Below are 72,089 nucleotides of genomic sequence, written 5' to 3' on the forward strand. Positions count from 1 at the left end.
AGTTGTTCAATTTTTGTCATTTGGCTTTTATCAAATTTCATGTGTGATTTTAGTTTTCAAAACCCTCCTTATGAAAACATTAGAGAGTTGGCAAGAAATCACAGACTGTGGTTTCAGCATCATATATATATATTTTTTATTCATGGTTTTTGAGCATGGTTCATGATTTCTGTTAAGACTATTTAGTTAACTAAATAGAAAGCAAAGATGGTTTCTGTCATTTTAGGTAGTCTTTATCACGTAAGTTCAAGTGTTGTTTCTTTAAAATAAGTTTGGTTTTAGTTAGTTATTTGATGCTAAAAAAACGGTGGTGTGACGCCATGATTGACAGCTGTGGTTGACGGCTTCGACACTGAGGAATCAATGGACTTTTTATTCACAATGACATCATGAGTTGTTCTGCTGTAATCTGTGCTAACAGATACTGCGGGAGTGTGAGCGAAGAAGAAGAAGAAGTTTATTTATATAGCGCCTTTCCATAGCTCAAGGTCGCTTTACATACATTTGCACACCCACACACATTAAATACATATTAAATAGATCCGTTTTAGCGGAGTCTTGAAGGTAGACAAAGATGATATATTATGAAGTGGAAGGGGAAGCAAATTCCATAATCTAGGAGCATTGACACTAAACACGTGTTTTCACTAATTTGAGGTTTTCATATTGCGGCTCTACTTCCTGCTCTCTACTGCACAGTTTCAGGTCCCGAGGTCACTATTGCACAGATGCCGGTCCCAAATCAGTGCAAGATGTCAGTGCCATATTCAGACATTGGCAGCTTCTCTTTTCTACAATGGGAGATAGTGAAGGGGTCCATCTTTTTTTACAATCTATGCTGTGGACCTAATGACTGGAGCTTCAAACTCCACCCATTACATCCAGAGAGGCGGAACTGGACGACAAGCTCCACCCATTGGCTCTGCTGTGGGCAGCCTCTCCATTGCCCTGATGTTTTAAGTATCAAGTTAAGTATCATGCAGTATCAAGTTCTTACCCTGAGAAGAAGTTGCTCCCTCCTTTAGTAGGTTTTGCTGTAGTAGTTGTAGTAGATGTAGTAGAAGTGGTAGTACTAGAGTGTGTATCCCAGTCATATGGGGCCTTCATGGAAACTGCGGACAAAACTGGCTGGGCCCCAGTTAGACAGCCCAGGTGACACCCATTTGAGTGTGCTGGCTGGGAAGACACACGTCCTCTTCCAGGCAGATCCCTAACATCTTTAGTTGATTGAACTTCTTAATTATTGCCCTGATGGTGGAAATGGGGATTTTCAATGCTTTAGCTATTTTCTTACAGCCACTTTCTATTTTGTTCTGCACATCAGAACTATAATCTTTGGTTTTACTCATTGTGATGGATGATTAGGGGAATTTGGCCTTTATGTTTCCTCATATTTGTACTCCTGTGGAACAGGAAGTCATGTTACCGGCAGAGCAGCATTTTGAGGTTCTCTGGAAAAATGCAAACAATCTCTGGAAACATTTTAAAAATGTAAACAGCTTGGCGAGGGGAGGCGTGGTTTAGCGAGGTCTGTGACAGGAGAGAGAGTCAGAGGACGAGTGAATCAAGTGCAAATGATAAACAGCTGTCTCTCATTTCCTGCATGGCTTATAACCTGTCTCTTGTTTCAGTAATTGGCGTGGAGAGACAGGTTATAAGCCAGGCAGGAGATGAGGACTGGAGAGAGAGAAGCTGGATGCACACGCGCTGGGAACTCGAGCAGAAGGACATGCAGAGAGGAACTGCCAACGCGAAGCCGTTGATATTACTGAGAGCTGAAGTTTATTTCAGTTGTGCACTGTGCACCTCGTTCTGTGACCTGAGTTAAAGAGAATAAAATACCTGTTTCGAGTTTCCAGCCAGCTGACCCCTTGTCTTCTTCCTTGCCCATTCACAAACTTTGTTACATTGGTGCTGAAACCCGGGAGGAAGAAGCTGCCAGTCAATGTTTAACTTAGCCACCGCACGAGCCAAAACATCAACTAGCTCCTTGCATGAAGGAGACCCAGTATCTCCTGTCACGATACTAACAACATCCAGCTCCTAGGAACTGGATAGTTGCAGTACCTGTGCTGCACCCGGGGAGGAAGAAACCGCAGCCCATGCTTCCTGACCAGACCTTTTCAGACCAGAACCAAAGGGTTGTAAATATTTGCAACACAAACACCTGGTTTCGGGGAGTGGGTCAGATATCTTGCAGACGACCACTCAAACATAGAAATTTGTAAACATACTGTCCACACGCCCAATTTTTCAGTTTTTGATTTGTTAAAAAAGTTTGAAATATCCAATAAATTTCGTTCCACTTCATGATTGTGTCCCACTTGTTGTTGATTCTTCACAAAAAATTACAGTTTCATATCTTTATGTTTGAAGCCTGAAATGTGGCAAAGGTCGCAAAGTTCAAGGGGGCCGAATACTTTCGCAAGGCACTATATATATATATATATATATATATAATTTCAATATCTAGAATGGCTTTAATGTATTTAATCTATAAACATATAAATACAAATGCACAAAACTGCAAGTTTATGACAAAAATAGTCTGCAAATTGGCCTTTATTAATCATTTAATACGTCTACATTACAAATGAAATAAAATTAGATATTAACCGATCCTTACAGAGTCAATGTTAAAAAATTACTAATTATTATGATGTTTTGGACTATGCTGCATGGCTGAGTTTAGAGGTGTGTTTGTTGTCAAACTCAAAAATTAGTAAAGTCTTAATGCAGGGGTGTCCAAACTTTTTTTAAAGGGGACCAGATTCGATGTTGTGGACATACCCGGGGGCCGGTTCCTTTTCTATTATATATATATATATATATATATATATATATAAAATATTAATTTGGCCTTTATTAATCATTTAATACGTCTACATTACAAATGAAATAAAATTAGATATTAACCTACATTTCTGACAAATTACCACGGTTACAGGTGTTACCACAGTAAAGCCATGCTAAATATTGGCGTTGTTTGAAAAGTATTTTAACTGAATCGGCTCAGCGTTTCTTCTGATTTGCGCGTTAGTGTTGTTTATTTAGTCAGCGCTGTTTAACTGGATTTTAATTAAATCAAATCACAGAGAGATTCGCAGCTCGTACCGGAGACCTCTGCGCTGAACTCGAACACTTCTCACGGGCTGTTTAGTGGCCGCGTGATCGAGACACTCAGCAGGTAAACACATTTGTTCAGAGTCAGAGAGTTGCGCAGGGCACAAGTAGCGCTGTTTCGTTCCGCTTTGGGCGCTGTTTCCCAGGCCTAAAGTCTAGTACTGCCAGCTTGCGTTGACATCGTGAAACTGCACGATTTGTAAATTATCCCTGGCGGGCCACATATAATATATTTTAATAGACACGCAGCGGGCCGTTTGAAATTCATCCCCGGGCCAGCCTTTGGACACCCCTGTCTTAATGATTAAAAAATTACATTTTATTTGAAAAAGTTAATAATTGTATTTTATTGACAAAATATTTTAGTTTGTCTTGGATATGTTTTTGATTATATCAGATAACATTTTAAGTTGCGGTCATGTTATTATGGACCCCATCTATGGGGCATGTTGTCACATTTCACTTCCATTCTTTCGGGGTAAATCAAGAAAAAAAAGTAAACACTGTATTAATGAAACAAAACCACATAATTGTACTAGACGTGTGAAATTAATGTGGGAAAAAATAAATACTCTGAACCCCAAGTGGATTCACACAAACTGAGACAGTCAGAAAGCGTAAGGTTGTGCCCTGCTCTCCCCTATTACACCATAACTGTGTCTCAATTCAGAGCTGCATCCTTCGAAGTTCAGAAAGGTCTAAGTGAATGTTATTAAAGGTCCCATGGCATGAAATTTTCATTTTATGAGGTATTTCAACATTAATATGAGTTCCCCTAGCCTGAATATTGTCCCCAAGTGGATAAAAAATGTTGATCGGTGTAAAACCGAGTTCTGGCTGTCTTTCTCTGCCTTTGAGAAAATGACAGGCCAGACGAGCCAATCCTGAAGTCTCCTGTTTTGACGTCCACACAGGAACAGTTACCTCTCTTTCCTCCACCCAGAGAATCTGGCACACCCATGCAAGCGCTATATTTTGATATTCGAGAGAGATCATGGTGAATGCTGGCAGTTTCTCCGTGTTTGGATGTACAAATGAAAACAGAAGTCTTTTTTCAGTTCCTTCTGATCTGTGATCAGTGATTTCTTATGTGTAGCTAATTATTTATTATTCGTGCACACACTGCGGCTTCTCTCTCTCCAGACAGAACGGTGTTTTCGTGTTTTCTATCCTGTGTGTCAGTGTTTTTGCACGTCCTCGTCGCGTCTATCTGTTCTAAAATGTGCATACAGTCATGAGTTTCTGCTCAACATCAGCAGAGTCACATCTCTTTAGAGATAAACCACACGCACGCCGAGGCTCGGGCTGCACTGACCGGTCGGCCTTCAACATCCCCGACCCCCAGTACTGCATCTGGCCCACAGCGGAGGCGCCTTACGCGGCGCGAGATTAAGCAGAAGGGGTGAGCGTGAGGGTCTCCGGGCTAGCCAGCCTAGCCCACAATAAACTGGATTACTTTCGATTACTGCTGTTGTGTCTTTGTATGCGCTGTGTACTCTGTGTACACTGACGCTTTTCATATGATAGAAACATATCTAAAAATAATGCTATAATCAACACTTACTAACTCGTTCATCTCGCTGTAATGGTACATTACATGTGTTACAAAGTTGGTAATAATGATGAAGACGGACTCGGTGTGACTGGGACTCATGTTTATTCAGAACTCTCAGATACAAACACAATAAACTCGCGCTGACAGCTCTCTCGCAACTCAGTAGTTACTATAAATAACTTTGTTAGCAATCGCTCCGTCTCCGTGATGTCCGGTTCGCGAACAAATCATTCTTTTGAATCGGTTCTTTTTAGTGAACCGAACCAGTTCACCAAATCGGACTGAATCGTTCTAAACGGTTCGTGTCTCGAGTCAGCGCTGATCCATCATTCACTAAAGTTACTAACTTTCTGACATGAGTGACAGTCCCTCCGACTAGAAATAGACTAATAACCTGAAGTATATTCTAGTAACTACAACAGTTCACTGAACTGAGACATGCTGAGAACTGATGTGAAGTGAACTCAGGTCCATCCATCTCTCTCTGGCAGCAGCTCGTGCCTGCTCGTGTGTCGTAGACCTCATTAAACCACGCCCCCTCCACTCATTTCAAATGCAAAGATGTCAGCCAATCACAACAGTGGGCGTTTTTACTGAAGTCTCACAGCAGACACGCCTCTTGAAACAGGGCAGTCTGCCACAGGGCAAACAGCAGTATAGAAAAAAATGCCTTTTATTTCTAAATTATGACGTTTTATGATGTAAAAATCATACTAACAATATAAGTACACCTCAGGAAACATTATAAAATAATAGAAAAATGCCATGCCATAGGACCTTTAAAGGAGACACTGAAGCCTATGGAGGATTTCCTGTTTGCATCATCAGCTGTTCCTGCCCACCACACCTGTCGCCTAGCAACTGTGTGCCAGCAGCCATTGGGAAACAGCATAAACATTTCTGACAGACTTTTAAAATATAAAGATGGAGGATATTTCTAAGACTGTTTTGAGAGGTTTCATGTAAGCCATGCACATGCACCCGGCCATCCACGTGATGTAAAGAACACGTGATCATCAGACCAGGCCACCTTCTTCCATTGCTCCGTGGTCCAGTTCTGATGCTCACGTGCCATTGTTGGTGCTTTGGGCGGTGGACAGGGGTCAGCATGGGCACCCTGACTGGTCACCGGCTATGCCGCCCCATACACAACAAACTGAGATGCTCTGTGTATTCTGACACCTTTCTATCAGAACCAGCATTAAAGGAGAACTCCGGGGAATTTTTAAGTTAATCTTGATCGTTATACCTTTGTGAGTACTGTCTAAAAAAAAAAATTAACCGGATTGGTGCTTGCAACGCGGAGCTGTTACAGTTAATGCCCAGAACTCCTACTCAGCTAACACGGCAGTTATGGGGGCATATACACAAAGAGTGTCTTTGTGCCTCTTAACAGACACAAAATGCAATTAAAATGTCTGTTCAACATGAACAGGGCCCTTACATGACAACGAGATGCGTTTAGCAACTTAGCCATTGTTTAAATTCACCTAAATAGTGTTTTAGACGGCTAGCTGTAGTCTCGCGCTGAAATCTCGTGGGAACTCAGTTGTAGCCGGGAAAATGTAAATAGTCCACATAGTCTAATGCTCTTTTCACATACACTACCAGTCAAGAGTTTGGAAACTACTATTTTGTTTTTGAAAGACGTCTCTTCTGCTCACCAAGGCTGCATTTATTTTATCCAAAATACAGTAAAAAACAGTAATATTGTGAAATTATTAAAATGTAAATTAACTTTTTTATATTTTTGAAAGTGTAATTTATTCCTGTGATCAAAGCAGAAATGATCTTCATTACTCCAGTCTTCAGTGTCACGTGATCTTTCACAAATCATTGTCATGATGATTTGCTGCTCAATAAACATTTATGACTGTTATCAGTGTTGAAATTTTTTTCAGGATTATTTAATGAATAAAAAGGTTCAAAAGAACAGCATTTATCTGAAATATAAAGCTTTTGCAACATTATAAATGTCTGTACTGTCACTTGATCAATTTAATGCTGAATAAATAAATTAATTTCTTTAAGACTGGAGTAATGATGATAAATTCAGCTTTGATCACAGGAATAAATTACACTTTCAAATATATTCAAATAGAAAACAGTTATTTTTATTTTAAATAAAGATGTGAATAATTTGTGTTCATTTAACAGCTATATCTCGGACTACCCATCCGTCTGACATCCTTCTATTCCATACAGTATAGGCTAATCCATTTTCAGAAAGTGTGATGATGGGAATATGAGTTTCATCAATGCGTCCAACCACTGGAAATCTCTGGGTTTACCAGGTTAGGTTCACAGAGTAAGTTACTCTGGTAACTGACTCTGAGTATAAGTTACCCCTTTTTTAGGAACAGGCTTGACTTACCCTGCTTTCTCGGGTTTGACATACCTCCCATTCTGAAACAGAAAACCCAGAGTTTCCCTCATTTCAGGGTTAACATACTCAGAGTTTTCACTTAACCTCCTTTCTGAAATGGGTCCCTGATGATGAGCAGAATCACTGAAGGAAAGAGAAACACAAGAACTACAACTGACTTCAGCCACAGCTTTAGATGAAATCAACTGAAAAGACATTCAATCTCTCTTATTACATACCAGACTGACTTTATTTCAGTCCATTGTCTACAGAAGTTCTGATTGAGAATTAACAGGTTTAGAGGTTGATGATTTATTGAATTGATCAGTGTTTGATTTAGTTGGGCAGTTTGCCTCTTTGCTTGTAATATAAGTTTGTGGTTTTAGATATTTTCTTTCGGTAAGGGTTGTGTTTAGCACAGAAAGGTTTCTAGATATTATATACGCAATATTCACGACTTTAAGAATAAGCAATAGTTAATTTAGCTGAGGCACATAATGTTGGCGCTCATTGATTCACATTCATGAGTCAATTCCAATCTAAAGACATGATTGTAGTGATTGTGGGCGCAGACATATAGATGAATGAATCTTGCAAATGATTCGATCAAATGAACTGCACTTTTACAAAGCCCAAATTCAGCTCCAGACCCCATTAAATCGACCATCTATCACAGAGGCTCCATTCTGCCCGGAGCTACTAGTTTAGATAATAATTACTTGATTTCCTATGGACTTTTGACCAAAACATAGACAAAGAGGACAAAAGACTCGTTGTGATCACAAGACAAAGAAACAAACCAGATCTCTGTCTTTTCAATGACCGGTAAATGAACTCCACGTGACACAGCTAAAACTCCAAGCAAACTCACAGAATTTGTCACATATGGAGTGCATCAAATCACAGATTATTGGACTTTCATTCAAATAGCCTTCGACATAGCTTGTTAGTGTGTTTACAACTTATACACGTGACTATTATGCATGTATATCACTCCCAATTCATGCAATGATGTAACAATTGAATGAGTGGATGAAAAGGCACCGTGTTTGATACCTTTGTGTTCGTATGGGTATAATCCAACAGATGAGCTGAATGAAATCTTTATAGAATTGATCATGTCCTTATAGTAAGAAATTGGGTCTAAATGTACTCTCTGCTTAAGAGCAGGAAACTAAATTACTATAGATAACCCAATTTTATGGGAGAGGTGGAGACACAGTCACCCCTGAACCCTAATTGGCCAGAACCCATCCAGGGGATGGGCAAATATTTGAGTTTAATCTCAGAACACGAACGAAGAGAGTCTGTTCACGTCTGTTCAGTTCGGTTCACGCTAGTTCTGTTCACAGCTAGTTTGCGGCCTGTTCAGAGCCAGCAGTTTGAGCCGGTTCAAGGCCTGTTCGTTCAGAGATGAGTTGAGTCCTAGCAGTTTGACTAGAGTTGAGTTCTGAACGGAGAGCTCCCAGGAGACGATCTGACGATTGTGGCCGACCGAGATCAGAGAAAATGGGTTAAACAACGATTTCATTCAGGCCATCTGCTCTTCTCTCACTTTCCTTTCTTTTACCTAAAGTTTATTTTCTTTCCGTTAAGTCTCGGGTTCTGTTAAGTTTCGCCGCAAAAGTTTCTCCAACGAGTCTCCAACAGCGTGCTTCAACTTCAAACAACGCCCACAAGACTCTCATCCAACCGCCAACACGCCACGTGATTGGCTTCCCAAGACGTCGATCAAAGACACGACCAGACCTTCAGCGAATCAAAGACCTGGGAAAACCCCTCTCCAGCGGGGGAAAGAGAATCCCCTGTCTGAGACGACACACAAACGCACGTAATACCTCTAGATTCCGAGCTGAACTGGTGCATTAGATCAAATGTAATAACCCTGCATAAGAAACGATAGGAGGTTAAATTACTGATCAATAGTTTCTTCTGGTCATGTGTCATAAATGCATATATTGCTTGGGATTTCATATTTTCTCTCTCTTAAAACGTATTCTTTTGTTAGATATTAGTTTGATGTGTTAGAGTAATCAATAAAGTTCCATTTGTATTCAAAGATAACTGTTCTTGTGTTATGTGCTTATAAATTCAATGTCTTGAACCGCCGCTCTAAGTTACCTGGCTGTTAAATAGTGTTTCACTATTGTTCGGATATTAATATCCGCTGCAGAGTTGATATTTACGGGCCGTTCAAAACGCTGGAAGAGTCATTTGCTCGGCTGTGAAAGAGACTCTCAAAATTCCCTATGAATTCATTAATTCATTCATTAGAGCTAAATAGACCTGTTTCCCTTTAACAGAGTCCCCTCTAAGTTCTTACATATCGGTGGACGAATAAGTTAAGGTGTAAATATCAATTCTGAATTATCTATAAATTATAGTTTAATTCGAGTCTCTTTCATTTTAATTCAAATTCCCCGTTGAGTTATTATTTTATCTGACTCATATTCACTACATGATTAATACTTGAAACGCAATATAAGCAGAGGTGTCAAGTAATGAAGTACAAATACTTCGTTACCTTACTTAAGTTGAAATTTTGAGTATCTATACTTTACTGGAGTAATTATTTTTCAGCCTACTTTTTACTTCTACTCCTTACATTTTCAAGCAATTATCTGTACTTTCTACTCCTTACATTTTAATAATAGCCTCGTTACTCCTATTCCATTTCGGCATGTTTTCATTCCGGCTTGTCGTCGTCATCATCAAAAAAAAAAAATATCCAGATAAATCGCGCCATCCGGATTGAGTGAATTTGATTGTGGTTGGATAAGAAGGATAAACACAAACCATTCCGACACCCTATTGGGTTGTAGGCGATCAATCATGCCTGCACCTGCACAAATCACACACCATGTTGCCAGATAGGGCGGGTTCTCGCGACGAGCACTTTCAGCCAATCAGCGATCAGCAGGCAGACGAGCTCATTCAAGACTTTAGCCGGGTTTTTAGCACGATAACTTGTAGCTGTATATTCCAGTGATCGCTATGCCAGTGGCATAAATATACAGTAAGTTGTATGTACAGTAAAGAGTGGGAGAGTGACTCAACTCTCAAACGTGAATTACACCTGTGACACGAAGATTCTTTATAAATATAACTGTGACTCCTGTCCATCATCATATACACACTTAGGACATCTGCAACTAGCAACCCCGACAACTGCTGAAAGAGGTTCAAATCAACGATTAATATGTTTTGACTGCTAAGTGCATGTGCCATGTACTTCACGAAAGACGGACTGTAGTTTTGTCAAAGCAAAGTGCAACAAAAAAGTAAACGCATTGTTGTTATTTTTTGTTGGCGGATTATTGTACAGTATCAATGAATTACGCATTTTGACAGTGGTGTGTGCATTAACGTGTGAAATGCCTGTTAATTACATTGCTTTATCCAATCTCTATATTGGGCACTTTTTGCACGTAAATTGGCTTCTTACTGTTGACATTATGTTTTTCTGAGGGATTGCCGTTTTGACAGTTTCTACCTGGACATATAGTCATATTTGATCTATTTTACTGGGATTTTTTTTAATTTTTTTTATCATCAATGTTATGTTTTAAGGAGATAAAATGGTAACTTATCAACATTGATTGGTATGGCAATGAAATAATATCACATTATTTTGGCAGTTAAAGTTTTGGGATTTTTCTTGGAGTGACTAGTTGCCTATAAGTATTGTAAAGGTGCAAAAAGTCCAAATTCAGAGGCATGTTATCAATAACCATTTTTTGAATAAATGTACATTTGGTGAGTTTTTGGGCTGGAAATCGTCGACCCAATCTGGCCACACTGATCACACATTCAAATAATGGTTATTAATAACATGCCTCTGAATTTTGACTTTTTGCTCAGTAGTACACATATGGTTCTTTAATGTATTTGCATTGTCCTAATATGCGTTGATTTTCAATGGGAATATATGCAGCTGAAACGGGTAGCCTATGCATCTAAAAAAATTCAACATTACTACATTATAGTCATTATGGCCTTTGGAAAAATGTTTTTTTGAGGAGGTGGGGTATGCACTGTGGCGCGGCCTAATCTTTTGTCCTTAAAGGGATACTTCACCCAAAAATGAAAATTCTGTCATCATTTACTCAAGTTGTTCCAACCGGTATGAGTTTCTTTGTTCTGAAGATATTTTGAAGAATGTTTGTAACCAAGCAGATTAAATGCAACCATTGACTGCCATAGCATTTTTCCCCTACTATAGTCAATGGTTGCTCTATCTGCTTGGTTACAAACATTCTTCAAAATATGTTCAGAACAAAGAAACTCATACCGGTTGGAACAACTTGAGGGTGAGTAAATGATGACAGAATTTTCTTTTTTGGGTGAACTACCCCTTTAATGGCATTTTTTCCCCTTACATTACTTTTACTTTTATACTTTAAGTAGTTTTGAAACCAGTACTTTTACACTTTTACTTGAGTAAAAAGCTTGAGTTGATACTTCAACTTCTACAGAAGTCTTTTTAAACCCTAGTATCTATACTTCTACTTGAGTAATGAATGCGAATACTTTTGACACCTCTGAATATAAGAGAGAGAAGTAGCCACAACAGCACCAAGATCCTTAAAACACAAATAAGGAATAAAAAAAAAACAACTCGTACCATAATCTTCAGTTACATTATGTCATGGTAAAATATAAAGGATAAAGTATAAATGTATATTGATGATGAGTACATGATGCCCTTGGACCCCTTACAAAATTCAAATTGTGAAGTTAGTAAATAACACAAAAAGACGGTAAAGAGTTTGTAAAGGCCTAAAGTGTTAGTGATTCTGGCTGTTGAGGCTCTAAAATGGAGCAAACAGACTCACATGAATCACTGAAGAATCAACAAAAATTCATCCACTGGAGGAAAACAGATCCCCAAAAGAATAAATTAGACAATTTACAGCTCAATAATGGTTCACTGAAGAAAACATTTGCACTATTTAAACAAACATCCAAGCAGAATATTTCTGCCATTTTAACCCTCAGGTAGTGATGGGAGAAACAAAGCTTTCTGAAAGTTTGAATCAAATGAGCCAATTGCAAATTATTCACTCTTTCGAAGCATGAACATCAAACCAATTGTGAAAGTTTTATTGAAAGTGTAAACTATTAAATGCAATTAACAAATTATCTAATACATTTAAATATGAAGTGTATTTTTATTATACAAATGAGTCATTAAAAATGTCTCCAAATTTAAAAAACTTATCTTAGATCATTTAAAAACCACACAAGAACTGGCTCATGGGTTCACAGTGATCATAGAGGTGAACCATTGAAATTTAGAAACAGTTACGACATAACCAAGCCTAGTTTAATGAAATCCCAAGACTATAGCAGTTTAATACGTACTCTGAATCACTGGTTCAACACAAGATTCTCAAATGTTTCAAAGTTTCACGAAGCTGCGTTTCAAAAGCGTTCAACACTACCTGTTGAGGTTGAGATTATTATGTGTAAAATTATTACTTTACAAACCAAGTGATGAATGAAAATGAAGTTAAAGAAAGTGAAAACAAGCACAGAAAGTTCTGTGTATCCTTTCATTCATAATTGCTGCAGATAAAGTTGAGTTCCTCAGTTTCATGATGGCTGATCCAGCGCTGACCTCCTCCACACTGAACTGCTCCAGACTCACAGTTCTCTATGGCGTTTGCCCAGTTCTGATGACATACGGTCTCCCCACGCACCCAGAACCAGATACACGAAATGCTGGAGTGACGTAAACCCAACCACACCGCCTCAGTAGACGCCCCTTTAACCACATTCATCACACGACGCTGCATCTCGTCTGAATGAACCGCGGCCAGATCCACATAATTCTGTCTGCAGTATCTCAGAGCTTCAGACCACGTCCGGTTCTCTTTGATCAGAATCAGTTTATCTGGACACAAAACAAACCACAAGCAAAAACTAGAGAGAGACTGATCAAAAACAACATGCAGAACAAACACTGGAGGAATCTGCCATGTCAGACATGTAGCATGAACTTTAAAATATCTGGAGGTGATGGATGCACTGTAAAACCTTACTGTAAAAAATGCCACATTCTGACAGTAATATACCATTTTCCGTTAAAACAGTAATATACCATAGAAAACAATATTTGTAGTTTTCATGAAGGTATCCTACATGAATATACTGTGGAGTCGACACTCAGACTGTGTTCCAAATCACACTCTATACCCTCATTCAGTATCCCCTAAACTAGTTCACTAATATAGTCCACTTGACAGAGTAAATTAAAATAAGTGAGTGAATTCAGACATGATGAACACCTGCCCTTAACAAGCAGAATCACTGAAGGACAGAGAAACAAGAACAGAAAAAAAAGTTTCACACTAAGTGTGAAACCAGTTTGACATTATTTATTTCATACATGTACAGAAGTTCTTGTTGAGAATTAACAGAGGTTTAGATGTTTTATTGAAAATAATAATGTTTGTAGTCACCATTATGGTGATTAGTGTTTTTCTCTGGCTGTTGTGACATTGAGTTTAATTCACACTGAATGACACACAACAGAAGCACTCTCTCGCGTGCGCGCTCTCTCTGTTGCACGCGCGATCAGTTCTCCTTGCGCCTAAATAGTCAAATACACGCGCACACAGATGTCAAAATGTCCATCGTGTGGAGTACCACGCATGAACACAGTCGGTTATGGCTTAAGTGTATGTAAACAAGTAATAGCCAATGGACAAGTAATAGCCAATGGTAATAACTGGATATGTGTCAAAATATTATGTCCATGCATTCAGCAGCCCAATTAAATACCTGTCTGTCATTAATGTTAATCAAACAGCTACAGATGTTAAATAAATGTATACATATTAAATAAACATCTGTATCTGAAAAAATATATTTTTAAATTTACTATGGTTTTTGTACTTTGCTTCTTTGTTCTTTTATATAGCCTAACAAAAATAACTCATATCTTATTAAATTTCTCATATTAGCCTATGCTCATATTGCCCACCTGCACATACCAGCTGATATACAAAGTAGTCTTGATTTGGGTGGTCACAAGTAACTTAAGCATGCCAAAGTCAAGTTCAATCATATAAAATGTAATTTTCTAACACCCAAATTGTGGCCAGTGAAAATGTTGAGTGGCTAGTAACTTTGGAAAACCACAGTGGCTGGTGAGCAAAACAGTTAATGTCAAACCCTGTACAGTACATAAAACATTTTGAACTACTGCATCACTTAAAGCAATGTTTTACAACCTTTTTTCAGTCACAGCACCCTTTGACAATTTTTTTTCAAATTCTTTCAAAAATTTGTGGCACCCTACATTTGTCACGTTAAGTGTGTTTTTGCTGTCCAATCTGTGAACCTCTGTCCCCAGTCTGTTTGTTTCTATGGTTACATATTGATTTGAGTATTCTGTTCAGGTGTTTCATCCATTAGCTCCCCTGTTTTCCTGTGTATTTAAGCCTGTGTTTAGTCCTGTCTTCTTGTCATTTCTACGTAGTGTAAAGCTGGTCATACACTGTCTATTTTTGTCCAATTTCGAGCCGAATTCTGACTCGTGCGACTCTTTTTTTGGGTTGGGACGATTTTCAGCTTTATCGTGCATCGTTTGTCGTGAGGTGTTCGTGCAGTGTACAGGGGGAAATGAGAGACGACAAACCTCTCACGATCGCCAATCGGATGGTTGAATGAATTTCTGGCATGTCAGAAATTCTGGTCGCTCCTCGTGAGGTTATTGCACAGCTGAAGCAGAGCTACGAACTGATTGCTCAATTTCTCATCACTGCGCCTGTGCGAAAGCAGAAGTTGAACCATTTCATCTTTAATGCAGCAAGATTGAAAACGAAAAGATGGAGATCTTTAAGTTCTGTAGGCAGTTATCATATAGCAGCAATTTAGCAAACTTTTGCTTGCCTCCAGTTCGTGTTGTAAAATGGATAATCTAAGACGTTCAAACCACCGTGTTTAGCCAATCAGTGCCTCTTTTATAAATTTAACTTTGAACATTTAATTTACTTGTTTTACTTTCACAAATTATTTTATTTACTATTATTTAATATTTACTTAATTGTATTATCATGGGAAAAATGTGAACCGTTGTCCATCATTTCACACAAAATGTCACGGAGCAATATAGGCTAGATTTTTTTTTTTTGTTAGTTTTAAATCATGAAGGCGAGTCAGTGAATATCATGCAAAAACGCAATGTGCGCGAGAGTCTGTGAAAGTGAAAGTAAAATCTGATGAGCTTTTGGCGAAGAGTAAGCTAATCTATCTATTTTATTATGCAGAGTAGGCTATCATTTATGCAATGATGCATTATAAAATTAGCGCGGGGGCAAATTAAATGTAATATCAATTTAATAATAAAAGTAGGCCTACCCTAATAATAATGTTCATTTATATATATATAAATTGTAAATGCTAAATGCTCTTGATATCGATGGCTGATGCATTTGATAGACTATCTCTCTATTTTAGTTTTTTTCCTGCATATTTCACTCGTACAGTGTGAGCAGATGAGTCGCGCTCGACGATCGGACTGCACAGTGTGAGCACATAAATCGTGAGCTTTGGCTTTACATCGCATGCGATCTACTAGTTCAGTGTGAGTAGGTAACCTTGCTGAAATCGCACAGTGTATGCCCAGCTTTAGTTGTGGTTGTTCCATTCTTGTGTTTCGTTCCTGAGTTCTGTGTAAATAAATACTGCTTGCATTTAGATCCTGCATTTATCCTTCATTTCAACCAGCCGTGTGACAACATTAGCGTTATCAAGATACTGCCTGGAATTTAACTTTGATAGGTTAGCTTGAAATGTATCTATATTCGATACAATTTGTGATACCATCGGTATACCAATGGATACAATTTTAATATTATGGTGACTTCAAACCAAACATTTTCAATGAAACATCAATATCTAAACGTCTGTTAATTCTTAATAAGAGCTTCTGTAGACGTATGACAAAAATAAAGTCAAACTGGTTAATAATAAGTTTAATAATGTGTAATGGCTGGAAGTCAGTTGTCCTTCAGTGATTCTTGTTAACAGCAGGTGCTCATCACTAACGCTCAACAATCACTTCATATTCACTTTATTATCTCACTGCAACCCTGTCAGTGGCTGCATTTCCATTACCCTTCAAATTGCGCAAATTTGAATTGCTAATTGAAAATACGCCCAATGGAAATGTGTCAATTTTTGCAAAAACTCACATATATCACAAAAAAGTTTTTACGCTCGCATGATGTGGTTTTTCAGGCAATTCGAAAAAGGACATTTTCGTAAAACTGCAATGGGGTTGAAAGAGTTAAAGGTGTAAGATAAAACAACACACCCAAGAAATGTATTTTAACAGTAATAAACTGTAAATTAAGTTTACAGCAAACTAACTGTAGAAAAACAATAATATACTGTCAACACTGTAAAATCAAGAAAAAGAAAAAACTGTAATGTTTTGTCAAAAGTAAGAGTTAAAATTACTTACTTAAGTTAATCACTCAGATATTAAAGTTCCTTGCATTTAGTAGAAACTAAATGCATGTGAACTGTTGAAATGAAGTGTTATTTTGTGTTTTGCACAGAGATCTGTCAGTGTTTACTGATCTGGGAGTTAATGGGTTTCTGTTGTCTGAGTTTTGTGTGTCACCATTGTGCCGAAGAGTAGAGCCTGTGCTTCAGTTCAGCACAAGACAGAGAAACACTGATGATACGCTGCATGTTGCTTTATTTAACTGGCGACAACTGTGTAGTTGCTGATGCAGTGAAAATCTCTTTATACTTTAACATTTTTGCAAATGAAATGAATTAAGGTTTAATTTGGGGCAGTAACATACTGTACAGAACTCTACAATTAAAGGAACTGTATGTAAGAAATGTATTTCAATTAATCATAAAATGGCCCTGATATGTCACTAGACATTAAGAAATCATGTTAATTTCAAATACTTATATCACTGACAACAGTTGTCCGGCCAAGATATTGTCATTTTAAAAGTGAAGTTGCAGCCCTCAACTGATGTTGATGTTGACATGTTGTGTTTTGGCCTGAAGCGCCACCCTCCACCTATCTACCAATCACGAAGTCAGTAGTGTTTCAGCATCCGGGTTGCCAGCTCTGCTCTAGTTACCACAGTTGCAGCTACAAGCTTTTTGGATAAAAAAATGTCTAAGGAGGGGGAGAGGGGATACACCGCTCTACAGTAATTTGAAAGTGATTGCAGAACCAGTTTTGGCCACAATCCTACATACAGTTCCTTTAACAGTAAATCACTGTACACAGTATTTTACCATTAATTTACAGGACAATGTTTTACAGTGTGTGTTTTGTGAGGATCTTCTTACCTTCATGACACACAAAAGGAAATTGGTTGTTGCAAGAGATGTCGTACCATTGTGCCAGAGAGTTCGGTTTGATCACAGCACAGTTTTCAACACCTCCAACATTATTAGGTTCACCAGACCTCCAGTCTCTGAATGAGGAGTCACTCTGATCTGACCACTGCCATGAGTCTTTGAACAGACCAATCCAGACCCATGATCCAGATAAATGAAGATCACTAATTAACTTCTCAACCTGTTGATTCTCATTCTGGTTCCTCACACTGACCAGATCAATGTAATTCTGTCTGCAGTAACTCTGAGCGTCTCTCCAATTCATCGTCTGATTGACAAAGACGAGTCCTGCATTCGCTGTAAGAAAAACAAATGGAAAAAGTAATGAATCAGTTTGTTCATTATTCTCACACTGCTTTATGGTTTAGATGTGAACAGGAGCATCAGTGTAAGTATCAGAAACGCGTGTCATTCAATGACATTATTTTTTTTTTTACAGCTGGTAATACTCATAATATATTCTTTTTTTTTTTTAAAGATATAACAAACTCAGCAGGCAGACATTAGATTTTGGTTGAAAATGAAAATCGGGTTGATGTCTAAACCAACATTAGTTTTATGTCAAGTTCCAACCCAGCCGTCACTGGACATCAATGTAACGTCAAGAAGACATTGGTCAGACGTCAAATATTGGTTGAAAATTATAATTGGGTTGACGTCAAATTTTGGTTGAAATAAACACAAAAAAGCCCCTGTTAAAAATGGTGAAATTCATGGCGTGCATTTACATTAATGGAGATAGTGGTTGAAGGGCGTTACAGCTGGCATCAGCCACAGCCTTAAATCAACTGAAAATAAAAGAAGATGTTCTAGCATTGTTGCTATACTAGCCAACAGTAGTGTTGAGATAGTGTTTACTGCTTTTGTAAGCTCTCGATTTTGTAAGACTGTTCACCGCCCCTTAGGTAAATTAACCATGGTTTTGTGATCGATTACTGTTTGTAATATGATTAAATGGTGTATAACATATTTACAATGTATAAAATAAAATAAAAAAACATACCACTCTGAAACATCCTGTGAAATCTGTACTTGCAAAGTCTGTGCATGAAATCTGTTCTGCACAATTATCTTGTTCGTTAACATTAGGGTCTAAATCAGGCTTGAATTGGAAGGAGGGGCTTAATCGAAACAGGAACTATACAGCGTTCGAGACAGACTGGGGAGACGTGCTGAAATAAGTTTAAGGGTAAAGTTAGGGACAGGTGTGGTGGTATGGGTAAGTTTAAGGGTAAAGTTAGGGACAGGTGTGGTGGTATGGGTAAGTTTAAGGGTAGGGTTAGGGACAGGTGTGGTGGTATGGGTAAGTTTAAGGGTAGGGTTAGGGACAGGTGTGGTGGTATGGGTAAGTTTAAGGGTAGGGTTAGGAACAGGTGTAGTGGTATGGGTAAGTTTAAGGGTAAAGTTAGGGACAGGTGTGGTGGTATGAGTAAGTTTAAGGGTAGGGTTAGGGACAGGTGTGGTGGTATGAGTAAGTTTAAGGGTAGGGTTAGGGACAGGTGTGGTGGTATGGGTAAGTTTAAGGGTAAAGTTAGGGACAGGTGTGGTGGTATGGGTAAGTTTAAGGGTAAAGTTAGGGACAGGTGTGGTGGTATGGGTAAGTTTAAGGGTAGGGATAGGGACAGGTGTGGTGGTATGGGTAAGTTTAAGGGTAGGGATAGGGACAGGTGTGGTGGTATGGGTAAGTTTAAGGGTTAAACTTGCGGGGCGGCAGTGGCTTAGTGGTTCATGTAGGTTGTCTACAAACCGGAAGGTTGGTGGTTCAACCCCCGGTTCCACCTGACCAAGTGTCGAGGTGTCCATGAGCAAGACACCTAACCCCAGCTGCTCCCGACGAGCTGGATGGCGCCTTGCATGGCTGACACCGCCGTCAGTGTATGAATGGGTGAATGAGAAGCAAGATGTAAAGCGATTTGGATGGCCATTGGTCTGTTAAAAGCGCTATATAAATGGAATCCATTTAAGGGTTAAGTTAGGGACAGGTGTGGTGGTATGAGTAAGTTTAAGGCCAGGGTTAGGGACAGGTGTGGTGGTATGAGTAAGTTTAAGGGTAAAGTTAGGGACAGGTGTGGTGGTATGAGTAAGTTTAAGGGTAGGGTTAGGGACAGGTGTGGTGGTATGAGTAAGTTTAAGGGTAGGGTTAGGGACAGGTGTGGTGGTATGGGTAAGTTTAAGGGTAAAGTTAGGGACAGGTGTGGTGGTATGGGTAAGTTTAAGGGTAAAGTTAGGGACAGGTGTGGTGGTATGGGTAAGTTTAAGGGTAGGGATAGGGACAGGTGTGGTGGTATGGGTAAGTTTAAGGGTAGGGATAGGGACAGGTGTGGTGGTATGGGTAAGTTTAAGGGTTAAACTTGCGGGGCGGCAGTGGCTTAGTGGTTCATGTAGGTTGTCTACAAACCGGAAGGTTGGTGGTTCAACCCCCGGTTCCACCTGACCAAGTGTCGAGGTGTCCATGAGCAAGACACCTAACCCCAGCTGCTCCCGACGAGCTGGATGGCGCCTTGCATGGCTGACACCGCCGTCAGTGTATGAATGGGTGAATGTGAAGCAAGATGTAAAGCGATTTGGATGGCCATTGGTCTGTTAAAAGCGCTATATAAATGGAATCCATTTAAGGGTTAAGTTAGGGACAGGTGTGGTGGTATGAGTAAGTTTAAGGGCAGGGTTAGGGACAGGTGTGGTGGTATGAGTAAGTTTAAGGGTAGGGTTAGGGACAGGTGTGGTGGTATGGGGTAAGTTTAACGGTAAAGTTAGGGACAGGTGTGGTGGTATGGGTAAGTTTAAGGGTAAAGTTAGGGACAGGTGTGGTGGTATGGGTAAGTTTAAGGGTAGGGTTAGGGACAGGTGTGGTGGTATGGGTAAGTTTAAGGGTTAAACTTGCGGGGTGAAAGTGGCTTAGTGGTTCATGTAGGTTGTCTACAAACTGGAAGGTTTCAATCCCCGGTTCCACCTGACCAAGTGTCGAGGTGTCCATGAGCAAGACACCTAACCCCAGCTGCTCCCGACGAGCTGGATGGCGCCTTGCATGGCTGACACCGCCGTCGGTGTATGAATGAATGAATGTGAGGCAATATGTAAAGCGCTTTGGATGGCCATGGGTCTGTTAAAAGCGATATATAAATGCAGTCCATTTAAGGGTAAAGTTAGGGACAGGTGTGGTGGTATGGGTAAGTTAAAGGGTAAAGTTAGGGACAGGTGTGGTGGTATGGGTAAGTTAAAGGGTAAAGTTAGGGACAGGTGTGGTGGTATGAGTAAGTGTAAGGGTAAAGTTAGGGACAGGTGTAGTGGTATGAGTAAGTTTAAGGGTAAAGTTTGGGACAGGTGTGGTGGTATGGGTAAGATTAAGGGTAAAGTTAGGGACCGGTGTGGTGGTATGAGTAAGTTTATGGGTAGGGTTAGGGACAGGTGTGGTGGTATGGGTAAGTTTATGGGTAAAGTTAGGGACAGGTGTGGTGGTATGAGTAAGTTTAAGGGTAAAGTTAGGGAAAGGTTTGGTGGTATGAGTAAGTTTAGGGGTAAAGTTAGGGACAGGTGTGGTGGTATGAGTAAGTTTAAGGGTAAAGTTTGGGACAGGTGTGGTGGTATGAGTAAGTTTAGGGGGAAATTTGGGACAGGTGTGGTGGTATGAGTAAGTTTAAGGGTAAAGTTAAGGACAGGTTTGGTGGTATGGGTACGTTTAAGGGTAAAGTTAGAGACAGGTGTGGTGGTATGAGTAAGTTTAAGGGTAAAGTTAGGGACAGGTTTGGTGGTATGAGTAAGTTTAGGGGTAAAGTCAGGGACAGGTGTGGTGGTATGAGTAAGTTTAAGGGTAAAGTTTGGGACAGGTGTGGTGGTATGAGTAAGTTTAGGGGGAAATTTGGGACAGGTGTGGTGGTATGAGTAAGTGTAAGGGTAAAGTTAGGGACAGGTGTAGTGGTATGAATAAGTTTAAGGGTAAAGTTAGGGACAGGTGTGGTGGTATGAGTAAGTTTAAGGGAAAAGTTTGGGACAGGTGTGGTGGTATGAGTAAGTTTAGGGGGAAATTTGGGACAGGTGTGGTGGTATGGGTCAGTTTAAGGGTAAAGTTAGGGACAGGTGTGGTGGTATGAGTAAGTTTAAGGGTAAAGTTAAGGACAGGTTTGGTGGTATGGGTACGTTTAAGGGTAAAGTTAGAGACAGGTGTGGTGGTATGGGTCAGTTTAAGGGTAACGTTAAGGACAGGTTTGGTGGTACGGGTAAGTTTAAGGGTAAAGTTAGGGACAGGTGTGGTGGTATGGGTCAGTTTAAGGGTAAAGTTAGGGACAGGTGTGTTGGTATGGGTAAGTTTAAGGGTAAAGTTAGGGACAGATGTGGTGGTATGGGTAAGTTTAAGGGTAAAGTTAGGCACAGGTGTGGTGGTATGGGTAAGTTTAAGGGTAAAGTTAGGGACAGGTTTGTTTGTATGGGTAAGTTGAAGAGTAAAGTTAGAGACAGGTGTGGTGGTAAAGGTAAGTTTAAAGGTAAAGTTAGGGACAGGTGTGGTGGTATGGGTAAGTTTAAGGGTAAAGTTAGGGACAGGTGTGGTGGTATGGGTAAGTTTATGGGTAAAGTTAGGGACAGGTGTGGTGGTATGGGTAAGTTTAAGGGTAAAGTTAGGGACAGGTGTGGTGGTATGGGTAAGTTTAAGGGTAAAGTTAGGGACAGGTGTGGTGGTATGGGTAAGTTTAAGGGTAAAGTTGGGGACAGGTGTGGTGGTATGGGTCAGTTTAAGGGTAAAGGTAAGGGACAGGTGTGGTGGTATGAGTAAGTTTAAGGGTAAAGTTAGGGACAGGTGTGGTGGTATGGGTAAGGTTAAGGGTAAAGTTAGGGACAGGTGTGGTGGTATGGGTAAGGTTAAGGGTAAAGTTAGGGACAGGTGTGGTGGTATAAGTAAGTTTAAGGGTAAAGTTAGGTACAGGTGTGGTGGTATGGGTAAGTTTAAGGGTAAAGTTAGGTACAGGTGTGGTGGTATGGGTAAGTTTAAGGGTAAAGTTAGGGACAGGTGTGGTGGTATGGGTAAGTTTAAGGGTAAAGTTAGGCACAGGTGTGGTGGTATGGGTAAGTTTAAGGGTAAAGTTAGGGACAGGTGTGGTGGTATAAGTAAGTTTAAGGGTAAAGTTAGAGACAGGTGTGGTGGTATGGGTAAGGTTAAGGGTAAAGTTAGGGACAGGTGTGGTGGTATGGGTAAGGTTAAGGGTAAAGTTAGGGACAGGTGTGGTGGTATGGGTAAGTTTAAGGGTAAAGTTTGGCACAGGTGTGGTGGTATGGGTAAGTTTAAGGGTAAAGTTAGGGACAGGTGTGGTGGTATAAGTAAGTTTAAGGGTAAAGTTAGAGACAGGTGTGGTGGTATGGGTAAGGTTAAGGGTAAAGTTAGGGACAGGTGTGGTGGTATGGGTAAGGTTAAGGGTAAAGTTAGGGACAGGTGTGGTGGTATGGGTAAGGTTAAGGGTAAAGTTAGGGACAGGTGTGGTGGTATAAGTAAGTTTAAGGGTAAAGTTAGGGACAGGTGTGGTGGTATGGGTAAGTTTAAGGGTAAAGTTAGGTACAGGTGTGGTGGTATGGGTAAGTTTAAGGGTAAAGTTAGGTACAGGTGTGGTGGTATGGGTAAGTTTAAGGGTAAAGTTAGGGACAGGTGTGGTGGTATGGGTAAGTTTAAGGGTAAAGTTAGGCACAGGTGTGGTGGTATGGGTAAGTTTAAGGGTAAAGTTAGGGACAGGTGTGGTGGTATAAGTAAGTTTAAGGGTAAAGTTAGAGACAGGTGTGGTGGTATGGGTAAGGTTAAGGGTAAAGTTAGGGACAGGTGTGGTGGTTTGGGTATGTTATGTTAAGACAGTAAGTAAAGTTAACTAAAAGTGTTAGTTAGAATCACAGTTTGGAATATAAGTTTCTCAAATGACAACAATCATTGTGATTGTAATTATAATTTTGAGCAAAAATAATCGTTAGCCATTTATCAATTTAAGCAAAATGCAGCATGAAGAATATGTTTTTATTGACTACAATTACTAAAAAGCCCAGACTTTAAGTCGACTAAACAAAAACAAAACCATGTTGACTAAATTTTATAAAAATTAAAAAGTACATTAGACACAGGACAAAGACTTAAAAAAAAGCTGACAAAATTAGCACTAGTTAAAGTCCATTGACTTCCTGACGTTCCATTGACATGTGCCTGCTGGGAAGAAACATTTGTGAACATCTTGATGATTTTAAAGTACTTTCTATTTGTCTATTTTGTTTCCTCATGTCTCTCTAGAATACTTGATTCAAACACAACGAGCTGAATGAGAAAAACAAAGGAAGATGTTACACTGCAGCTAAATATGTTAACTAGTCCATAGAAATATTTACTTGGACTGTAGACTATTTATAAATTATTAGGTTAAATTATGTTATAAATTAATCTATCTCTTTCACTCTCTGCGATTTTCTCTATAGGGTATTTAATTGCAGATTAAAAACTACACAGGAATTGACTTAACATCGAAAGAGTGAAAAATAGCTACATTCCCTTCTATAATCATTATCAAATGTTCTCATTTTTGTTTAATATGTGGTGCATCTTAAAATGAATGGTTGTTGTAATTTTAAATAGCTGAACTCACTGTCGGTGCAGATAAAATATGGGGTACTGTCAGAACATGACAAATCATGAAATTGTCCATAAAGCATGAGCCCACAATCACTTCCACCGTTTGGTTGTCCAGGTCCCCAGTTCAGATAGAGCGCAGGGTCACCTGAAGACCACTGCCATTTTTCACTACTTGTCTTCTGCAGCCCAATCCAGACATCCTGGACACCTCCAACATTCACACTCTTCTTCAGCTCGTTCATGTCGTTCATGTTGTCAACGGTGGCCAGATTTGTGTAATTATCTCTGCAGTATCTCTGAGCTTCAGTCCAGGTCTTCCTCACGTTTATAAAGTGATACTGACGCTGAACACATTCAGATACGGAGCAGAGAGCTGTGAAAGAGAGGGTTTGATTTAATGCTTTTCATAACAGGGTCAAACCTGATGAAACTATAAACCATTAATAAAACAACAAACACACTCACCAATGAGAAGAAGAACGAAATATAGAGTCCGGTCCATTTCTGAGGAAGAAATGATAGAGTAAAAAATAGATGTAATAAGGGCAGGATGGCATAGGTGACATAGGCTGGTTGCCTAAGGCAGTGGTTTTCAAACCTGTCCTGGAGGAACCCCAGCCCTGCACAGTCTCCCTTATCAGACACACCCAATTTAGTTCTTGCAGTTGTAAAGGAGGCCAGCTAGTAGTCGCTGTGTGAGTAAACCTTGCTCCTCTGATCTCAAGAGACGCTCTAGCGACTGATGCTGGAGGTTTCAGCCTTTAGCCTCCTTGTTAGAGCGTTCGACTCTCATGCATGCTTGGAGCGGGCGGTTCGAACAGGAGGGGTTAAACATTCTCTACTCACGAGCAAAAATACTACACACAAAATGTGCAGGGCTGGGGTGACTCCAGGACAGGTTTGAAAACCACTGGCCTAAGGCCGCACAAGAGGCAGGCCCGGTTCTACGGATGTGCTAGTTGGTGCTAAGCACCCTCAAATTAAAGCAAGATCTCCCTCAGTTGATACCGTAATATCATATTTGGGAAAATGTATTTGAAAAAAGCATCAAAGGTTTCTATTTACAGTGTGTTTTTGCAGAGTTGAGCAATGAAGCCAATCACAGACATGTCTATGAATCTCTTGAGTAACAGAACTCAATCCAGTGGCTTTCTGGTGGGGCTGCTCTGTTGCGACCCGGGCTATCTCATGCTGCTGCCTTGTGCTTGTGTTTTATTTGTTCAATTTGATTTATGTTTGACACAGTGCTCGATCTGTGTACACAATGCTTTTTTTATTAAGAGGACTGATGCTGATTTTAGTTGTATGCTGATTACATGCAACTCCATGCTAGTGAATCAGGACTTCATGTCGGAGGTGGTTCTGTGCAATACCGGGGACCAACTCTTACTGCTCCGGCCTAGCTACACACTCGCCCCCCTGCTAACGAAGGAATTGCAGGTGAGAAACAGGTACGCTCAGACAGAAACGACAACTCAGGCAAGAGCAAAGGGGGTGGTATCTGTGTTTATGTTAGCCAAAAGTGGTGCTCGCAATTCTCTGTGAGAGAGCTGGTCTGTAACTCCAACATTGAACTAGTAGCCTATGTCTAAACCTTAGGCCTTTTTATCTTCCACATGAATTTGGGAACATTTTATTACAACCCCAAATCAGAAAAAGTTGGGACAGTATGGAAAACGCAAATAATAAAAAAAAGAAGTGATTTCTAAATTTACTTTGACTTGTATTTCATTGCAGACAATATGAACACAAAATATTTCATGTTTTGTCCGGTCAACTTCATGTAATTTGTAAATATGCATCATTCAGACCTGCAACACATTTCAAAAAAAGTTGGGACAGTAAAGCATTTACCACTTTGTAATGTTGCCATTCCTTTTCACAACACTTAAAAGACGTTTAGGGACTGAAGACACTAAGTGATGAAGTGTTTCCGGTGTAATTTTGTCCCATTCTTCCTGCAAACAAGTCTTAAGGTGGGCAACAGTACGGGGTCTTCGTTGCTGCATTTTGCGCTTCAAAATGTGCCACACATTCTCTATTGGAGACAGGTCAGGACTGCAGGCAGGCCAGTCAAGTACCCGTACCCTCTTCCTCCGCAGCCAGGACTTTGTAATGTGTGCAGAATGTGGTTTTGCATTGTTGTTGAAATATGCATGGACGTCCCTGGAAAAGATGTCTTCTTGAAGGCAGCATATTATGCTCCAAAATCTCTATGTACGTTTCAGCATTAATGGTGCCTTCACAGAAGTGCAAGTTACCTTTGCCAAGGGCACTGACACAACCCCATACCATGACAGACCCTGGCTTCTGGACTTGTTACTGGTAACAGTCTCAATGATCCTTTTCTTCTTTGGTCCGGAGCACACAGCGTCCATTCCTCCCAAATAATACCTGAACTACTGATTCATCTGACCACAGTACACATTTCCACTGTGTGATGGTCCATCCCAGATGCCTCCGAGCCCAGAGAAGTCGACGGCGCTTCTGGACACTGTTAACATAGGGCTTCCTTTTGGCACAGTACAGTTTTAACTGGCATTTGTGGATATAACTACGTATTGTGGTAATTGACAAAGGTTTGCCAAAGTAGTCCTGAGCCCATGTGGTGATATCGCTTATTGATGAATGACGATGCTTGATGCAGTGCCGCTTGAGGGATCGGAGATCACAGTTGTTCAGCTTAGGCTTGCGCCCTTGTCCTTTATGCACTGAAATTCCTCCAGATTCCTTGAATCTTTGAATTATGTTATGCACTGTTGAATGTGAAATATCCAAATCTCTTCCTATCTTTCTTTGAGGAACATTGTTTTTAAACGTTTCAATAATTTTCTCACGTATTTGTTGGCAAACTGGCCATCCTCGGCCCATCTTTGCTCCTAAAGGATTAGACCTTTCTTGGATGCTGCTTTTGTACCAAATCATAATTACAATCACCTGTTGACATCACCTGTTTCAAATCACATCATTATTTAACCATTTTACCTCATTACTAGCCCTAAATTGCTCCTGTCCCAACTTTTTTTGAAATGTGTTGCAGGTCTGAATGACAGGAAAGGATGCATATTTACAAATGACATGAAGTTGACCAGACAAAACATGAAATATTTTGTGTTCATATTGTCTGCAATGAAATACAAGTCAAAGTAAATTTAGAAATCACTTCTTTTTCTTTTTTTTTTGCGTTTTCCATTCTGTCCCAACTTTTTCTGATTTGGGGTTGTATGTACTGTTTATATTCCACCCAATGGGAATGCTGCAAATGCAGCTAAACTTACAGCAGACTGTGTTCACAGACAATTAAGACGTACCCCTGAAGCACCTTGTTTTATTTTAGGGGATTTTAATTGTACACTCCCACATGAAAAAATACTACCATACTATAGTAAAGATACTACAGTAAATTGTAGTATATTGTAATATATTATAGTATTTACTACACTTTATTTTACTGTAGTATATTTACTATAGTAAGGTTCAAAAACACTATAGTATTTATTTGAGTAATTTTACTGTAATATACTATAGTATTTTTTCATGTGGGCTTGACGCTGTGTTGCCTGGATTCCATCAATAGCAAAACAAAACATCTTGGACAAATGTTATGGGAATGTTAAGAATTGTTATACAGCTAAAGTTAAATTGCCACTAGGCTCCTCTGATCATAATGCAGTCCATTTGATTCCTACTTATAAGTCCCTGCTTAAGAACAGTAAACCACAAACTAAAAGAGAGAGGGAGGAATTTGAAAGTCATTGTTCGACTATGAACACTAAAAAATTATGGGATTCTATGAAATGTATGACAATTATTGCCCAAGCCAAAAGATCTATCAATAGGATAGATGAGGAGGCAAAGGCAAATGAGTTGAATGATGAAGTAAGAGACTTCTCACAGGAGCAGGAAACTGCACTGGATGCTTTATCTTGGATTGCTCTAAAATATCTATTGACCAGCATATGATGGAGGGATTGTTCCCTTTCGTTCAGTCACTACGACGTAACGTTAGTGACTAACGAATGGGGGTTTCGCTTAGAAGCCTATCAACTTCGAGTTTTGAGAAAACGCCCAATGGCGTGCCAATGCCATGGGGCATGCGGAATTTGCATACGTAGCTCCGCCTCACTGCGTGAGTATATAAGGAAGTACGAGGCAATATCGCATTATGTTTCTGCTTTCGGAGCCAAGAGTACCTACCTCTTCACTCCTACAGCCTTCTGAGACTCTGTCAGCTTCTTCGAGACGAGCAGCTTTCCAGTCGGTGTTGGTGTGACGGCGCGTTCCAGTGATCGCATACTTCCTGCCTGCTGATCTGTGCAGTGGTCTGCATCCAGCTGGTGTGTGTTTCCCTGGGCGCTTCGGCATCGACTGTGAAGTTTCCTCTCACAAAAGAGCTTGCACGTGACACGTCCTTTTCAGGATGTTTCGTCCGTGCACTTCTGGGTGCGGTAGATCGCTTTTTTCTTTCGACGGGCACGAGCGCTGTGTGACGTGTTTGGGCTTTCAGCACGCTCAGGCAGCGCTCGTGGATGACTCATGTTCTCTCTGCGGGAACCTGGCCATCTCAGTGCTTCGATCGAGACTCCGTGAATTCCGTGCTGATGCCGGAACGAGAGTCCCCTCCGTCCCCCCCCAATCTGCGGTCTCCTCTGGAGGCGGCACTTTGGCTGGTGACCAGGGTGATCTGAGGGTGACGGTGTGGAACAAAGCTCCGACGCTAGTTCCTCGGCCCACACCCCCCTCTCAGGCACTTGACCCGGTCCGCGCTCAGGCGTCTACATCGGGGCCGGCTCCTGCTGTCCCGACTGTGGCGTTTGGCGCGGCGGAGGAGGAAGTGATGTCTATCGCCGCATCACAAGGTGGGCTGGAGTCATCTGAGGATGAGGATTCGGCTGTGCTGCCACCTTCGGGTGTCCCAGCATTGCCCGAGTCGGACCCAGAGTTGACAGCCATGCTCTCTCGGGCCGCCGCAGCGCTTGGACTGGAGTGGAACCCTCCGCCTCAGCCCGAGCGTTCGCGGTTGGATGATTGGTTTTTGGGGGCGGCGCGTTCGGACACCCGTCCGGCCGCTCCTCCAATACCTTTCTTCCCCGAGGTGCATGAAGAGGTTGCGCGTTCCTGGAAGGCCCCGTTGTCTTCCCGTGAACGTTTGGCGGCCTCTTCCGCCTTCACCTCTCTCGATGGAGCCGCGGCTCATGGGTACACTGGGGTCCCCCCAGTCGAACGTTCTGTTGCGATGCAACTGTGTCCACAGAGCGCTTCGTCCTGGCGTGGTGACCCAAAGCACCCCTCCAAGGCCTGTAGGTTTTCGTCATCTCTGGTGGCGAAGTCCTATAGAGCTGCGGGGCAGGCCGCCGCTTCTTTGCATACCATGGCAACTCTTCAGGCTTACCAAGCCAAGTTGCTGTGCGATATGCACGAGAGAGGGGCTGATCCAGGGCTCAGCAATGAGTTGCGTGCCGCCACCGACCTCGCTCTCCGGGCGACGAAGGTGACCGCGCGCTCCCTGGGTCAGGTGATGTCCACAAATGTGGTCCAGGAGAGACACTTATGGCTCACCCTGTCTGATATGCGCGACGCCGAGCGAACACGTTTCCTCGACGCCCCCATATCACAGGATGGGCTATTCGGCGGAGCGGTCGAGAGCTTCGCCCAACAGTTCTCGGCCGCTCAGAAGCAGACTGAGGCTATAAAATACATCCTGCCCCGGCGGTCAGCTGCTGCCTCCACCCCACCGCCCGCGCAGGTGCCTCAGCCTGCTCGCCGCCGAGGACGCCCTCCCGCGGCTTCCTCCGCCTCTGCGCCACCCAAGCAGCAGCCTCCACCCGGGCCGCGCAGAGGCAGCCGCAGGAAGGCGTCCCAGTCCGCTCCAGCCCCGCAGCCCGCGAAGAAACGCCAGGCTAAGCGGCGCTCCTGATGCGGACGGCTCAGGGATGGGCAGTTCTTTCCAGGAGACGGCGGCAGGGCCGCTCCTTCCCCCGGTGGAGGGCCGGGGGAGAATCTTTTGTTCAGCTGCTGGCCCCCGGGTCAGCAGCACCCTAATGTGGTTAAAGAAAGAACTGACAAACCCATCCCTGAGCCCCCAGAGATCGGTGACGGCAGTGCGCGCCACCCTCGGGTCTCGCCACTCTCGTCCCTCTCTGTCGCCAGCCCCCTGGCAGAGCAGACCCCCGTGGAACGCGAGTCCTTCCCTGGTCTCCTCTGTCAGGGCGCAGCCGTTAACCGTGCTCCGACCCGGGGACGCCCAACAGCCTCCCCTGTCCGCGCCGGTAACGCTGCCTCGCTGCCCCACCCAGGGTACGTCTGTCGTCCGTATGACCCCGTTGGTGCAGTCTCTGGAAGCCTGGCTTCAGCTTCCGGGGCTGTCCCGCTGGGTTGCCCGGACCATCAGGCTCGGCTACGCGATTCAGTTCGCGCAGGCTCCTCCCCGTTACAGGGGAGTCCGCTATACCATGACCGGGGCCCATGCCCCCGTCATGCGTGCGGAGATTGCCACTCTACTGGCGAAGGGTGCGATCGAGCCTGTCCCTCCAGCCGAAATGAGGTCGGGGTTCTACAGCCCCTACTTCATTGTACCCAAGAAAACCGGTGGGTTACGGCCAATCCTGGACCTTCGCATCTTGAACCGATCCCTTCACCGGCTTCCGTTCAAGATGTTGACTGCGAAACGCCTTTTCGAATGCGTTCGTCCGGACGATTGGTTTGCAGCGATCGACCTGAAGGACGCCTACTTCCATGTCTCCATCCTTCCTCGACACAGACCGTTCCTACGGTTTGCTTTCGAGGGGCGGGCATACCAGTACGCAGTTCTCCCATTCGGGTTATCTCTGTCCCCTCGCGTCTTCACGAAGATCGCCGAGGCAGCCCTTGCGCCCCTTTGGCAGCACGGGGTCCGCATCCTGAACTACCTCGACGACTGGCTCATACTAGGCCACTCTCGAGAGCAGGTTTGCGGACACAGAGATCTGGTTCTCCACCACTTAACCCGTCTGGGCCTTCGGGTCAACTGGGAGAAGAGCAAACTCTGCCCAGTGCAGAGGATCTCTTTTCTCGGTATGGAGATCGACTCGGTCGCCATGTACGCGCAGCTTTCGAGCGAGCGCGCGCAGTCTCTACTGACTTGCCTCCGACAAATCGAGAGCAAGAATGCGGTTCCACTGAAACTTTTTCAGAGGCTCCTGGGGCATATGGCATCTGCAGCCGCGGTAACGCCGCTCGGATTGCTTCATATGAGACCGCTTCAGCACTGGCTTCGCGATCGAGTCCCGAGATGGGCATGGCAGTCTGGCACGCTCCGGGTCCAAGTGACGCGGGCCTGCTTACAGACATTCTCCCCGTGGTCGAACCTCAGCTTTCTACGGGCCGGTGTGCCCTTAGAACGAGTTTCCAGGCATGTTGTCGTATCGACGGATGCCTCTGCCACGGGCTGGGGTGCCATGTGCAATGGACAAGCAGCCGCGGGCTCCTGGACAGGACCCCAGCGCCTCCTGCATGTCAATTGCCTCGAGTTGCTGGCAGTACGGTTCGCCCTGCACCGCTTTCGAGCGTTGCTGAAGGGTCAACATGTGCTTGTCCGGACAGACAACACGGCCGTAGTAGCGTACATCAACCACCAGGGCGGTCTACGCTCCCGCCGCATGTCTCAACTCGCCCGCCATCTCGTCTTATGGAGTCAGAAGCGCCTGAGGTCCCTTCGTGCTGTCCATATTCCGGGAGTCCTGAACCACGCAGCCGACGAGCTCTCGCGGTTTCAGCCTCTCCCGGGAGAATGGAGACTCCATCCCCGGACGGTTCAGCTGATTTGGGAACAGTTCGGCGACGCACAGGTAGACCTGTTTGCCTCCCACGACTCTTCCCACTGCAGCCTGTATTATTCCCTGACCGAGGGCACGCTCGGCACGGATGCACTGGCGCACAGCTGGCCGCGGGGCCTACGCAAATATGCGTTTCCCCCAGTGAGCCTACTCGCACAGCTTCTGTGCAAGATCAGGGAGGACAAGGAGCAGGTCCTTTTGGTCGCCCCGTACTGGCACGGCCGGACCTGGTTCCCCGAACTCATTCTCCTTGCGACAGCCCCTCCCTGGCCTATTCCTCTGAGACCGGACCTCCTTACTCAGAGACGGGGCACCCATTGGCACCCGCGTCCCGACCTTTGGAACCTCCACGTGTGGCTCCTAGACGGGACCCGGCAGGTTTGAGTGGCCTACCACCTACGGTGGTCGCCACCATCACTTCCGCTAGGGCAGAGTCCACTCGGCATGCCTATGCGTTGAAGTGGAACCTCTTCGTCACCTGGTGCTCTTCCCGCCAAGAAGACCCCTGGAAATGTCCGATCGGGTCCGTGCTTGAGTTTCTCCAAGAGGGGCTGGAGCGAAGGCTGTCTCCCTCCACCCTCAAGGTATATGTGGCCGCAATATCTGCCCACCACGATCTCTTGGAGAACAAAAAGGTAAGTCAGCACGACCTGGTCATCAGGTTCCTGAGGGGAGCTAGGAGACTGAATCCTCCTCGCTCTCCTCTCGTACCCTCTTGGGACCTTGCAGTAGTGCTAACTGCTCTGCAGAGACCTCCCTTTCAGCCTTTGCGGTCGGTTGATATTAAGTTTCTGTCTATGAAGACGGCTCTGCTGACCGCATTGGCCTCAGTCAAGAGGGTCGGGGACCTGCAGGCATTTTCGGTTGACGAAGCGTGCCTGGAGTTCGGGCCGGCTAACTCTCACGTGATCCTGAGACCCCGGCCTGGATATGTGCCCAAGGTTCCCACCACTCCGTTCAAGGACCAGGTGGTGAACCTGCAAGCGCTGCCTTGGAGGAGGCAGACCCAGCCTTGGCATTGCTCTGTCCAGTACGCGCTCTCCGCGCCTACGTAGACATGACGCAGTGTTTCAGGACCTCAGACCAGCTCTTTGTCTGTTATGGTGGAGAGCGGAAGGGAAGTGCTCTCTCAAAGCAAAGGCTGTCTCACTGGATAGTGGACACCATTGCTTTGGCTTACCAGCAGCAAGGCCGACCATGTCCCCTTGGTGTGAGGGCACACTCCACCCGGAGTGTGGCTTCCTCTTGGGCTCTAGCGCATGGCGCCTCGCTAGCAGACATCTGCAGAGCTGCAGGCTGGGCGACACCCAACACATTCGCCAGATTCTACAATCTCCGAGTGGAGCCAGTGTCCGACTATGTACTCGCCCCCCCGAGGGGCCGGTGATGGACCAGGTTCAGGTGTCTTCGCTTGCTCGCCACTCCACTCCACGGACTGGATACGTGCGATATTTCCTCAGGTGAGTTCCCCGAGAGCCCTGAGCTCCTCCAGCACTGTCGACGCCGACATCAGTTCAGTCTGCCCTTTCGAGCCCAGACCCTCATGTCCGGCCAGGTGCCCCATGTGCATGGTTCCCTCTGGCGACCCCCACATGTGTATTTCACCGTAAGTCTCCGCAGTGAGCAGGTTTCTTCCCTTGGCGTGTCCCCGCCACCCCTAGGGTTAAAAATCCACCTTCGGCTGGTACCCTAGAGATCTTCCATATGCAACCCTCTCCGGGTCATATGTGTCTCTTAAGTCCTCCCCACGGGTAGGCATCTTGGCATTCCCTCACTGGGATATGCTTCCCAGTGTACCTTGGTAATCCTGTGTTAAGTGGGAGTCCTTCGTCCGTACTAGTCTTACGACAGGGTACTCACACTTACGCAGGGCGCTGGAAGACAGCTGAGTGGCGGGATTATATTGGGACCCCCATTCGTTAGTCACTAACGTTACGTCGTAGTGACTGAACGAAAGGGAACGTCTCGGTTACGGATGTAACCCTCGTTCCCTGAGGAGGGAACGGAGACGTAACGTCCCCTTGCCACATCGAGCTGTGTTGCCTGGAACGCAGGAGTTCAGTCTTGGCTCCTCAAGCAGGTAACATAATGCGATATTGCCTCGTACTTCCTTATATACTCACGCAGTGAGGCAGAGCTACGTATGCAAATTCCGCATGCCCCATGGCATTGGCACGCCATTGGGCGTTTTCTCAAAACTCGAAGTTGATAGGCTTCTAAGCGAAACCCCCATTCGTTAGTCACTAACGTTACGTCTCCGTTCCCTCCTCAGGGAACGAGGGTTACATCCGTAACCGAGACGTTTTCACATGTTCGGCTCCTGTCTGCCTGCTGTGTCTGTTGCTCTGTAGCTCAAGTCTGTAGCTCTGTAGAGCCTTGCTTACGTTTGAATCTTTATTTTGATATTTCCTCTTTCTTCTACTGCTAAATATAACTTACTCATCACCATACATTGTTTAAAATTGCCTATCACGTTAAATTTGACATCGCTAGCTTTTAATCTAAATCACCATCACACGTTAGCATTTTGCTAGCCTGTTAGCTTGTTATCTCTGCACCCGGGTCTCCCTTTTTCTGAGTTCATAACTTGGATTAGTAAATTGTGTCCAGCAAACGATTGTGGTAAGTGGTAAATTGGATTAATCAACAAACACGGTAAGTCATGTCTTCTCCTGTCATTATCATCTGCACTGCATGTCGCATGTTTAGTGTAGGCTTCTCCGCTGGCGAACAGGGCTTCACATGTGATAAATGTAAGGAGATAGTTAGGCTGACGGAGAAGATTTCAGAATTAGAAACACGCATCCATACTTTATCTGAGAGTAGTGAGGATGTAACAGCTTTAGACACTGATTTGGATGCGAATAGCTTAGTGAACTCTGTACATTCTTCGGTTCCGGCTGCAGGGCCCTCGCAGCAGGGAAACTGGGTAACAGTGAGGCAGCATAGTCGCAGACCAAAGAACCGCTTTTCCGTTCCGGTTAGAACATCAAACAGGTTCTCCCCTCTCAGTGAAGCACCCACTGAGTATCCTGTTGAAAGTGCCCTAGTCATTGGCGATTCTATTACACGGAACGTGAAGATAGAGACACCAGCCACCATAGTCACTTGTTTACCGGGAGCCAGAGCACCTGACATCAAAGCAAATTTAAAAGTGCTGGCTAAAGCTAATCGTAAATTCTCTAAGATTATTATTCACGTCGGCACTAATGATGTTCGACTTTGCCAGTCGGAGATCACCAAAATTAACATTAAAGAGGTGTGTGAACTCGCTAGTACGATGTCTGAGGCTGTTTTTTGTTCTGGACCGCTCCCTGTAAAAAGGAGTGATGAGATAGTTAGCAGACTATCATCACTCAATGGCTGGTTGTCTAAGTGGTGTCTGCAAAATAACATAGGGTTCATAGACAATTGGAAAAGTTTTTGGGGCAGACCTGACCTGTTGAAGAAGGATGGCATCCATCCCTCTTGGGGTGGTGCCGCTCTTCTCTCTAGTAATTTGGCACATAGTCTTAGAGCTAAACCTTGACTCACTAGGGCCCAGGTCAGGAAGCAGACAAACTGGCTAAACCGACCGTCTGCTAGCTGTCTCACGTTTCCGGAGTCAGATAAATCCCAGCACATAGAGACTCTTTCACCTAGATATTATCATATAGAGACTGTGTCTGTTCCCCGAATTAGTAAATACAAAAAAACATCAAAACCATTCAACAGTAAAAATTTAATTGACGTCCAACAAATAAACAAAATATATAATACAGATGAACAATTGATAAAGCTTGGGTTGCTGAATATTAGATCCCTTTCCCCAAAAGCGCTTATTGTTAATGATATTATTACAGATAATAATCTAGATGTGCTCTGTTTGACAGAAACCTGGCTAAAACCTGACGACTACATTACCTTAAATGAGTCCACCCCCCAAGATTATTGTTATAAACATGAGCCGCGTCTGAAAGGTAAAGGGGGAGGGGTTGCTGTAATTTATAATAATATCTTCAGTATTACTCAGAAGTCTAGTTTCAAATATAATTCCTTCGAAGTTGTGGTGCTTTATGTAACATTATGTAGTGTACATGATAAAACCCGTTTAACATTTGTGTTGGCTACTGTATACAGGCCACCAGGGCATAATACAGACTTCATCAAAGAATTTGCTGATTTGCTGAGTTAGTACTGGCCGTAGATAAAGTACTAATTGTTGGTGATTTTAATATCCATGTAGACAACGGAAAAGACGTATTGGGATTAGCATTTAAAGACACACTAAACTCTATTGGAGTTAAGCAACACGTGTCAGGAGCCACTCATCGCCATAACCATACTTTAGACCTAATATTGTCACATGGAATAAATGTTGATACCGTTGAAATTCTGCAGCAGAGCGATGACATCTCAGATCATTACTTAGTATCATGTATACCTAATTTAGCTAAGGTTGCAAAGCCGCCCCCTCGCTTTAAAAATGGCTGGACAATCACTGCCGCTACTAAAGATTGCTTTTTAAATAATCTCCCTCATCAGTATCATCTGCTCAGCATCCCAGATAGTATAGAAGAACTCGATGTTGCAACAGAAACTATTGACTCTCTCTTTTCCAGTACTTTAGACACAGTTGCTCCTCTGCGCTTAAAGAAGATTAAAGAAAATAGTCCAACGCCGTGGTACAACGAGCACACCCGGGCCCTTAAAACAGCAGCCAGAAAAATGGAGCGCAGCTGGAAGAAAACAAAATTAGAGGTATTTCGTAATTCGTGGAAAGAGCACATGAACACATACAGAAAGGCCGTAAAAACTGCTAGATCTGCTTATTTCTCAACTCTCTTGGAAGAAAACAAACACAACCCAAGGTATTTATTCGATACAGTGGCTAAATTAACCAAAAATAAAGCTTCAACTTCTGATGATTGTAAACAGCACAGCAGTAATGACTTTATGAACTTCTTCACATGTAAGATTGATAATATTAGGGAAAAAAAATTTAACCATGTAGCCGTCTAATACAGCATCACATCAGACAGAGCATTTTAGTGTCACTGAGGAAAAATTACACTCATTCACTGCTATAGGAGAAGAAGAATTGGCTAAACTCGTTAAATCATCAAAATCGACAACATGTATGCTCGATCCTATACCAACTAGGCTATTAAAAGAGATGCTACCAGAGGTCATAGATCCTCTTCTTAATATCATTAATTCATCTTTGTCATTAGGATATGTACCAAAAACTTTTAAGTTGGCTATTATTAAACCACTTATTAAAAAAACGCAACTTGATCCTGCAGATTTAGTCAATTATAGACCAATCTCAAATCTACCCTTTCTGTCAAAAATACTTGAAAAGGCAGTGTCTTCACAATTATGTTCCTTTTTAGAAAGAAATGGTATCTGTGAGGATTTCCAGTCAGGATTTAGACCGTATCATAGCACTGAGACTGCTCTCGTCAGAGTTACAAATGATTTGCTCTTATCATCCGATCGTGGCTGTATCTCTCTATAAGTGTTACTCGATCTTAGCGCTGCATTTGATACTATCGACCACAACATTCTTTTGAATAGACTCGAAAATGATGTAGGTATTAGTGGAATTGCATTATCATGGTTTAAATCATACCTATGCGAACGTTATCAGTTTGTAGTAGTAAGTGAAGATATGTCACACCGATCGCAAGTTCAGTATGGAGTACCACAAGGCTCAGTGCTAGGACCGCTACTCTTCACCCTGTACATGCTACCACTGGGAGATATCATTAGGAAGCATGGCGTTAGTTTTCATTGTTATGCTGACGATACTCAGCTCTATATTTCTTCACGCCCTGAAGAAACTTACCAATTCACAAGATTAACGGAATGCATAGCTGATATAAAACATTGGATGACCGGTAATTTCCTGCAACTCAATTCAGAAAAAAATGAATTTTTAATTATTGGACAAAAAAGCTCCACAAGTAGTAACCTAGAATACCAGCCTGGTCTCATTGCGAAAATGTACCTCTGGCAACGTTTTTGCAAACCCCAAAATACGTACCAATATGTACATATCACTGCAGTTTCAAAGTGATATGTCCACTGGGTGCCGCCAAAAGCTTCGTTTTTTTCCCGGAACAGATGAGCGTCAATCTGACGTTTTGTGACATTGTTTTTTTAACGTACACCTACACTAAACCCTAAACCTAACCGATAGTGTTAACAAAAGCAAATGTGACAAAAATACAATAGTAACCATGTCTTGTTAGCTTGTGTGAACTCATCTTTGAGCTCTTTTATCATGCCTTGTCTTTCACGGGATTCGTACCTGAGCTTTCATTATTACAAGTACAAATCTGTACCAGCTGAGCTACTGAGCAAACTTATTATATAAAAAAAGCCGAGCATATGGAGCAGATTAAGTGACGCAAACTCCAAAATTTATTCATTTACATGGAAAAAAACCCCGATAAAAAGTGCTTGCTGTTTTACTGCCTCTAGTGTTCATTTCACTTTGAAACTGCAGAGATATGTACTTATTGGTACGTATTTTGGCGGTTTGCAAAAACGTTGCCAGAGGTACATTTTCACAATGAGACCAGGTTGCAGAATACTGTCTAACACTTGATGGCTGTTCTGTCAAGTCCTCGTCGTCAGTGAGGAACCTGGGTGTGCTCTTTGATACCAATCTTTCGTTTGAAAGCCATGTTTTTAGCATCTGTAAAACTGCATTCTACCATCTTAAAAATATATCTAAATTACGGCACATGCTCTCAATGCAAAATGCTGAACAGTTAGTTCATGCGTTCATGACCTCAAGGTTAGATTATTGTAATGCTCTACTGGGTGGTTGCCCTGCTCGCTTAATAAATAAACTCCAGCTGGTCCAAAACGCAGCAGCTCGAGTTCTTACTAGAACCAGGAAGTATGACCATATTAGCCCAGTTCTGTCAACACTGCACTGGCTGCCTATTAAACATCGCATAAATTTTAAAATCTTACTTATTACTTACAAAGCACTAAATGGTTTAGCTCCCCAATACTTGAGCGAGCTCTTAACATATTATACTCCATCACGTCTACTGCGATCTCAAAATTCTGGCCAGTTGATAATACCGAGAATATCCAAATCAACTGCAGGCGGTCGATCCTTTTCCTATTTAGCACCTAAACTCTGGAACAGTCTTCCTAACATTGTTCGGGAAGCAGACACACTCTGTCAGTTTAAATCTAGACTAAAAACACATCTCTTTACTGTGGCATACACTTAAAACACTTTTTCAATGAAATGATTGTTACGCTGCATTAACTAGGTCAGCCGGAACCGGGAACACTTCCCATAACACCTGATGTACTCGTAACATAATGCTAATGATAGTCTCTCTGTTTTATCCCGAGGTTTACTGCAGTCAGCCGGATCTGGGCCGTATCCAGTTCAGATAGTGGACCTGCGCCCAGAGAAGACCAACACAGGACCCCGAAGTGTCTGAGAGACCGTGATTAGACTCCCCCTGCAACTGCCTCATCGACACGGCATCTCAATAAACCCGTCTTCGGCGTGTTGACTCAGATTGTTAGAATATTACAATTAAATAATACTTAATTCGATATGTCATCCTCAATAAACCCATCTCCAGCGTGTTGCCTCCGATCATTCGAATATTGCACTTTAATAATTATTTAATCAACATCATCCTCAATAAACCCGTCTCCAGCATGTTGCCCCCGGTCCCTCGAATATTCTGATCTATTATGACCTCCGAGCTGTAAAACTGCCAGAATAATAATAATAATAATAATAATAATAATACGCTGTTTGTTAATTGGCCAGATGAGAACTGGCACCCCGACTGAGCCTGGTTTCTCCCAAGGTTTATTTTTCTCCATTAGGTCACCTGATGGGGTTTTGGTTTCCTTGCCACTGTTGCCTCTGGCTTGGCGTGCTCAGTTGGGGACATTCAATTTTTCAACTAAACATCGAAATACATCTAAATAATAAACTAAATTAACCATTTAAACTAAATTACTGATCAAATTATTGATCTAAAGCCCACACTGTCACTGTATGATAACTGAAATGAACTGATGACATCAGCTTTTTTCCCAGAATGGCTATACAGCTGAATAAAATTATACTGCATTATTTTCCTGTTTAACACTGTAAAGCTGCTTTGAAACAATCTACATTGTTAAAAGCGCTATATAAATAAAGTTGACATGTCTGTCCCAGTGAGGTTTCTTGGCCAGACGGCATCTCTGGGCGGTTATTGAAATCGTGCAGTGAAGTTTCAAGTTGCATATAGGAGCAATAGAAGTAAAGGTGATGCTGTTATAGCCATAACACATAAATAGGCATCTAGAGCAGGGGTTTTCAAACTGGGGTGTTAAGGGGTCCCCAGACATTTTCAGAGAATAAAAAGAATAAAAAGACAAAGCAAAAATGGACAAAGTCTACCAAACATTTTCAGTTCTAAATGTTTCTCTCCTTTCTTGCCATATACATACTTTCCAGAATTGTATATGTTTGCTTTGTATCTTTAGTGAGTTTTTCTCACTATAGCCCTCTTTATCTTGCTCACTGGGGTTGTAAGGCAGCATTCTTAAGGCAGTACGTAAGATGCTTACATACATTTATTGTGAAAGTTGCTTATACAAATTATTTGTCATTGAAAAATGTTCTTCGTCAGGTTTATACATCCAACTCTCACAATTCACCAGTGTGAGTGCCCGTGATCACCACCAGAGGGCACTCTAACCCGGACTGTCATTCTATCATAGACTACAATACCCATAATCCTTTGCCCGGACTCATCAGCACTCATTGTTTACACCTGTGTCTCATTTACCTCATTACCTCAGCCTATATAAACCATGTTCACTGGTGGTCACGGACACTCACACTGGTGAATTGTGACACCAACATTGAGTTTAGCCAATTTATGTTTAGAAACAATATGTTGTATGTATAATGTCACACTTACTATGTATCTAACAGTTTAAATGTTTTTTCCTACATACAAATATATAGATGGATTTTAGGAAGGGGGTCCCTCATTAAAGGTTCTCCATATTTGGGGGTCCTTGGCAGCATAAAGTTTAAAAACCCATGATCTAGAGGATTCTAGCTCGTATGCAGGTCTTTTATTTGTAGATTTTAGCTCAGCTTTTAATATGCTGCAACTTTATTTTTAATAAAATTCATCCTTTTATTATAAAATGGTATTATAATTTTTTTAACCAATCGCAGGCAACAGGTCAGTGTTAATGGAACACTATCTAAATTGAGAACTTTGAGCACAGGAGCCCCTCAGGACTGTGTTCGGTCACCGGTTTAATTCACCTTGTACACGGATGAGTGCAGAAGGTGTTAATTCAAATAATTACATCATCAAATTCTCAGATGATACTGCAATTTTAGGTTTATTGAATAAGAATGGGGACTTGGGGAATGGGGACTTCAGAGATTGGAAGGTTTGTGAATTGGTGTGAGGCTCTAAATGTCAATAGGACAAAGGAGATGGTGTTTGACCCTTGAGGAGTTGGTGATCATAGGCCTGTGATCATCCATAATCAAACCATCATACAGGTTCCTTCATATAAATAGCTTGGTGTCTTTTTTGATAATTCACTGACATGGAATATCCATGTAGACAATCTCTGTAGGTTACAACAACGGTTGCACTTTTTACGTCGTCTGAGAATTTTTTGTGTTGATCAAAAGTATATCCAGAATCCCCCCTGTAAAAGCCTTTTCATATAATATGTCAACAAATAGAACCAATCATTTTAAACCTGGTCCTTTCCAATTTCCAGATTTTGTATTTGGAAATATGCAAATGAGCATATATTTAAGTATATAATGCCTCATTTGCATATTGAAACATTCATTTACACAAAGCTTGCAATGCATTTTTTCCTTATGTTTATGCCAGTAATAAACTGGAGAAGTTTCACAGTGATATCTTCTACTTTTAAAAAAATTACCTATTCACCTGTAGTGTCTCGCCTTAACTACTAAACATTCTAAGAATGTTGATTTCTAACATTCCAAGAACAAAAATGTCCAGTTTCCTTAAATAAAGTTTAGTACAGTATGATGTTCCTAAACCATTAAAACACCTGCTGTTAACAAGCAGAATCAATGAAGGGAAGAGAAACACAAGAACAACAACTGAGCCACAGCTTTAGATGAAATCAACGGAAGATAAAAGAAGACATTACACCTCTGAAGATCTCAGCAGAGGAGGATTAAACAACTCCACAAACAACATTACCAGCTTCACACATTACTAACTATAAGTCTACAGACGTTATTATTAAGAAATTGACAAAGGTTTAGATGTTAATGATTCATTAAAAAATCACCATTATGGTGATCAGTGTTTGCTTTAGTTGAGCTCTTGACCCTTGACTTTAACATTAGTTTGTGGTTTTTGTAATAGCGTGTTCAGATCAGACAGACATTCTTATTATTGACTTTTAATTGATTCTTATTCTTAAATTGTCCTCAAACTGCTTCATTTTGCAATTCATGCTGGGAGCCCTGATATAAAGCTCATCCATGGCTCCGAGCATGCTTTAGGGGTGAGCGTGGCACAACCTAACGCAGGGTTAGTTGTAACACACATGCCACTTTACACACATGCTAGCATGTCGAAACTTAGTGTATTTACCAGTTGTCATATCAACACCATTGTTAGACAATGGGTCTTCGCAGGCTCGCTGTCAGGCGAAACTGGGTTTGCCTAAAAAGAAAAAAACGGGTGTAAAAAAAAAAGGTGTAAAAGAGATGTTTATTTTACAGTGCTCGAGAGGTGAAAACAGACCCAACACTATATACAACAGTAACTGTGAAAAAGAAAAGAAAAAAACCTAAATATATACACACGTCAACTACTTAGAAGACAGACTATAGAGATCCCTCACGACAACACACTTGCAGGCTCGCTAGCCAGGTTAATTGACACAGATCTTTGTGTGGGGCTCCTTTTTATAGGCCAAGCGCCGCCCTTTCTGGTTAAAAGCCTTATCAACATGGAGGGGTAAGCAGGTATACACATTTACACAACACAACATCAATATATACACACATATAATAACAAAATATTTATAGAAACCAAAATGCAGTCAAAATAACAAACACAAAAGGTAAACATAAAAATAATAAACACATAATAACACTCCCCCTGTAACAGACAAGACAAGAGAGATTGAATGTCTTTTCAGTTGATTTCATCTAAAGCTGTGGCTGAAATCAGTTGTAGTTCTTGAGTTTCTCTTTCCTTCAGTGATTCTGCTCATTATCATCAGGTGTCTTCAATAATCAAACAATCATCACTCAATGAATCACTTGAGTATATCACTAACTCTAACACTGATTCAGTTGTACTCTAACACCTGCTGGTGGTTCCCAAAAGAACACTGAGCGGTGTTAATTTCAACACTGGGGGATTTACTGTGAACTGAATCTGCAACACTACAAACAGTGAAATACATTCCAGTATACATTTCATTTTAGTTAAATTATATGTGCACCCATATGAAAAAAAAAAAAAAAGTAAAAAAAACGTGTTACCATCGTCCCAGTAACTGATTTTATACTACCATTTTATAATTTCATTTTTTACAAATTAGAAAAATTACAGAATATTTTGCTCACCTTTTAATAGTTTCTTTGCTGGTAGAAGTTCTGACTGTGATATTCGTGTTATTTTACAATGAAACACGAAAAATGTCCCTTATATATCCTGCTGGCACTGGGGGAAGTCGCACGTACAAGGAAGAAATGTAAGAAAAGGGAATTTTGTCTTTATGTTTCCTCATATTTATACTCCTGTGGAACAGGAAGTCATGGCTAGATAATTTCATGCTCCTTTCTATGTCTGTCCAATGTTTTTTTTTACATGCTTCCTGTTAGTGTATTTGTTCATAGTATTTTTTCAGGTGATCTGTTGACTTTACATTATTGATTATGACAGCTCTGTGATGTAACAGAATTAGATTATGTACTTTATTGCTTTAGACACACACACACACAGACATCAAGAATCTCAACAATGGTGAAAAACAACATATCAGATACACAGATCAACTCTGAACATCACAAAACAAGCTACTAAAAGTCACATAAAACAGAAAAAATAAAAGTAACTGGGAAATAAAAGAAACTACTAAACCAATTTATCTTATATTTTATTCATGCTGCAATGCATGCTGTGAGCAATGGGTGAGTTTTGATTGGTGTACCCAGAATGCACTGCAAAAAGCTTTTTGATGGCCACCATTGTTGAGATTCATACGCTGATTCTTGATGTCTCTTTGTGTCTAAATGGCAGCTAAATCTCTCTGATTATATTGAAAACACAAAATCATAAATCAGGTTCAGCAGACAGACATAAACTTATGTTATAAAACCAAGGGTCAAGAGCCCAACTAAAATAAACACTGATCACCATAATGGTCAATAATGGTTATACTCATAGATATACATAATAAAGGCTAGATGTCTCGTCCGCACTGCTGGCCAATGGAGGTCGACGTCCGCACCTGGCGGCCATCTAGTCACAGTCAGCTCGCTCACTCCCAACATTGTGTTTTAATGGTGCATGTGCTTTTTAAATAACCATAACTTGTTCAATCTTCCACCGATTTTCAAACTGTTTGGTTTGTTATAAACATCAGAGATGTAGTTATGACACATCATACTTATGAATAATTATTCATAATTTGTTCAAGCATCCAGAATTATAGCCATGTTAATAACGTTTGTAAGAAACCAAACCATTTGCAAATCTGTCAAGATTTAAGTGAGATAAGAGTATTTATGTTCGTGCAGATCACTCCCCTTACATCAGGCACCACAAAGCCCGCCAGAAAACTTGCCTGTGACAAGATGGCCGCCGGTGATGACGTTAGAGACGCCGCCGTAAGACATCTAGCCTTTATTATTAATATATATGTTCATAATAGTGTCTTCAGTGATTCTGCTTGTTATCATCAGGTGTCTTCACTAAGGGTCAATCATCACTTAATGAATCTCTTAATTATCTCATTAACTTTAACACTTCTTCAGAGTTACTTTTAACACTCTTGAGTGAAGAGTCAAATAAACTCTGAGGAGTGTACCTTTACAAAATCCAAAAGTGAAATAAAGGTATTGCACCAGCTAAACTGCCATGTTTTCCTTACTAATAACAAAGAATAGACATGTTGGGAGGGCGGGTCATGGTCAGGTTGGTGGTGATTTAGGGCTTGTATAGGTCAGGTTCATGGTCATGTTGGGAGGGCTTATATAGCAGTGGTGTGCAGGCAAAGTCCTCATATATATATATATATATATATATATATATATATATATATATATATATATATATATATATATATATATATATATATATATATATATATATATATATATATATTAATGCTGCATGATTAATCATATCGCAATCGCGATATCAAGCCTGTGCGATTATATATGCAAAATGCTGCGATTTTATGAAATAAATTAATAATAAATAAATGCATGTGTGGACATGACAACCCATTCTCTCTGAGAGCTGTTTGCCGACTTTATACACCGCTAATAAAAAACAAGAAGTGAGTTTCAGTTTAGGCAGTGGCACGTGTGGCGCGTATGGTCATGTTGTGACTTTTTCCGGTGTGCAGCATGGAGAACGGGCGAAGATGGATGCCGAACAGACGGACACTGAACTGGTGGCCAGAAAAAATGCTACCTCTGTTATATGGCGATATTTTGGCTATAAGATATCTGACACTGAGCAGAGAGAGGTACTGTGCAGAATTTGTAAAAAATAAAGTTGCTACAGATGTTTTGGCTATAAGATATCTGACACTGAGCAGAGAGAGGTACTGTGCAGAATTTGTAAAAAAATAAAGTTGCTACAGATGTTTTGGCTATAAGATATCTGACACTGAGCAGAGAGAGGAACTGTGCAGAATTTGTAAAAAAATACAGTTGCTACATCATGTGGCAACACGACAAATTTATATCAGCACCTGAAACAGCACAGAGAAAAGTATGATGAATGCATGAAGGTGAAATGGTGGTCCAGTGGTTTAAACCATGGAACTGACACGCAGAAGGTTGCTGGTCCGATCCCAGCGGTCACCACCAATGTGTCCTTGAGCAAGGCACTTTACTACATGTTGCTCCAGGGGGATTGTCCCTGCAATAAGGGCACTGTAAGTCACTTTGGATAAAAGCGTCTGCCAGAAGCATAAATGTACATGTAAATGAAGGTGAAAGCCCAGATTAGTAAAGAAACAACTGAACAAAAAGAACAATCTGTAAGCAGAAAAAAACAAAGCACAATTACAGATGTGTTTGAGAGTGTTGCGCCATATGAACGGTCTTCACAGAGATATAGAGAAATCACTGACTCTATAATAACGCACTGCTTGGCAGGAGACATGATGCCCATATACACCGTTAGCAAGGGGGGATTTCAGAAAATGATCCGCACAAGAGGTACCAGCTGTTTCAACTATTTCTCTCAAGTTGCAATCCCTGAGCTTTACAACAAATGCCATGGCAAGGTTCAACTTGAAATGGCTACGTTGACGTTCTTTTCAACAACTACGGACCTGTGGTCAAGCAGAACAACTGAACCCTATATTAGCCTAACTGTGCACTTTGTCGACGAGGAGTTTGAACTGAAAAGCCGCTGCCTGCAAACATCCTATTTCCCCGACGACCACACGGGAGAGAACATATAGTCATGGGCTTGAGAGAGGCTTTGGCTGCATGGGACCTCCGTGAGGAGCGTCAGGTTGCCATAACAACAGACAACGGCACTAACGTTGTCAAAGCGGTGGATATGCAAAACAGTGACTTCACTTTTATCTTTTTACACATTTATTTCCCACATATAATTGAATGAGGAAAGGAAAAACAAAAGAGAACAGTAACTACAGACTAGCATGTTGACTACTTGAACATACATTTTGCTCTCCTTTCTTTCTGGCCAGCAAATTTCTCAATGACTCTCTGATCAAAGTCAGTCATCTCAGTAGTGTCATGATGTTTGCATTGTTCAGTCAGATATTTGAGGTCTTACCCCCGTTGTCCACAAAACTTCAGTACCGACACCTAAAAAATAAAAGACAGAGAAAGCAATAAAGGGCATTGGTAACAACACATCCAGCCAGCTGCTTACATTTCTCATAACAAGTGCATGAAGCTCCGAGTGCAGCTTCATCCTGTCACTGGCGGCTGCTGGATTTGGAAATCGTGTTTTGTTTTCTTCCAACGCACGCCTTGTGAAAGAATTTGGTTTAACTGCTGCCATCTCTACGAAAGTGATCATCCTAACAAGGTTTTGGCGGAGTCGGAGTGACACTGTCGCCCACACACTTTCGCTTTAGTGGCCAAGAGTGTAAAGTTGAATGACAGGTGACGAGAACCAATCAGATTGGATAAAATATCACGCATCCAATTCTGATTCACATGGGATGCAACGACCTGCGTCCGGAGGAGAGGATCTTTAAGAACCAATTAGAGACCAGCTTCAGGTCACATGCTGCCCGTAGATTTTTAGACTCAGATAGACATCCATTTGTCCGGCGTCCCTCACACATGAAACCGCATGAAACATATTGAAGAACATATAAAATAGTTCTGTCAGGTCCACTAAAGTCAAAAAACACAATAGACAAACATTTAGTACAATTTTTTAATTGCATATTTTGTAAAGATTTAGATTTGGCGGTATGGCTCTGTTCTAAATTCCCCATCCTTTCATGAGCTCCATGAAAAGCCAAGACAGGGAACAGCAGCAGATTCTGGGGACGACCTCCCATTTAACTGGGAGGGCAGAGCAAATCCCCCAACAGACCATACCAGGCAATCCTCCCTGGCTCTTCCAGCTGATTGAAGAGACAGCAGAGGATACGAAGATGAGAAAATGTAATCTATGTGAAGCTAGCACGAGGAATGTAGCTACAGTTAATGATACGAGTAAATAAATAGTAAATAGGCGATATGGCGCTGTTCTTAATTTCCCTTCGTTATCATGGTGAGCTCCATAAAATCAAAAACAGGGAACAGCAGCAGCTTCTAGGGGCAATCCTCCTATTTAATAGACTGGAAAGTAGCGAAAATCCCCCCAACAGACCATACCGGGCAATCCTCCCTGGCTCTTCCTTCTAATCGAAGAGCCACGGAGGATCCAAGAAATAAAAAAGCGTTCCGAGAAGGTCGTCTAACTGATTTTAATTGTAAGATCTAATCCAGTGGTCACCAACCTTTTCAAGCCAAAGATCCCTGACCTCAGCCTTGATGAAAGGCAAGATCTACTTATAGATTTTTCATGGCCGATTCAGAGGTTTTTTTTTATTTATTTCGAGAACATCTGTCGTTTTTTTTCTTTTTCTTTTTTTCAATTTTGTTGTTTATTTGCTCTATAACAGCCCAAACTAGCCTTAAAAAAAAAAATCGCCATTTGAAATGTGAGGCAACCACTGCATTTTAATCACGATCCAAACAATACACACATGTAGCATGAGCAGTGTTTTTTATTTAAATTAGATTGCATAATTTCAAGACTTTATTCAGCTTTAGCTTTGTGAAATTGATACAGACACACCTGCACAAAACAAAAACAGATGGACTGAATAAAAATGCTAATTCACTTTTTGACAGTAGATGGTGCTTATGGAAAAGAAGCGTTTCTTTGGGTACCGCTGTAAATTGCCATCAAAACTATTCTGGAGACAGTTTCGTTCAGAGATACATTCATTTAACCCCCCTCCCCTCCCCAATTCAATATTTATATTTTTCTTCCTATATTTCAAGCATCCCGAACAGTTATCTTGCTGGGACTATTCATACCTGGTCCACTTCGTGTTTTTACAGATCAGATATCTGATTGATCAGAACGATTCCATTTACACTTGGTCACATAAATGTGGTGTCCTCAATTCCCACGTTATATGCATTTTTAATGGAGTTCACGTCACCGAAATCAACAAATATGAGCTGCATTGTATTGATCAACAGCTAATTTCAAATGAAGGACTGCAATAGGAGAGAGAGTGGCATAAGCACTGATCATTTAGTTACTTTACTTTTAATGATAATGAGCGTCTGCAACTTTTACTTTCCTTGGCAGTTTGCTGAAGAGATATTCAGCTGCAGTAGCGCTGTCATAACTATAGCATCGGTCGATTTGTGCTGTGTGAATTGAGGTTGCAGAGAATACATTTTGGGAGCATAAGGAGCGATTTCGTGCCTTGATAATGTGTTTGTACGGCTTTACACAGAGAGGCCAGATAGCTGGCCTGAATGGTTGTAACGTTAGTCAAGTGAAAGCAAAACTCACTTATCTGATATTTCACAGGGGTTTATTATCAGCGTCGTCGATCCCACGCGCACATGGGGCAGTTTGCAAAACACTTCACTAACAACTGTGTTACTGAACAGAAAATAAACAGTGAGAGCAACAGAAATATTACACGCATACATGCGACGTTCACAGCACGCGCTCCACCACGGCACGGACTGCCCACTCATCAGCGAGTGAGTGAGTGAGTGCGTTCTGCATTAAAGGAGCGGTACATAATTCTGCTTGTTACATGTTGTTAATTATTTTTCGGTTATTTATCGGGAGCTACCGGGACAGTGATAAAGATCGACCAGTCGATCGCGATCGACGGGTTGGCGACCACTGATCTAATCGATCTACTTGAAGCTAGCATGATGAATGTAACCAGCTAATAATATAAGTAATTTAAATTTATATATGGAGTAGCACTCATAGGTTTCTAATGGATGGCTCACGCATCGGGCCAAATATAACGAACATAAGCGGCTGAAGACACATCGCCTCATGGCCTCAATGTAGAGACTGGAGTTGCAGTTGCAGGAAGCTGCAGTTGTAGCAGCCTCTATGCACAGAGAATGAGCTGTATAATGCTCTGAGGGAAGCTTGCGGTAGGCATAGCAGGCGGAGACAGGAAGCAAACCAGACTCTGGGCACAAGCTTTCCCTCCTCCAAGACAAATAATGGATCCTGTTGAACAGCTTGTGGATGGCTCCTCAGGTAGGCTAACATAGACAACAAAGCAGAGTCAGATTCAGAGATAAAACGCCGTTCATCCCCTTATCCTATCGGTTTAGTGTGCTTAGGATTATGCTGAAGTGCTAGGAATAAATTGATACATAAGAAATGTGAGGTCATGTGACCGCGAGTAAAACGTATTAGCAATATATCAGGTTTAAACTACCGCTTTAATAATATCAAATTCCCATTGTGCCTATAGCTTTGAGGAAAAGCTTATTATTTAGGGTGAGTCTAAGGGTGAAAGAGTAATCGGTGCAAGTTGATACACCAGAAAAATAGTGTTGTGGTAATCTTAATCAAATCTGAAAAGTACCTCCAAAGTTCTACTCTAAAGTTAGTTATAACTTTAAGAACAAGTGTGTTTCCAATAGCACCTACAGTTTTAAAACGAGCACGTTTCCAAACTCTACTATAGCTAACGATATCGCTTTAAGACAAGCCCATTTCCAACATCTATAGCTTGAGAAAACGTAGTTTTCCAGTAGCTATATCGCTTTAAGACAAGCATGTTCCTGACACCATAGTTTTAACAACAAGCTATTTCCAATATACTTATAGTTTTACCAAGCATGTTCCCAATATCACTATAGCTATAACAACAAGCACTTCCAATATTACAGCTTTAAGAACACGCATATATCCCAATATTAACTATAGCTTTAAGAACAAGCATTTCCAATATTAATTATAGCTTTAAGAACAAGCATTTCCAATATTAATTATAGATTTAATAACAAGCACTTCCGATATTATCGTAGCTTCAAGAACAAGCATTTCCGATATTAATTATAGCTTCAAGAACAAGCACTTCCAATATTAATTATAACCTTAATAAGAAGCACTTCCAGTTTTAATTATAGCTTTAAGAACAAGCACTTCCGATATTAACTATAGCTTTAAGAACGAGCATTTCCAATATTAATTATAGCTTTAATGACGAGCACTTCTGATATTAACTATAGCTTTAAGACAAGCTTTTCCCATATTAATTATCGCTTCAAGAACAAGCACTTCCGATGTTAACTATAGCTTTAATAACAAGCATTCCCAATATTAATTATAACTTTAATAACAAGCATTCCCAGTATTAATTATAGCTTTAATAACAAGCATTCCCAATATTAATTATAGCTTTAATAACAGGCACTTCCGATATTAATTTTAGCTTTAATAACGAGCATTCCCAATATTAATTATAGCTTTAATAACAGGCACTTCCGATGTTAACTATAGCTTTAAGACAAGCATTCCCAATATTAATTATAGCTTTAAGAACGAGCATTCCCAATATTAATTATAGCTTTAATACAAGCATTCCCAATATTAATTATAGCTTTAAGAACAAGCACTTCCGATAGTAACTGTAGCTTTAAGAACAAGCATTTCCAATATTAATTATAGTTTTTATGAATGAGCACTTCGAAAATTAATATAGCTTTAAGACAAGCACTTCCGATATTAATTATAGCTCTAAGGACAAGCACTCCCGATATTAATTATAGCTTTACAAATGAGCACTTTCAATATTATATTAATTATAGCTTTAAGAATGAGCACTTCCAATATTAATTATAGCTTTGAGACCAAGCACTTCTGATATTAATTATAGCTTTAATAACAGCATATCCGACATTAATTATAGCTTTAAGAACAAGCATTTCCAATATTAACTATAGCTTTAAGAATGAGCACTTCCAATATTATGGCTTTAAGAACGAGTGCGTTCCCGATTTCAACTATAGCTTAAGACAATATTTCTAATAGCAACTTTAGCTTTAAGAATGAGCACTTTCAATATTATAGCTTTAAGGCAAGCGCTTCCGATATTAGTTATAGCTTTAAGACAAGCACTTCCGATATTAGCTATAACTTTAATAACAAGCATTTCCAATATGAGTATAGCTTTATGGCAAGCACTCAATATTAGATATAGCTTTAAGAACGAGCACTTCCAATATTAATAATGGCTTTAAGACAAATGTGTTCCCAATCTCAACTATAGTTTAGACAAATTTTCCATATCAACTTTAGCTTAAAATGAGTTACAATTTACAAATACCAACTATAGAGACAAGAACAATATCCATAAGCCTAGCATTTTACTGAAAACGACTAAGCTTAAGCAATGCAGATACCATTGTCAATTACGTTGCCAATGACCTGATAGTTTTAACAGAGTTAAAAATAAACTTAGCTTCGTGAAGACAGATGAATGAGTGTGAAATTGCCAGCTGAGACATAGGCTTGATATACTTAATTTGTGGAGTGCAGATTTCTCTGAAATTGTTCTTGAGTCAGTCACATAACATATTAGTATACCTTCAGAGAGTCCATGAAAATAATGTAGCGATGCAAACTCCAAATTAGACAGTTTGTGAACCATGCGACGAAAACGCGAGTTTACGTTTACAACCTGAATGAATGTGAGGTGAACCGTGTGGGGGCGAATTGCTCTCGCTATATTTCGCACTGCACAATTCCTTGTGATATGATTCTGTTTTGCTTGCCAAATTCCACATTTAATTAGCTCCTGACAAATCTTGTTTTAAAGCAAAACATGCATTTGAGCAGTGAGTGATTTTAACTAATAAATACCTCTCTGACGACCACCTCTCAGGATCACGTTCATGACGATCGGCCGCCACCCATCGCTGCAAACACGCTGCAATGGAGCACGTATCCCAGAGCCCGAGACACAAAACCCAGTAAAACGTTTGCCAAATGATAAAATAACAGGCTCAGCAAGTGGGGTTGCTTTCGTTGAGGAAATAGCTTGTAACGTTAGACTTGAACCGCCATACTCGGGTAAGCTGGGAAAAATAAATAAATAAATAAATCATTCGTACGAGACAGCAGTTAGTCTAGTAATAAGCTGACGAAAGTATCCAACACATGGTCATAATTGTTACTGCTCCCATAGTTATGAAATAGTACATGTCCTGGTATAATTCTGCTGAAAATGCAGCTGCAGCTCACGTTCGTCTTACGCAAGTATGTAAATATTGAATACATATTTGCCAAAATAATGCTCACATTGCGTGATTGAATCATTAGCCAACACATAGCCTACTTATCTCACTCAAAACGAACATAGAATTGCTGTAGCTCCGTTTGATACATGAATACAACGTGAAAGGCAATTGCACTTTAAAAAGCCTTGTGTATGGTTTGGTGATTTGATAAAGCAGACTGCACAAAATGCATAGATGATAAAGCATAGGAAAACCATAAATTCTAATCCTGATTGCAAAGCAGCGTGCAGCAGAAGCGTCCAAGCAGGCAGATTGAAGTGAAGCTATGCTTAAGTAAGCCGCCCTGTTTGAGAGAAGCCAATTGAGAGCATAGGATCAGCTGAAACAGATCAGCTGAAAGAGGGGCGGAATTAGAATTTCCCAATCAGCTGATAGCGGAGCTTGACTACGTGGCCTGCCAGAACTAACGCTGGCGCTTGATTTAACTGATCAAAGCCAGTTTTTATTAAATGCTGAGGATCTTACTAACAGCCAGCACATTGTATGAGTAAACTATTTTATTTTTATTTCACTTTTATATAATTTTTGTATACATGTATATTTCTGGAATTTTGATGGGGGCGGCGCCCCAGCGCCCTGTATTGACCAGCCGCCACTGATGCTTTGTCCAAGGTTCTCTCTGCAGATCGCAAAGTGCGACACCTGTCAACAAATCTGTCAATAAAGCACTCAGCCCACTCCAGGACTTCACGGATGCCCTGTCAGATGAACAATATGTGAGCATATCTTATGTGAAGCCTGCGCTGCATATTTTGAATACCTCATTGCTTGCTGACGAGGAAGAGGACACTGGCCTGACCAAATCACTGAAATCTAAAATTTTGAACTACCTCAATGAGAAATATGAAGTCACGCAGGACCTGCTAAACATGCCCACATTCCTAGATCCAAGGTTCCGAACACAATACATCTCTGCAGAAGAAACCCAGACCTTGAAGGAACGAGTAATCTCTGAGTTGATAGTGAGTGAAAACACAGTGTTAACTTAACTGGCTACAATTCTATGTAACAGATTTCTAAAACATGTGCATTTTTTATTTGTTTCAGGAAATTCATCAGCAGCAGCCTGTAGCCCAACCAAGCAATGCAGCGATGAACTCCACCTGCTGCTAAAGCCAAGAAGAAAACTCTGGCCAGTTTCTTCAAGGAAAACACATGCACAACAACACCAACAGCATCAACCACATTTGATCCCGGTACAATTTAGAGAAGCAGTGGCTGCTGTACTCAACACGTACATCTACATGCCAAGTGTAGACCATGGAGAAGACCCGCTGAAATGGTGGAAGTTACACAAAATAATTTTCTCTAGGCTATGCAAACTAGCACAGAAATATCTGTGCATACAAGCAACAAGCTCTGCATCAGAGAGAGCTTTTAGCACGTGTGGTAATGTTGTATCGAATCATCGCTCCTGTCTGAAACCAGACAAGGTGGATATGCTTGTTTTTTTGGCAAAGAACCGCTCAAGTGATAAGTAGAGCTTTTTAGAAAGAGGATTTGGAAGTACCAGTTTGTTGTTTTTGTAAATGACCAACAACAGTTTTAGTGGTTTGATTGAGTGAACCACACATTTATATCCAAATTCCTTTTTGAACGTGTATACAAACATGTTACGTCCGGCTAAAATATCCCTGTTTTGACAGAATGTTCAAAATATCTTATTTTCATGAACATAGAAATTTCTTTGTTCTATTTATTTTATTTTATTTAGCTGTACTATTGAGACAATAACAAGTTTGTTTGCAGTAATGCAAAGATGTTGTTAAATTTTTTGTAAAAATATTTTAATTTGAAAACGTTGTGCATTTGTTTGTTGTTGTTGCTAGTTTGAGTTGAGAAATACAAATCTGTATTGTACATTTTCCTTGAGAACCAAGTGTGGCGAGCAGCGAGGCCGAGGGACCGTGAGGGCGGGACGAGGCGGCGCTCATCAGAGAGGATGAGCGCCAGCTGCGCGCCGCAGCGATCTCGGCCCTTGCGGAGGAGTGAGGGAGTATAAAGGAGGAGCGACGACAGTAAGGGACGAGAGAGGACCAGGCCTGGACATTTTTGTTATGTGCACGCTGCAGTCGTCCGCGAGGGGCTGCAGCCTTTTTGTTTTCATTTTATGTTTGTGTTTGTGTAGGCGGCAGTCGACCGCGAGGGGCTGTCGCCGCCGTTTTGTTTTTCATTAAAAGTTTATTTTACGTTCGCCGGTTCCCGCCTCCTTCTTCCCGTACAAACATACCTTTACTACAGTGGTGCCGAAACCCGGGAGGAAGGAGGGACACGCTGTCGAAGAGCCCTCGCAGCTGAGGGGGATCGCGGTGCCGCGGAGTTCGGGCAGCGCGGAGGAGAGAAGTCCGCGAGCGGCTGCCCGAAGCGGTGGTGCTGGAGCGGATGAAGATCGGTGGGACGGAGAGCTCGCTGCCGCGCCCCTGGGTCGAGGTGGGGTGGCTGCCGTCCGCGAGGGGGCGAAGGAGTCCCCAGCGCTTGCCTGGAGCCGGAGCCTGCTGTCGTCCGCCGCATAGGGGAGGAGCAGGGAGCGCGGGATGGGGACTCGCTTCCGGCCGCCCTCAGAAGGAGGAGCCACCGCCGGCCGCCAGGGGGTGGAGGAGTCTCGGGCCGGCCACCGAGCGTCCAGTGCCACCGCATGGCACCGCGAAGAAGAGCCTCTCGGCTGGCTGAGGACCGAGCGGCAGTGTGTCTGGGAACCGGACCAGAATTTTTTTTTTTTTTCTTTTCTCCTCTCTCCACTCTCTCGTCTCTGTCGCTCCTCATGCTCCCCGCTCCGTTCTCTCACCTCGCTGTTCTTACCCCCAGGTCCCGCGGCCGCCGGGGAGGGGGGGGGGGGGAGTAGAGCGCAGACTCGGGAGTGCCCCCCGGCCTGCGAAGGGCGTTGGGGGTATGTGGCGAGCAGCGAGGCCGAGGGACCGTGAGGGCGGGACGAGGCGGCGCTCATCAGAGAGGATGAGCGCCAGCTGCGCGCCGCAGCGATCTCGGCCCTTGCGGAGGAGTGAGGGAGTATAAAGGAGGAGCGACGACAGTAAGGGACGAGAGAGGACCAGGCCTGGACATTTTTGTTATGTGCACGCTGCAGTCGTCCGCGAGGGGCTGCAGCCTTTTTGTTTTCATTTTATGTTTGTGTTTGTGTAGGCGGCAGTCGACCGCGAGGGGCTGTCGCCGCCGTTTTGTTTTGTTTTTCATTAAAAGTTTATTTTACGTTCGCCGGTTCCCGCCTCCTTCTTCCCGTACAAACATACCTTTACTACACCAAGCAAGTTGACTCATGATACCATTTGTTTATTATATCGCAATATTGACCTCAAAAATCGCAATATGACATTTTCCCTAAATCGTGCAGCCCTAATAAATAAATAAATAAATAAATATATATATATATATATATATATACACTGTACCCAGCCATAAGAAATATAGAAAAGTCAACATTGCTTTATCATCGCTAAGGCCTTAAGATTAGACTGACCAAATATGATGTTGTTCTGGTTAAATCTCTATGAGGAGTTAATCACAATGTAAAATAAGGCATTTTCTGTTGCCCACAGATGGCGCTATGACTGTAACTGAATATTGGCATGTAGAAATGTCAGGCCAGGTCTCTAATAAAACATGTGATGTTTGGGGCAGATCGGACATTGTGTGCCCAAGTTACAACTTCCTGTTTCATTTTTAAAAATGTGCAGAGAAAATTCTAAATATCTGACTTCCTGTTGGTTTTCAGATTTTGCTCCCAGGGTCTTTTTTGTAGGTATTGGGCTGTTACATGTGTCTACTGAATTTCATACTTGCACGTGAAATGCAGCACGAATAGAGCTTAATTGAAATGTTGTAGGTGGCGCTATCAAGGCATTTTTTCACACCTAATTCTGAAACCATATCAGACATACATTTTCACCACTTCTGATGTGTGCAAAGTTTCATGAGTTTTCAAGCATGTTTAGGCCTTCAAAAATTTGAATAATTTCGGAGAAGAAGAATAATAGACTGAGCAATTACAATAAAGTCCTCACACCATCGGTGCTCGGACCCTAAACAATTGTATCCATAAACTGATTACATTTTTTATTCTGTCATTTAAATTTTTCTAGATTTATGATGTAATGGAAATTTATCAAAAACTGTGTTAAAAAAATGTAATTATTCTTTTAAAATGCAATAAAATGCATTTCTTATGAAGATTTAACAATTCCAAATCAACGTACGTCGGAACTGACCGACGAATTGGGATCCCTACCAAAACACCAGGAAGCTGGCCCTTCCAGCGTCCTGCTTGAGCGCACTGGACCGTCTTAGATGGTTCGGAAGTCAGGGCTCCAAGCAGGGAGGTCAATCACTGCTGTTTCTGCAAGACCCACTCAGTGTGACTATTGGATAACGCTGGGAAAGTGTGCCCGTCTCGGGAGATGGTATGCTGCGGGGCCACATCCTTCAGTGGAAGGATTGGTTGCAGAATACACATAAGGACTAACCTGGCAGGGTAGTGCAACATATGGCAGTCTCTGGGGTGGTTCCAACATGGTTCCAGGGGGGAAAGAACACGCCCAGAGACCACAGAGCGGGCTCAGTCAAGGGAAACACACGGGACTAGCCGAGTAGGGTAGCTGGTAACGTGAAAGAATACACATATGGGGTTGCCGTGAGGGAACCGCTAAAGATGGAACCCAGCCTACACACACACGTCATACGGGTGCAGGCCTGGCATCAGATGGCCCTAACGTCTGGCACCAAAGGGGGGATGGAGGAGCTCGACAGGGTTAGCCGTTTCCGGGGAACACAACTGGAGACAATAGATGCACGTATCCGGCCCAGAGGGCGGGAGTGGTGTTGCAAGCCGACACTTAGAACGTGCACTTAGCGCTACTGGCCCCTGGGGGCGAGAATGCGGGAAGATACCAGCTCTACACGGAGGCTATAGAATCTAGCGAATGTGTTAGGTGTCGCCCAGCCTCCTATATCTGTCAGTGAGGCGCCTTGAGCCAGCGCCCAGGAGGAAGCAACACTCCTTGTTGAGTGTGCTCGCAAACCCGAACGGGCAAGGCACGTCTTAGGACTGGTAAACCAAGACGATAGCATCCACTATCCAGCCACTATCCAGTGGGCTAACCTCTGCTTGGAGACAGCCTTTCCCTTCTGCTGGCCTCTGTTACAGACGAAGAGTTGCTCTGAGGTCCGAAAGCTTTGAGTCCTGTCTACGTAAGCGTAGACTGCGTTCAGGAGCCTCTGAAAAATCAGCTCTGTTAGTGTGTTATGATTATCATGTGAAACCAAACTACCTTGCCGTCCTATTCCTTCATTATTGAGTGTTTGATAGCATTAACGCTGTGTTTGGGCTGAATAGAGTAAAAGGGTTCTGTCTAGTAAGTTCTGTCACGTGATATACATTGTGCACACTTAGTTTGTTTTATGTGCTTTAGGGACGTGTGCCACTAGTTGTATTTTTTGTTTTTACAGGTAGAGTAGGGAAGCTATGGCGTCTTGGACGTCTTTTTTTTGTTTGTTTTGTATTAGGTAGGTTTAGTTGAAACGGGTTAGAAAGATTCTGTTTGTTTTATTATTTTCTTTATTTTGGCACTGTCCAGTTTCCGTTTGTCTTCCCCAGGTCCTGTGCATCATAATTTTGCCAGTGTGCATTTGCTTTTTGTAAATTATTTTTATATTTTTTGTAAATAATAATCATTTGCTTAGTTTATGTAAATTCAATTAATGTTCTGCTGCTTCCCGTTGGTCTTATTCACTCTCTGAGTAATTTAATGGTAGAAATTGCTTAAGAGCTGCCCTAGACCTCTAAAAAACAGCGAAGGGTCGTAACACTCCCGCTGAAGCCGCGTATGAAATGTTTGAATCTCCCGCTGAAGCCGAGTATGGAATGTTTGAATCTCCCGCTGAAGCCGTGTATGGAATGTTTGAATCTCCCGCTGAAGCCGAGTATGGAAAGTTTGAATCTCCCACTGAAGCCGAGTATGGAAAGTTTGAATCTCCTGCTGCAGCCGAGTATGGAAAGTTTGAATCTCCCACTGAAGCCGTGTATGGAAAGTTTGAATCTCTAGCTGAAGCCGTGTATGGAATGTTTGAATCTCCTGCTGAAGCCGAGTATGGAAAGTTTGAATCTCCCACTGAAGCCGAATATGGAAAGTTTGAATCTCTAGCTGAAGCCGTGTATGGAATGTTTGAATCTCCTGCTGAAGCCGAGTATGGAAAGTTTGAATCTCCCACTGAAGCCGAGTATGGAAAGTTTGAATCTCCTGCTGAAGCCGTGTATGGAATGTTTGAATCTCCCGCTGAAGCGAGTATGGAATGTTTGAAACTCCCGCTGAAGCCATGTATGGAATGTTTGAATCTCCCGCTGAAGCCGTGTATGGAATGTTTGAATCTCCCGCTGAAGCCGTGTATGGAATGTTTGAATCTCCCGCTGAAGCCGTGTATGGAATGTTTGAATCTCCCGCTGAAGCCGTGTATGGAATGTTTGAATCTCCCGCTGAAGCCGAGTATGGAATGTTTGAATCTCCCGCTGAAGCCGTGTATGGAATGTTTGAATCTCCAGCTGAAGCCGTGTATGGAATGTTTGAATCTCCAGCTGAAGCCGAGTATGGAATGTTTGAAACTCCCGCTGAAGCCGTGTATGGAATGTTTGAATCTCCCGCTGAAGCGGAGTATGGAATGTTTGAATCTCCAGCTGAAGCCGAGTATGGAATGTTTGAAACTCCCGCTGAAGCCGTGTATGGAATGTTTGAATCTCCCGCTGAAGCCGTGTATGGAATGTTTGAATCTCCCGCTGAAGCCGAGTATGGAATGTTTGAATCTCCCGCTGAAGCCGAGTATGGAATGTTTGAATCTCCCGCTGAAGCCGAGTATGGAATGTTTGAAACTCCCGCTGAAGCCGTGTATGGAATGTTTGAATCTCCCGCTGAAGCCGTGTATGGAATGTTTGAATCTCCCGCTGAAGCCGTGTATGGAATGTTTGAATCTCCCGCTGAAGCCGTGTATGGAATGTTTGAATCTCCCACTGAAGCCGTGTATGGAATGTTTGAATCTCCCACTGAAGCCGTGTATGGAAGAATGTTTGAATCTCCCACTGAAGCCGTGTATGAAGGGAAATTGTGCACCCAATCTGATTTAAGTGAGACTGGCGATAAACCAGTCATGCTAGGGAAAGTGTAACTCTCTTCTGCTGTAGTTCATTTCTATGGAATATAGTGCATTTGACCGTTACTTTGTGCTAATTGTATTTAATTTCATTTTGATCGAATGGAGGTTTTTGTAAATGACTTGTAAATTAATTTTTTTTGTGTTTTTTCGATATGTTTGAATTTATTGTACTGGTGGAATCTGTGTATTATGAATTTGGATTGCACTTCATGAATATGTGATTATATGTTGTTTCACCTGATCTGGTCTGTGAGGGGTCATTTGAATTGATAAAAAACCCACAAAGAAACAAGATATGATAGGGATAATAAAAATTTATGAAGACATTTAATAGATTTCTTTGGGACAGGTTAATTTTATGAATACATCAAATTTGTCTGGATAATACAGCAGACTGGAACCCCTTAAATCATCACAAGACTCAAGCTGGACTTCAGTTTGAGCTTCACAAAGTTTGCTTTAAACAAGGACCTGAAAGACACACACATGATGTTAACTCTATCTTTAGATCAGTGGTTCTGATGGATCACAGACAGCAGAGGAAAATAAAGATACATGCAAATAATCATATAATCATGCATTTTTAAGATTAAAAAAAATATATGATTGCATATTTAGCTTTGGGCCTCAATGGCTGTGCGTCTATAATATCTACAGTATTCTGTTTAAAATTCACCAGTCACTTAAGATTAAACAGATGCAACTTGGACAGATCCTCAAAAAGCATCAACAAAACTACACAAAGTAAAACAAAATATGACCCAGACACCATTTAATAGAGGTTCACTTGCAGTGAGGACAAACATGGTTTAGTGACAACTACATGTGTGTTTTATTGACTGCTAAGAGCGTGTATAATCAATAAAAAAAATCAATAATAAATGGACATATTTCAACATATTTGGATCAGCCCTTCTGCATAGACCTCCACCTCACACAGAGTGAGAATCCTTGAATCTCCAGGAATGATCAGGTTCACATATCGACCCTCCACACCGTTACAGGTGTAGGTGGACAAACCACCAGCTGGAATACTAGAAATCACAGCACATCTACAGAGAGACAGAGACAACTTCATTTAGACTTTATTCTTTCTGCACTTGTGTTTTCAGCCTTGAGGAATCAGGGATTTCTATGGATATTAAGCACTGAAAGAGGGTCTCACTTGGGATTGTTGTTGCCATTGTTATCCAAAGAGTTTCCAATGTGAATCTCTGCTCCGTTTATTTGTTCCGGACAGCAGTCTAGCCTGTTAGTGATGACCACTTTACTAACTCTGTAAGTATCACGCAGATCCAGCCTCCACCATGGGTTAGTCTGACTAGTGGTTGATGAGCATGCTGACGATGGTTGTGTGAAACCTGGATTGAAATCAATGGCTTGTTCAGCGATCCAGCTGTCATGGGTTGATGACTGTGTGACGATTCCTCCTGCTGCTAAATTACCTGTAAAATAACAGTATCAAGATATATTTGTGACATGGGATGCAGCGATTAACCGGTTTCACGATTAACCGCGCTTAAAAACGTCACGGTTAATGAATCGTAAAGGTTCCACTACACCGCGTTTCAGTTGTACGGAATGAAAACAAGGTTACACTAGCGGTGCACCAGTTTAAGGGTGCGTCTAAATCAGCTCCCTAGTACACTAGTCAGGGCACTGATCAGGGAGTCAGCCCATTGACTGATGCACTGATCAGGGAGTCAGCCCGTTGACTGATTCCCTGATCAGTGCCCTGACTACTGAACCAGGGAGCTGATTGAGACGCACCCTAAGTGACGTGCTTTCGGAGACACAGAGGCTGTAGATTAACTATGGCAGAGGGATGCAGCACCTGTGGGATCATCACCCAGCTTTGCACGCTCAATTAAAGGTAATACATAATAACTGAGTTAAATTACGTGGCAAATTACTTAATGACATTGCGTTGAAGTTTGTATAAATATCTGAACATGTAATACATAGAAAGAAAGAACGAACGGAGTCTCTGCTTTGAAACATAAAAATCTGTATGCAATCCTTTTTAATCAACACTTGAATGTGGGCACGTCTCATTAAAAAAAGCTACATTTTGAGCATACGTTAAAGCTGAGAAAATCACGTTTTTGTAAAAGACTACATACAGATCAGATTCAGAGCCATGATCAAACACAGATGGAGTAGATCGAGTCCATCAACACCCCAGAGCTTCACAGTCCTGTAGCTCATCCTGGCATTTTATTCAGTAACATTAGGACGTTTTGATCTAGATGCTGTTTAATGTTGATGATCGCGTTATTTTACGTATGCATATGTTTGCATGTGAGTTCGTTTCTGGTTCGATCTAGAGAGTCGGCACCATTTCAGAAGATGCGTAATAGCGCCCCCTAGCGTATAACATGAGATGTTTCTTTCCATCATTTTTACTAAAGCTTCAAACAGACAAACCAATATAACAGACATGCTTTTCTCAAGCCACATGTAAAATGAGATGAATTATTAAAAAGATTATTAAAATGACTACATATTAATGACAATAACAGTTCCGTTTATTCCCCCTAAAGTCAATATTAGTTTTATATTAATAATAATAATACTTAAATATTATAGCAATATAATCGTTAATGTAATCAAATATTGAAAATCAACTTAAGTCATTACTCAAAGTCATTTAGTTATTAAGTCCAGTCAAAGTTCATCTTTGTATGAATTATTTATTTTCATTTTTCTTATGCTCTTTTAGCTTAAGACGGGTGGTGCTGTAGCTGCAGTTCAACAACCAACTGTTGCAGAATCCTTTTTTACCATAATTTCCAAGTTCTCTACCCCAAGTCCAAAAGGAATGTAGATTTTGATTATTATTTTGTGCTGTAGTTTTTGGCTACTGTGTTCTTTCTATTTCAAAAGTCAGCAATAAATAACACTTTAAAATCTAACAAGTGTTCATGTGGTTTTATACATTAGTAGTTTTGTAAAAATTAATGAATGCATAATAATCGTGATAATCGTGAAACCGTGATTATTCCTCAGACTATAATCGTACCAACAAAATCTATAATTGTTGGATCCCTATTTGTGACCCGGGCTGGCATAATAAGTCGCAATGAGCAAATTTTCAATAATTAGTTATTCTCTATTGAAGAGCCTGCAAAATGATGTATGATTTGTTGGAATTAGACAAAAAATTCATGAGCTACACCAGTTTGAAGATAATAGAGTCAGCAAAGTCAATTTTGAAAAAAAAATAGAGTTAAAGTTTTTTGAAGGTTCCAAAAATAAAATCACCAGCAACCATACCTTAAAATCCCTGGTAATAACACCTAATTTGTCTCACACCAAGTCAAAACCAAATATCTATAGGAATAATATATATTCAACTTTTTTCCCACGATAATACAATTGTCTGATTAACATCAATGAAAGAGACAACCTATTAAGACCTACTGTACCGCACGGGTCTAATATAATGATACACATCAGATGCTTTTCCCCAACAGTTAACAAAACGTTCACTTAAGACATATCAGATAATGTGTGCGTGAATACTCGCCAAGACCTATTTTAAAAATACTGTAATTCTGTGTATATGGGGATCAGGCACTGTCTAAGATGCATCTTTGTGCGCACGCTTCAGATGTGTCAGTCAGCGCGAGTAAGATTGTTTTGTTTACTTCAGCATCTGATTGGGTTCCCAGGCGAGACCCCATGACGTCAGTCCGACATAACTCGAATGTGACTGACTGAATGAGAACATGGTGTCGGCCACACATTTGTTTTATTGACTGCTGAGAGTAGTATAATCAGTAAAGAAATCAATAATAAATGGACATATTTCAACATAGTATGTTTGATCAGACCTTCTCCATAGACCTCCACCTCACACAGAGTGAGAACCCTTGAATCTCCAGGAATGATCAGGTTCACATATCGACCCTCCATACCGTTACAGGTGTAGGTGGACGAACCACCAGCTGGAATACTAGAAATCACATCACATCTACAGAGAGACAGAGAAAACTTCATTTAGACTTTATTCTTTCTGCACTTTTGTTTTCAGCCTTGAGGAATCAGTTATTTCTATGGATATTAAGCCACTGAAAGAGGGTCTCACACGAGATTGTTGTTGCCATTGTTATCCAAAGAGTTTCCGATGTGAATCTCTGCTCCGTTTATTCGTTCCGGACAGCAGTCTAGCCTGTTAGTGATGACCACTTGACTAACTCTGTAAATCTGACCCAGATCCAGCCTCCACCATGGGTTAGTCTGAATAGTGGTTGACGAGCATGCTGACGATGGTTGTGTGAAAAAACCTGGATTGAAATCAATGGCCTGTCCAGCGATCCAGCTGTCATAGGTTGATGATTGTGTGACGATTCTTCCTGCTGCCAAATTATCTGTAAAATGACAGTATAAAGATATATTTTATTTTATAAGCGTTTACTTTATTTTAGAAATGCACTTCTATCAGATCTGTCTGGTTTAAGACTAGAACTAGACTCTATAACTATAGTAACACCACTTGAATGCAATCACAATGCCTTAAAAAAGTCAAATGGGAAAAGGAAAAGGGTTTAGACCAGGTTGTTATGAATTACCTGGATATACCACATAGATTTCCACCTCACAGAGAGTCAGAATCTTATCATTTCCAGGAATAACCACAAATACATACTGTCCGGCCATCCTATTACACGGGAAGCTTTGGGAAGCTCCTGCTGGAATACTAGAAATTATAGCACATCTGGAGAGAGACAATAGAGTGAGTTGATTTTGCTCATTATGACTTTTTTTCTCACTAAATTAATTTAATATACTGTATATTTTATGTTAAATAACGTCTTAAATTAACTTAAAGAGTTGTGAAGAAAGGGGATCCGCGTCATGTTCGGCAGCGGCAGATCTTAAGTCACAGCGGCACTAACTACTAATGAAGTGTGAAGCCTAATAAATGTTAAAAAGCCATAAATTACACTGTAATGTTGAATGGCTATAATTAATGTTTAAAATGGGATCTATTTCATAGAGACATCAGTATCAGTATTAGTGTCAGTGATACTGGCCTTCATTCATAAAACGATGCCATTGAACAAATATTTAAAATATACTGTCTTTGTTTTTTCTACATTAATTTGGTGATTTACTGTGAAATTATTACAGTATAAAATATAAAACGTGTTTTAAACAGAAAAATGTGTGAATAATCTAGTTTAAAACAGCACTAAAGAAAGTTTAAATTAAAAATATATTATGCCTACCCACTATCTATCTACCTTTTGTATTTATTGCATAGCATATTGTATGTTCAGGGATGACCGACTGATAAGCAGACATGCTATTTATGATTGGATGTAACTTTTGAAACTTTGCGGTAAAAGTGTCTCTCCTATTGATTTGGTCCCATCAGTGTGGCTCTCCTGAAAAAAAATAGCTAAGACCACTGCTCTACAGAGTCAAAGGCCTTACAGAAATCAAGAACAAGATTAAATCCATTGTCAATTCTGGATAATAAAAAATATCTAACACTAATCTTATATTGTTTTCTAATATGCCTGTTCCTCATGAATCCAGATTGTGTTTCTTCTATAATTGAATCTAACACAGATTTAAGTCTTTTAGCAGCAATCGTGGCAAATACTTTATAATCGTTATTCAGGCAAACGAATCGGACGCCAATTATCAAGAAAAAATACTTATTTCTTTTTTTGGTTTGGGAATTAGTGTGATTAACCCTTGAGTTAAGGTGGGAGGAAGGCACTGATTATTAATACTTTAATTAAACATTTTGAGTAGAAATGGGGCCAAATCATCAGCAAATAGCTTATAAAATTCCCCTGTCAAACCGTCAGCACCTGGTGATTAATAATTTTTTCAGATGATTAATCGCATTGATCACTTCCTCAACAGAAATAGGCATATCACAAAGTTCACTTTTGTTTTTGTCAATAGCTTTCACCTCTATAGAACTCAAGAAAGCATCAGATATAGTTAGGGAGTAATTAGAGGTATATATTTTCTAATATAATTCACAGCAATATCTAGAAATTAGTTTATGGTCCTTTGTTATAACCCCATTGACATTTCATTTTCTAATGTTATTATTAATATGGTGCCTCTCTAAATTAAAGAAGTATTGGGAATTTTGCTCACCACCTTCAAGCCAACGTCTCCTTGATCGAACAAATGCACCTACAGCTTTCCTAGTTTAGGGAACTTATCTAGTTTAATTTACAGATCTGATAATAATTCATCATCTACTAAACTGTCTGGACATTTATTTGCTAATTTTGTAATTTTAGCAATAATGTTGGTTTCTTCAGCTCTTTTGTATTTGGCTAATCGGCTTCCAAATTTTCATAAATATTTAGTGACCTTGAATTTCAGAAGTTCCCAATTTGAACAAAAATAATTATCCTTGTAAGCTTTACCCCAAAATTGGCATATCAATCTAGAGATCTCTCTTTTTACCTCATCATACAGTTACAAGGAATTGTTGAGTTTCCAATATGATCCATTATTTAAACAGTTTGTATTAGATAACTTGATATCAATACTTATAGCTGTATGGTCTGTTAATGGAGTAGAAGTAATATCAACTATCACATCATCTTTATTAAAGTTCTCAGACACTAACCAAAAGTCTATTCTAGACTGACTGGACCCTGTTTTATTGCTCCAGGTAAATTACTTATTATGTGGAAATTTGGCTCTCCAAATATCTATGAGATTTAATTTATCCATGAAGTTTCTGAGACTATTATTATTTATGTTTGGTCTACCTGGTGGCCATTTGTCAATTAAACCATCCAATACAATATTACAATCTCCTCCAAGTAATACAGTGGCATTTGGATATTTATTTAGCCAAACAATAAATATATTTTCTATGGATTCAAAAAGATTATTATTATCCTGATTGTGATTATATCCAGTGTTGGGCAAGTTACTGAAAATTTGTAATTAGTTACTTCTTTTAAAAGTAATTTAATTACTTTACCAATTACTGTATATCAAAAGTAATTATTTACTAGGGAAAGTAACTTTTATGTCTGCTTTTTAAATGTAAATATGAACAGTACTGACCAGTCAAACACAAACATAATTCTTTAGACCTATTTATTGTAATCAACAGGGCAAAATGCCTCCGAATCAAGCAGTAGTACAGTGTTTAGTGTCCACCAGCAGCGGTGAGCATTCCTTCGGCGCAGCTGGGAGAGTATAGCCTGGGAGAGTTATGGGCTGGATTTCCCGAAACCTTCTTAACATTACGTCATTCTTAAGTTATACCTTAAGGTGTACCTTAACGTTAATACGTGTTTCCCGATATGATCTTGGTTAAGAATACCTTCTGTAAGTACTTTCTTAAGGTTGGTCTTGACCACTCTTAGCTATACCTTATCACTATTGACAGTTCATTCCACTAGTGGCCACCACTGTGCAAAAAGCGTCTTTACATGTCAGTCTATATGCAGCGCTAAATAAACAGCAGTGCTGTTTCTTTAGCAGCGCTAAATAAACATTAGGAAAATAATAATAAACTCAAAATTATCAACGGTGGCTGTCAAAACGTAACATGTCTCTTTAAACTTCCAGGATATTATGAAAGAACAAAACGAACAGTATTTAAATACTGTGAAACTGTAACGAACCGCTCAGAGACTCAAAGGTTGATGATCCACATGCAGCTTTATTTAAAGGGTAATCCACACTCATAGTCAAAAACAGGCTAGAGGTCATAACAGGTAAGCAGTCCAAGCAGGCAAACGGGTAATCCACGGAACAGTAAAGTAATCCAAAACCAGAGACAAGAAACCAGGGAAACCGCTCAGAAATGCAGTGTTCCACTAGACAAGACTTCGCAATGAATGACTGAGATAACCAGGTTTATATAGGGTGAGGTAAACAGGGTAATGAGACACAGGTGCATGTAATCAGGGATGATGAGGAGCAGTGAGTAATGGGAAATGTAGTTTGTGATGGAGTGACAGTCCGGGGTGGAGTGCCCTCTGGTGGTTATCACGGGCACTCTCACTGGTGAATTGTGACAGAAACACTCCAACAGGCAGGTCACACCCTTTCAAACCAAAGTTTCGACCCGAACTTGAGTGTAAACTACATAATATCCATAGATATCAGAGTTTACAGCAGCAATGGGAATCAAAATATCGAAATCAGTCCCATGTCTGCTCCTCTCACACTGTCACTTCAGTACCTTCAATGAATCCGCAACCTCTGACAAAGTAAGCAGACTTTCTATCATCACAGGCTTTTTTGAACAGAGGCCATAACTTCAGTCTACTGTCTCTGTCCTCCTTCGTCAGATCCTCCTTAAACTGCATGCCTTGGTCCCGAAGAAACTTGCTGCTCTTAGCCGCTTTCCAAATTGCATGCCTGAATCTTGTGGCCTCTTTTTGTTAGCGCACTTTGTACCCAGTCGGTGAGCGACATCTATAGCATCTGGTAGTTTCGTCACTTCACGTGGAAGCAGTTCTTGGCACACACGGATAACTTCTTCTTGCACATTCTCTTTGATCGCCTCTGGCAATCCATATAGCCGCAGGTTGCAGCCTCTACTGTACTGCTCTAAATCCGTTACCTGACTCATGTCTGTTTGCACCATCGATTCCAGAGCATCTCTTCTTGTATTGATAAGAATAGCGAGCATCGTGATTATTTAATCGGGATTATAATAATTATAATTCCTTGTTTTCAGGTTGGTAAATATTGGCTTTTTCGCAAGTGGAGGTTTAGATGGAGTTACAGGGTATGGCGTAAATTCGTCTTCTTCTACCATCATATTTTTGTCTCGAATCAAACCACTTTTGTAGCTGTGATCGCTTTTAGCAGACACATGTGAGTCACTGACTCTTTTTTGTGCTGGTTTGGGCACGTTTTAAGTAAAAAAATGTCTTGCATACTAAAACGTATAGAAATTTTGTTGACAGCTACGTTAATTACTTTCTTGTTAAAAGTTTGGTGCAGAGAGCTCGAAACGTTTGACTATTCACGCCGCCATCTTGCCGGAACCCCTGTTATGAATGTTCTCGTAACCAAAACAACCACCGATATTGGCGTCATGATTCACGTTAGAAGTTGACCATCAAACTCAGCTTCACACTAAGTTATTCACACTGTGTACAAAACGGCCCTCAAAGAGTCACGTATGTATATTTGGAAGTATTACTTATTATGTCCAGATTTAATCTAGCAGCCTACCCTCACTCAAGTTCCTTGCAAGTATTGCATCAGAGGTAGCTCCGGTTGCGTTAAGAAAGATTGCCGGAAGCTTCGTTCAGGTGTGGACTGTTAGCGCTTGGTTCCTGATAAAAAGCCTGTTCTGATGATTCCTGAGTGGTTTTAGTTGGTGTGCGTCAATGAAGATATGCAAGTCCACTGTTTACTATTAAAGTCATTTTGTGATCGATTCTAGACACTGCTTAATATCGTGAAATGTGAATAGTCATCCTAATACTAAACTGTGTTTGTCTTGCGTTAAGTGACAATTCATGCTGTAATTATTCATTGTTGCAGTTGATTACTTTATAAAGAGAATTGTTGTTCTATTTCTAATAAATATTACCCTAATATTATTCTAATATTGTTCTATTATCCTAGCGTGTAAGCATAATGCTGTATTATTTGTGATAATATTGCAGTTTGTAATTTATTCCTCCTTTCTGTTTATTGTAGAAACACACCAGTACCTAATGCATATTGTGTAGATTGGAACCAAAGAAAAGGACTGAATGCCATACCGTGCTGGTTACTGATTCTGTATCTTAATCATTCAAGTAAATCTATAACAACCTGATTATGTCTTCCTGAGTCGTGACTGACATCCTGTAGTGAATGCAACATATTACCAGCTAACAGATTAATTCCTAACTCTTCTTAACACACTGAAAACAGTTATTTGAAATTGTAATAATATTTCACAATATTACTGTTTTTACTGTATTTTTGATTAAATAAAGGCAGCCTTGGTGAGCAGCAGATATATTTTTTAAAACAGTTTGCTGAAGTCTCTGATTCATATCAACAGGATGTTGTGCATAACCGGTCAGAGTTATCATCAGTGAACAGTGGAGGCAAACAGTTAACTGGTTCTAAAGATGCTTAGTAAAAAGTTACCAGCCAACTGGACAGAATCTCTGTAAATAAGAATATATCAGAAAGACTCACATGGGGTTACTGACAACATCTGAAGAAATGTTTCCGACCCGAATCTGTGCCCCGTTTATCCTGTCGCTGAAGACGATTCTGTTAGTGATGGCCACTCTGTTCACGATGTACACCTTCAGCAGATCCAGCTTCCACCACGGGTTGCTTTCTTTCCATGAATGCATGTAGGTCAAGCGATCCCTATCCAGAGCTCTATGGGGCTTCTCGATTCCTTCTACCGACGACTGGCTGGGTTTGCCCCATCCTGCTCTGTTCACTGAAATATGTTCATATGAAAACAGTGTGTATTGTGAAAAGTGCTATACAAATAAAACTTCAGAAGAGAGTATGACCTGAGGACTGATGGGACGTAGTTCTGCTCCACTTCACAGACTATGAGTGGATGGAGAATTTTAAAGTAAATAAAAGCTGCGAGCAGCATTTATCGGGGTTCAAGCAGTTTAAGGCCTTTAAGCACATATGCATAAAAATATATTATGTTTTATTTAGCAAGCATGTAACCCCTTCTAAAACCAAAAGTAATTTATAAAAGATCATATAAGAGATTCAAAGGGTACAGCCAACAGAACTGGGAGCAATGAGGATTGGGAGGTTAATTGCAAATTAAGAATTTAAGTAACGAAAATGAATAGGAAAAAGAAAATAATGTTTTATGTTACATGTAAATAAGTGAACGTAAATATGATCAATACGTTTGCTAATGTTCTCAGCAAAGTATTGGAAACATTAGTTTGTGAGCAAATGTAAGTGTTTAATAGTTTTCTGCATGCACATTGAGAAGGACACTCAACAGAAACAGCATTAACACAGATGACAGATGACTGCTTAGCACAGATTGAGGAAAATAAATTAGGAGCAGTACTGTTAGATTTTTTTACAATTACCTTTTTATACTGTACATTTGTTTTCAGATGTGAAAGAGTTGCAATGTGGTGTGCCTCAAGGAAGTTGTTCAGGACCATTACTATTTTCTAATTTACCAATAAACTTCGTCTTGTTTTAAAGTGTGCACGGACAGTCATGTATGCAGATGAAACAACATTATATTTAACTGTTTAACAATTACAATTGGTCAAAGTAGGTACAGAATAATAAGTTGGTTGTAAACTTGATAAAAAACAAAAGCATTTTGGTGATCCATAAATCAGAGTAATATCTGAAATGTCACTCACCAAAGCCAAATATACTATTAGAATAACTATTTCAGATGAATAATTAAAGGTAATTGAAGATTGTCTTTGTTTTATAAGAAATAATTTGTCGAGAGTTCCTAATGTCCTGTAATGTCAACTTTTATATAGTAGTACTAGTCATAATTTCAACACCAGGAATGCATCAAAGAGATGTTTTTCACTTCCTGTGTCGAAAACTACTGTAAAGCAACGGACTGCAACATATAGAGGAATGGAAATATGGAATAATTTTGTAAAAAATCTTTAAAGGAACATTTAATGGCACAATAGTAAATTGTTGATTTTGATATTTGAAAATATATATATATTTGTTTATGTTTCATTGACTTTTTATTATTATGGATTCATATATTTTTACTTGTTGGGACCTCAGGAAGAGTAGCCACTGCCTAGGTATTGGCTAATGGGGATCCAAATAAATAAATAAACTTAGATCATAGAGGAAAAGACCATTTACTAAGGAATATATTTTTTTTAATAAAAATGTAAAAAAAAATTGGTAGTTTATGCTTAATAAGACCTCGATTAGCTATTACATGTGTGTTGAATTGGGGTTGGAGCTAAACTCTGCAGGACAGTGGCCCTCCAAGAGCAGGATCGGACACCCCGTTATAGACACTTACAGTATATTTATGAGAGTATAAAAATGACTAATGGGCAACATTGATTGGATTT

At 41.1% G+C, this 72,089-nt stretch overlaps 1 protein-coding gene across 1 annotated transcript; it reads right to left on the reverse strand.

The window, feature by feature from the left end:
• Positions 1–11,665: 11,665 nt before the first annotated feature.
• LOC307120857 (C-type mannose receptor 2-like) lies at positions 11,666–43,596 on the reverse strand. The gene is made up of 5 exons (XM_079808055.1): positions 43,456–43,596; positions 24,481–24,519; positions 24,029–24,388; positions 17,376–17,723; positions 11,666–12,939 (listed from the first exon to the last, which is right to left on the reverse strand). Exons 2-5 carry the CDS (start codon positions 24,515–24,517, stop codon positions 12,599–12,601), a joined length of 1,086 nt encoding a protein of 361 aa, XP_079664181.1. The 5' UTR covers positions 24,518–24,519; positions 43,456–43,596; the 3' UTR covers positions 11,666–12,598.
• Between the last annotated feature and the right edge of the window lie 28,493 nt (positions 43,597–72,089).

This window comes from Gobio gobio, assembly GCF_949357685.1.
Source record: "Gobio gobio genome assembly, chromosome: 2".
In the NCBI taxonomy this organism is placed as follows: Eukaryota; Metazoa; Chordata; class Actinopteri; order Cypriniformes; family Gobionidae; genus Gobio; species Gobio gobio.

Coding starts and splice junctions, on each gene's coding strand:
- LOC307120857 (XM_079808055.1), bottom strand. CDS start 24,517: ATGGACCGGACTCTATATTTCGTTCTTCTTCTCATTG. Junction 24,389..24,480: donor TTTCGTTCTTCTTCTCATTG/GTGAGTGTGTTT, acceptor TCTCTTTCACAG/CTCTCTGCTCCGTATCTGAA. Junction 17,724..24,028: donor ATATTTTATCTGCACCGACA/GTGAGTTCAGCT, acceptor TTTTTCTTACAG/CGAATGCAGGACTCGTCTTT.